The 72089-nt window shown below is 39.6% G+C and overlaps 2 protein-coding genes and 1 pseudogene across 3 annotated transcripts; all 3 read left to right on the forward strand.

Moving 5' to 3' along the window:
• Positions 1-6938: 6938 nt before the first annotated feature.
• LOC126627937 (uncharacterized) lies at positions 6939-55801 on the forward strand. Of its 2 annotated transcripts, none has more exons than XM_050297506.1 (8): positions 6939-7106; positions 7259-7271; positions 51462-51583; positions 51782-52015; positions 52177-52356; positions 54839-54961; positions 55295-55529; positions 55693-55801. In XM_050297506.1, the coding sequence occupies exons 1-7, from the start codon at positions 7077-7079 to the stop codon at positions 55418-55420; spliced, it is 828 nt and encodes a 275-aa protein (XP_050153463.1). In that variant the 5' UTR covers positions 6939-7076; the 3' UTR covers positions 55421-55529; positions 55693-55801. The 2 variants fall into 2 exon arrangements, with proteins under 2 accessions (XP_050153463.1, XP_050153462.1); XM_050297505.1 differs by lacking the exons at positions 6939-7106; positions 7259-7271 and adding exons at positions 50760-51079; positions 51177-51300 and having other exon boundaries at positions 51449-51583.
• Positions 12341-13258, forward strand: LOC126627938 (3-ketoacyl-CoA synthase 5-like). Its single transcript, XM_050297507.1, has one exon. The coding sequence runs from the start codon at positions 12343-12345 to the stop codon at positions 13102-13104; it is 762 nt and encodes a 253-aa protein (XP_050153464.1). The 5' UTR covers positions 12341-12342; the 3' UTR covers positions 13105-13258.
• On the forward strand, positions 48180-50607 carry LOC126627939 (uncharacterized; annotated as a pseudogene).
• Positions 55802-72089: the final 16288 nt, after the last annotated feature.

Below are 72089 nucleotides of genomic sequence, written 5' to 3' on the forward strand. Positions count from 1 at the left end.
TGACCTAGAATACATCTTAACCATGCTTTCATCTGTATGTTTGATTAAATATAGATTTTTCCTTTTTAACCCGTCTTTGTCAATTGTGTAGGGATTGTTTGAATTGCTTGGTTATCTTGGGGGTTTGCTCAATTTGAAAAGTTAAATCAAATTGAAAATAATAAATTATTTTTGACAAGTTGGTGCTTTCTTATGTTCCATTATATCTATTTGTTCCCTCCTAATCTCTAAAAAGGGTCCTTAATTTTATTTATTGTATCATACAGGAAAAATGGAAAGGGAAATGAGGTGTTATTGAAGAAGACCTTGCAAAGCATCTGCATACTTGATTCAAATACCACAATCTCAGTTATTGTTTAGGTGAGGTGCTTTATTTATATGAAAATCTTTATGTCTGAAATATCTTAGGCATTGTATCAGCAGCTTGAGATGATTGTAAAATAGTACATGGAGCCTTGATGTCTTTTGCTTGGCTCACACATTTGTTTCATTGGAATTAAACTTGCATGTACAAATTTATGCCAAGGAAATGTCACATGCTCTTAACCCCTTCCCTCCTCTGTCATTAGTTGTTAAATGATCTTTTCGTATGATTTTTTTTTAATTTATAATTTTTTATCCGTGTCTATTCCTTGTAATCTCATCCACCCTGCATCCCCTCTTTCTTTGTCCATTTTCTTCTTAGTGAATTAATAATTAATTTTCATGGGCGGTGCAAAAAATTTTAATGAAAATTTTGATGGATGAAATTGGTCTATGTAAAAAAAGGGAGCTTTTGGGTATGATTTGTTGAGAACCTGTATAAAAAGGAACTTGAATTGAGACAGAGAAAAGAAGATGGAGCGTATGGACGTGTGCTTAATATTTTCCGTGAGTAACACTCTCTTTACATTTCATAAACACCATTCAATAAATTTGAGTAAGGGTTTTGTTCAATTCAATTTCCTTAGTTTGATTCTAATTCAGTGAATAAATTTTCTTTCATAATTCATTCTATTTGTTTCATTTTCTGATTTGGATTTTGAAAGTGAGTAAAGTTTCTGTTTGTTTGCTTGTTGCAATTATTGAACTTATGCCGCTACAATATTTGTTTTCTTCTGTTTTGTCTTCTGCATCATGTCTATGCGGAACTACCATTTGGATCAAGTGAATGACAACTTTCATGTATATTTTTGTAGCATCTATACATGATCAGGACGTTTTTAGCTTCTAAGAGGACGAGCAACATTGTAATGGATTCGAAGAAGTATTGACACAATATGGAGACATCGTTCCCCATCTTTGACTCACAGGTACTGTGGCCTCTAGCCACCGTAAGGGTTAATCTGTATCTTTTTTGTTTCTTATTGCATGACCTACATCTTTTGGACCAACTATTGAGATGGTCATGACAAAAACAGAAACCTCACCTTCCATTTCCCTCAAAACAATTTCCATTTCGAATTGCAACCTTCAGTTGAACTGCTGCTCAGCTCTCTTAGAAACTACTAACGAGAACATCGTTTGAAAACCGCAAATCTGGTGCACATTCAACGAAATCTTAATCCTAGAAAAGGTTGGGTTTCTTGGTGAGTTTTTTGGCCGATTTCGTGTTGGTCATTTTTTGATTTGAATATTGTGTCTTTAGAATTGTAAATTTTCCAAATGGGTTTTCTGTGCAAATTTTGTTTTAGTGATTTGGAGGGTTTTGTTTCCAGGATGAGATCAGCTTGTTGGTGATGAGGATATGCAACAGTAGAGGTGGTATGATGATGCATCTGCATTAGATAATAAATGCGAGGAAATTGACTAGTAATTAACAATATTACCATTTAGATGCCTTCAGTTGTTGTTCTTATTGAAAGTAATTAGTTGAATTCTACTATTTACAGCGAACCATGTAAACAAGGATATGTAATTTTGACAAGAGAGATTTAATGGCATTATAAGTCATTTAAAGCTCTGTTCGCAGCCTCGGAGGTACAATGTGTCATGCTAAGGTCTGCACCGGCCTCTAGAAGCACAGAAATAACTATAGGATGGGTTGGGCCGGACCTTTGGTGATCGTTAAGCTCAAGTAGAACTGCATTGAGAAGTTGCCCATGGAATAGAAGTTTTCGGGTCGGATGCAAACTGTTAATTTCCTTTGCAGTTACTTTTATTTCAAGATATTGCACTCTTCTTTCAATCCCGCAGCATCGTGTGGGCATTCATTGTAAGTGACTCCTAAAGTCGTATCACATGCACATTTTTTTTTTCTTTTTCTCTTTTTGGCAGCTAATTTCACGAATTTAATATTTGTTTTTTTGGCATAGAGGGGGCAAAGCCTACCAAACAAACGACGACCTAAAAGTCAGTTTGTTTTCCTCTTCTTGTGAGAGACTTTTGTTAGGATGCAGGATCTTCACACATACGGGTGGGTATAGTTCGATTCGGCCCAGTTTCACTCTTAAACTCGAACCGAAAAATATCAACGGTTCAATTCGTTGCGGTTCTCCTTAAATTTATTATTAAAACCCTACAATTCGGTTTACGACGGTTCCGGTTCGGTTCGTTGCGGTTCTTCTTAAATTTATTATTAAAATCCTACAGTTCGTTTTACGACGATTCAAGTTCGGTTCATGCCAGTTTACAGTTCTAACCAAAATTATAATCTTTTTTCACATCCTCTATTTTTTGATAAAAAAAAATTAAAATTAAAATTTATGGTGCTGAGATTTGTTTTAAATCGACTGCTGAGCGAGATTGATTCAGTTGTTCATGATGGTTGGATCGTCTTCATCAAGGATGTATGCCAAACCTTTTTCAAAATCAAGCACAAATAAAACATCATTTTATATAGGAGAACAAAAATGTATGTTTGTATTTACTTCACTGGTTTGAGTATACATTACCAATAAAACACATGATGTTTTCATATTTATTAGTACTACCCAATTAATGCAACATGTAAAGCAACTCATTTTTTTTTTATCTGAAACAATAGAAAGCAAAGAACATTGATTGTCATCGAACCTTTCACAAGAGTGACCAACTTTGAACTAGCTCCCAATATCAACACCAAAAGCACCCTTACCAAGACTAGAACCATCTCAACAAGCAGGAATTTACAATTTCTGCCACAAAGAGGTGTCATGCAAGCCCATTTCACCATCAGGCTAGGAAGATAGGATTTGTCCCGGTTTTGACTTTTTTGGTCAACGTAGTTTTTTGCCACGATTCGACTAGATTTTCCGGTTCGACAGTTTTTATGCCAGCCCTATTCACACAACCTCCATTTGAAAGTGAGTGGTGAACTCGTGTTAGCTCAATGTGCCCTAGTCCAACTTTGGGTAGGTTCATAGGTTCTCTTATAAAAATGATGATGGCGTGCCACTGGTGGCCAAGACCAACATAAATGCTGAACATCTCAATATCTCCTATACATACTACGTCACTAATAAATTTGATAAGGATTCATTAGGATAGGTTCAAGTCCAAAAGATATCTCTCACAACGCATCCAACATACATGGTGAACATCTCAATGTCTCCTATACATACTACGTCACCAATAAATTCAATAAGGATTCATTAGGGTAGGTTCAAGTCCAAAAGACATCTCACAATGCATTTCTCGTCTGCCTGTACTCTCAAATTCTTATAATTTTTCATTCATGTGGGGGATTGTTATTATATATTATAATATGCAATATTATATATATATATATATATATATATATATATATATATATATATATATATATATATATATATATACTTGAATGAAAAATAGTGTTATTCGTATTTCTTAGAAAGGTTATGTTATAGATGCATTCCTTTACTAAATGATGTCTACTAATAGATGAAAAGTTACATCTCTTTAATAAGCAATACTTGGGTTCTATATAAACCCACAAAATCATTGGCATTACAGAGTAGAAAATTAGAGTTACTTCTTTGTGACAACCCGTCTCTAATTTTACGTTTTTATTAATTTTAAAAGCGTCAATTTACGAAAATGCCCCTAGAGGTAAGAACTTTGACTTTCGTTTACCATCGTCTAGAGAGACGTATGACTTATTCTTTTAGCGTACCCTCGTAGTACTCGTCGTTATGAACGCATAGGCGAAAGTCGTTTGCGAGTCCGGATTATAACGGTATAGTTACGGACGTTTGAAATTGGTTGCTTGCATTTTAGTTAAACAATTTTGAACTCCCACCATGTGGGAATGGTAACCAATCAGTTTTTAAGGGAAGAAAATGGACCAATCAATTAAAAGAAAGGTTGACCAATCGGTCCCAGCTTTCCCGTAGCCATGCACCCGTGCACCAACCCGATTCGAAATCCGGTGAACTTCCGCCATTTTTCTCGTCGAACACCACCATCCATCACCTTCAACCTCTTCCACATCCTCCCCTCTACCATCTCCACCCATTTTTGAAGGGTTTTAAGGCCCATTTCCATGTAGAACCTTATCGAAGTACCGGAGGTGCTCGACGACGATTTCTCCACTCTGGCAAGTTTCACCACCCACTACCACCCTTAATCAACTCTGCTTGGACCTATGAAAAAGACCCAACTAGTTTTAGGGGCGTTGGAACAACAAGGAGGGAGAATCGAAGCTCACCCATTTTAGGGTTTTAGATGGATCGAGGGGAATTTGCAGTGTTTCTCAACCGAATTGGCCTTGGCCACAGGTATGAAAGTTGTTCCTCTCATTGAGATCTTCATTTCTATGAAATTTGAGAATTTTTAGAAATAGTGGAATTTTCCGGCGAACCATGGCGGCCAGCCACCATGCGCGGCAACGCGTGGACCGAGACCTCACCAGACCTTCCTAGGCTAATTTAGATGCGCCGATTCCATATTTGACATCTGTTTAGTGAAATTACAATGTTTTAATGTAGTTTCGTAGTTGACCATCTAGTTGGCCGTCACGGGGTTCTTGCATTAATTGACGATCTGACTGTTGGATCGTCACCAAACCTTAGTACCTTATAGTACGTAATATTTGAGGACCATAGGAACTTACGGATCAAGAATCCGGATCTTTCCGAATTAGATTTGTAAGTTCGTATAATAAAACATCAGCCGCCATTTAATTTTAGTAATTGGCGAAGATCTGACCGTTGAATTGTTCCGAAACTTTAGGATGTTGTTCTAGAAGCATAATGTGAATCTTTGGAAATTACGGATCGGAAATCCGACGTACGGATCTTCCGGATCGAATTAAGTAGGGTTGTGGACCTTACCGCAGACCTTTGACCGACAGTTTACTTTTGGTCAATGAGTTTCAAATCATTCTAGAACGTCCTTAGGGATGTGTTTTACGTGAGTTGCATGTTCTATCGATAATAATCCTGAGTTGTGATTTGATAATTGTTCTAGGCGATGATCGTTCGTGACGCCTTGATATTCATGCTAGGGAATTGTAGCGCGGGCTCCAGGTGAGTGGGCAATTTACTTATATATATATATGTGAATTATAGTTTCCACAAATGCATTTATATGGATTTACGCCTATTATGCCATAATTTTAGTTAGTTTGGTAAATGTTGCTTTGTGATTGGAATTATAAAATGGCTATGGCATATTCATACGCATTTTACCTGCTTAGTTATATAGTATTGTGGTAGAATACTAAATGATTCTACAATTCGCGCATGCAAATTCAGGTGAGTTTTTTATATTGATTCGAATTGTATGGCATACATATATTAATATAATTAGCTCATCATTACTACACCCATGTGTTAGTGCTCCCGCCCGGGGCTAAGGCCAGCCTTCACGTGTATGTTCACCTCCCGCACCGTATGCTCCTCTTGGATCCAAGTTAGGTGCTAGCCTGTCATACATGTCATATTAGGTGACTCCGACTTGTAGGTGACTGCGCTTAGCGCAAGCTTCATGTGATCGTAGCACTAGAGCGTATATTATTATTACACCTAGTCTGTCGTACAGGTCACATTAGGTTACCCCGACTTGTGTGATAGTATAGATTGATGAGCCATAGATGCAGTTGTACAGGTCACGTTAAGTGACTCTGACTCGCGTGCTAGTATATTGTCAAGCACATGCCTATATTTCCATTATTGTTGAATTATTCCTGTTGTGGCATTTCTGATATACATTGTTGGCATACATTAAACCTTCATACTTATACGTAGTATGTTTTAAGGAAACTATAATTGTTTTATGGCGAGGGGTTAGTATATTCGAAAATAAAAGTTTTTACAAAACGTTGTTTTGCTTACCCGCTCAACTTTGTTTTTTGCCCCTCCAGGTTTAGTAGCTATGCTTACGTGTAAACGAGGATTCTAAAAATCTTAGGAGATGGTTATCATTAGTGGTATAACCCTTATCCTATTTACTATACTGTCTCATGCTCTGCATCACGTGTGAAAGGGGTTCAATCCCGCTCACTCGCGCACTCTTTTGATTAGGCACTTTTAGGTTTAAATTTATTCACATTCTTATTCCACTACACTTTATGGCTTCGTCACCCTCTAGGTGTCAGCCAGCACAACTCGATTCGGAGTCCAAGTGGACTGTCTAGGTCGGGGTGTGTCATTCTTACTCTTGAGAAATAGGATTTCCCCACTCATGTAGATCTGATTCATCTGTTTTACCGTGCTCTATTTTCATTTCTTGCATTGTTGCTATTGGTTGTGTTGGGGATTATATTTCTGTAGTGAGATTCGTGGTAAAGCTTGGTTTGGGTGCGTGGCTAAAACCTAAAAGTTTTACAGAAAAGAAACTATTTCATCCAACATCTCCTCATTACTTGTGGTGGCAGGATTATGCCATGGAATCCGGTCAGACAAGAATATTATTGGCAGCTCACTTGATGGTTGCTAGTTTGGCAGGAAGTCTAGCTCATGTAAGTTGCAAGGTATTTCCACTTACAGTAAATTTCTTGGGATTCTTTTGGTAAAATTCATTGTATAGCCTACCTGTTTTATAGGTTTTTTTACACACGTTATAATTTGGGCACATTTGTAACACCTGTTGGCATACCACGTGATGTATCTGATACAAAGAACAATTGCTGCGTTCCTATTATGTTTCTGACGATGTATTCTTCCCTGCGTTCTAATTATTATGTTACAAAGTAGATGAAAGCTGATGTGGATGAGTACCTCAAGGTATGCGGACTTTTTGGCCAGTAATCTTTTACTATTTCACTCGTCACCTGCTAATTTGTTTTGACATTAAATAATCTTTTACTATTTCCCATCGTGGTTTTCTTGTTATAATATTTTATCATGCTTAAACATTGTTTCAAAATAATTTACAGACAAGGCAACAGGGTTCTTCATTTCTGACTGAACTGATGCAAAATTTGGTTCATTTACCGAACGAAGCTGCCTCAGCTGGTACTCGTTACAATGTACCCCTGATCAACTCCCTTGTGCTTTATGTTGGGATGCAGGTGCTTATTCTTATGCTGGATTGTGCTACGAGATCCAACTGTTCTAATGCTTTTTTGTTTAACATCAGTCCTTGTTATGTAGTATTGAAACTTACATGTATCCGTTACTTTCCATAAATGTTCACTATAAAAATTCACTGGTTTGCTAGATTTCTTGATTGCCACATTCTATTACTGTTGTGCTTCACTAAGAGGGAGTAAGGATGCAGTGGGGCATAATTTTATGAATCCGAAAGCTAAAAGCCTTCATGACTGTATCTGTATCAAGAGATGGTTTTGACTTGAGTATTGCGGACAGTCGGGTGCTTATATTTGGGGTTGATTTTACAGGCTATCCAGCAGCAGCTTTGGGGTTGATTTACAGGCTATCCAGCAGCTTCAGGCTAGAACGCTTCATGCGCAATCTACCCAAACTGTTGCATTGACCGTCAGTTTGGTGGGTGATGCTTTGGATATTTTTCAGACTCTGACAGTGGACCTAGGTACTGAAGGGCGCTACTGTTGGAGAACAATTCAGAAATAAACAATATAACAGAAATAAACAGAACTTGAAATTCATAATTTTATTTTACTAAAAGTACTTGCTATACAGAATGAAAAGTATACAATAAAAACAGAAATTTATATAAGAATATCCATAGTACTAACTTGATTACAGAAGGTAGAGGCTAGCGTAAAAGCTATTGTAGACATCGAAATTTCGGTAAATAAATGTTGACCGATAAATCAAAGTGTCAACGCTCATGTATTACATAAATTTTACACGTAGCGTGTGACTCAACAAAAATTGAAATGAGTTAGAAAAGTCATCAAATAGGACACGTGTCAACACCTGGCAGAAACGACTTATTTCATCTGGAATATTATATTCAAAATTAGGCCTAGGAAATTTCTATAAATACAAGCCCATTTCATTCATTTGGAGGGGAGGACCAAAAAATCATTAGGCAAAATTCTGAAGCTCTGAAGCTCTGAAGCTCTAAAACTCCGAAGCTCTCGAGCATCCAGGTTCCCGAAGAATCAAGAAAGCGTTCTTCGTTCATCGTTCATCCTAAGATCAAGCCCCAACGGCCCTTTGGATCAACAATCATCCACCAATTCAAGATCAAGCCCCGACGGCCCTTGAAGAAAGTGTTCCTCGTTCTTCGTTCATCGTTCTTCCAAGATCAAGCCCCAACGGCCCTTTGGATCAACAATCATCCACCAATTCAAGATCAAGCCCCGACGGCCCTTGAAGAAAGTGTTCTTCGTTCTTCGTTCATCGTTCTTCCAAGATCAAGCCCGACGGCCCTTGGATCAACAATCATCCACCTTCAAGCCCAAGCCTCAACGACCCCTTGAAGAAAGCGTTCATCGTTCATCAACTGTTCATCCTCAAGGATGAAGCCCCAACGGCCCTTTGGATCAACAAACGTCGACAAATCCACACATCCAACCGTTCTTCAAGATCAAGCCCAAAAGCCCTTAAAGATCCGTTCATCACTATTCTTCAAGATCAAGCCCAAAGGCCCTTGAAGATCCGCTCATCACCGTTATTCAAGATCAAGTCTCAAACGACCCTTGAAGAAACATTCATCCTCAAGATCAAGCCCCAACGGCTCCTTGAAGATCCGCTCAAATCCACCTTCAAAGATCAAGCCCACGGCCCTTTGAAGAAACTTCCAACTGTTCATCCAAGATCAAGCCTCGACGGCCCTTGGATCAACGAAACACCCATAAATCAACACCTTACGGAGATCGAATCAGAGGATCAAATTTGAGAGAGATTGTAACCCAAAATCATCTAAATACAAATATTTGTTTGTGCACGTTGTTCTTGTCTCTTTCGTTTCAGGAAAATTTCGTGTTCACAAATTGGCACGCCCAGTGGGACAATCTCTACCTCTCATCTCTTTCTCCGTTCAAGGAATCCAAGCACACCTCAAAGTCAATGGCATCAAGCAAAGGACAAGCCATTCTCGCAACCACTGAGGGAAGGATCCTAAGCACTTCTGCCGCAAACGGACAATCCATTGGTGCCACAACCGCTCCTCAACATGCTACTTCAAAATTGGTGCCGCTAAAAGAGCAAGGGGAGCATCCAAGGTGCGAGTCTGTCATCAACCTGACCTCGCTGGGGGCACCGAAGCATGATGCTGAGGCACATAAGATGACATCCCAAAACAGCCAACGACGTTCTTCATCAGCATCCTGGATGTCTAAAGGAAAGTCACGTCTATTGGTCGCACAAGTCATGACTATCGGTGTTACCTCCGTTGAAGAACAACTGGCTCAGATGAATGAAGCAATCGCAAGGCTAACCCGAACTGTGGAAGAAAAAGACTTGCAAATTGCAGCACTCGTCAATCGACTAGAGGCGCAGGACGGCGATAAACCCGACCCAGAGAATGATCCACTAAAGAGAAGAGATGACGAAGAAGATGAGCCTTAGGTGGAGAAAAACGATGCAAAGCCGGAGCCAGACCAAGCAGCGGCACTCATGGGATCTCTTTCTATCCAGCAGCTGCAAGAGATGATCACCAACACCATCAAGGCACAGTACGAAGGGAGCTCAAATACCTTCGGGTTGTACTCAAAGCTGTATTCAAAGAAGATCGACGCCTTAAGGATGCCGAGGGGTTATCAACCACCAAAGTTCATGCAATTTGATGGAAAGGGAAACCCGAAACAGCACGTTGCCCACTTCGTTGAAACTTGCAACAACGCAGGAACCGAAGGGGATTACCTCACCAAGCAGTTTGTGCGCTCGCTGAAAGGAAACGCCTTTGAGTGGTACACAGACCTAGAGCCTGAGTCCATCAACAGCTGGGAGCAGTTAGAGCGGGAATTCCTCAACCGCTTCTATAGTACCCGCCGTACTGTGAGCATGCTAGAGCTAACGAGCACAAAGCAGTGGAAGGACGAGCCAGTCATTGACTACATCAACAGATGGCGCACTCTAAGCCTCGACTGTAAAGACAGGCTCTCAGAAACCTCTTCAATCGAGATGTGCATCCAAGGCATGCAATGGGGTTTGCAATACATCCTTCAAGGCATTAAACCGCGGACCTTCGAGGAATTGGCCACTCGCGCCCATGACATGGAGTTGAGCATCGCCCATCATGGGAAGAAAGAACCGATCGCCGACTACAAGAACGACAAAGTTCTTGGGACAAAGGTGGAAAAGGCTGCATGGAAACCCACCAAGGAAGCGATGACGGTCAACACAGCTCCCGTCAAAATCTCCACACGAGGCAAGGCGATTCAAGCCGAAGGCTTTCGTGATCAAGAGATGCGTAGACGCACTTTGAAGGAGCTTGAGGAGAAAACTTATCCATTCCCCGACTCTGATGTGGTTTTCATGTTAGAAGACTTGCTGGAAAAGAAGGTGATCGGCTTGCCTGAGTGCAGACGGCCAGAAGAGATGAATCGTACCGACAGTCCAAGATATTGTAAATTCCACCGTTTCATCAGTCATCCGACAGAAAAGTGCTTCGTGCTGAAAGATCTCATCATGAAGCTGGCTCAAAAAGGAATCATCGAGCTAGATCTTGACGATGTGGTGAAGTCAAACTATACCACTTTCACTTCTGGCTCTTCCGACTTAAAGTTTTCACCTCAACCGCTGGGGGCATCCTCCAAGACAAGCAAAGTTGAAGGATGGACTCAAGTCACTCCTAAGAAATTGCACAAGAAGCATACGTCTCCTCCACATGTTCGCCAATCGGAAAGGGGGCAAAGCAGCTCTGGTCAACCTCCAAAGCAACGTGAACGTGTTGAAGATGATGAAACTTCGACACGAAGATCGTCCGTCCCCATCACAATGCGCGATTTCTTGCCCAAAGACTTCTTCAATCACTCGGTCAAGGCTCCTTGCTATGAAGATTGTGAGGAACGCTTCTCCAAAATTGCTTGACAAATTCACCAATGCTCCTTGTTCGCACGAGCCTAAACTGCACGAACCAATGCTCCTTGTTCGCACGAGCCTAAACTGCACGAACCAATGCTCCTTGTTCGCACGAGCCTAAACTGCATGAAACAACGCTCCTTGCCTGCACGAGCTGAAACTGCAACACGGCACCAAATGCTCCTTGTCTGCACGAGTTGAAACTGCAAACGACACCAACGCTCCTTGCCTGCACGAGCTGAAACTGCAACACGGCACCAAAGCTCCTTGTCTGCAAGAGCCTAAACTGCAAGACACAAGGCTCCTTGCCTGCACGAGCCTAAACTGCATGGCACAACGCTCCTGGTCTGCACGAGCATAAAAGGCAACACCAACGCTCCTTGCCTGCACAAGCTGAAACTGCAACACGGCACCAAATGGTCATTGTCTGCACGAGTTGAAACTGCAAACGGCACCAAAAGAAAATACAAAAAAAAAAAAAATCTCTCTATTTGAACTACGTTTTGACTTGATCTCTTTCTTTGGAAGGGTACGTAGGCAGCTTGAATATTCAATTTCAAGTTCAGTCACATCAAAATAAAAAAAATAAAAAAATAAATGTTTTATTAAATAGAGTCAATTTTATTACAAAAAAAAAAGAAAAAAATGAATACTTATGTTATTATGTATTTACAAAAAAAAAAAAAAAAAAAGATTTCTTTTACATACATATACATACAAATATATATATATATATATATATGTATGTATATCCATCAGCAGCAAGCTTCTCAAAAAGAGGCCATCCAGGCCCAAGTGGCAGCCTCCAAGCCCAATTCGTCATCTCCCCCGCCTACACAAAGTCCAGTAAGAGAGTTGCCAGAAAATTCCACTCAAGTTGTGGAAGCAGTGCCGGTGTGGCAGGTAGAAAGGGAAATGGTAGCAACAGCTCAAGCAGCAATGACAGTACAAGCAGTGGTGTATTTGCAAGTTTATTCGCTTCCTCAACAACATTGGCAAGCTTGCAACCTCGTCATTGGACCTGCATCATCCTTTAAACCCACAGAAGAACCCAGCAAACACCATGCCTCCAATCTTGCAGGACTTCTCCAACTCCGTCAAGCTCAAGTATGTCAAGCTCGGCTACCAGTACCTCGTCGACTACGCCTGTTTCAAGCCTCCGATCACCTGCCGCGTCCCCTTCTCCACCTTCATGGAGCACTCCTGCCTCAACCTCAGCGACAACCCCAAGAGCGTCGAATTCCAGATGAGGATCCTTGAGTGCTCGGGCCTTGGGGATGAGACCTGCCTCCCTCCGGTGATTCACTACATTCCGCCCAACCCCACCATGGAGGCCGCTAGGGGCGAGGCAGAGCTCGTCAAGAAGACTGGGCTCAAGCCCAAAGACATCGATATTCTCATTGTTAACTGTAGCCTCTTCTCGCCGACGCCGTCACTCTCGGCGATGGTGATCAACAAGTACAAGCTCCGAAGCAACATCAAGAGCTTAAAACTCTCCAGCATGGGCTGCAACGCCGGCCTCATTTCGATCGATTTGGCGCGCGACCTCATCCAGGTGCATCCCAACTCCCACGCTGTGGTCGTCAGCACCGAGATCATCACCCCAAACTATTACCAAGGCAACGAGAGGGCGATGCTCCTCCCAAACTGCCTCTTCCGGATGGGCGGCGCCGCTTTGCTTTTATCAAACAGGGGGTCCGAGCACCGCCGCACAAAATACCGATTGGTCCACGTAGTAAGGACACACAAGGGAGCCGATGACAAGGTGTATAGGTGCGTGTTCGAAGAAGATGACAAAGATGATCTTGTATCTGTAGTTGTATAACAGCTGCTGCTGCATGCGCATACTTCTTCCATTGAATTGCAATTACGATTGCTGCACTTGAATTATCACAAAGATTGCAGTTGCAGTTTCCAAATTCTGAAACACCACCACCGTCACCACCATATATATATCTGCAGTAAAAGTTGATCGAAAAGTTGATAGTAGCGCAGCTAAAGCGGGGGATATCGTGGCAGTTCTCCACGGGGTCGCTGAAGCGGACTCTCAGCCACTACTCCCTCCATAGCACCAGCAGAACAGCTCTCTGCCCATCCTCACTTGGCCCTAAGCCTTCGTCTCCGCCAGTCTCCTTCGTCCTCACTCCACCCAAACCCCACCTCTACACATGGTGTGCACACCCGGAGCTAGTGAGCCTCCAAACCAGCCACACGTCGACGAGATCAGGGTCTATTTGCCACCGCCACGTGCTGCATCGCCTCAGCCGCTACACCCGGCCTCATCGCCACCTCCGGCGAGGATGGCTGCGTTTGCTGGTTCGATAAGCGATGCAAAGATGCGATTGATATCATGGAGGTAGGAGAGGATCCCATTTTATCCTTACGTTTCAGGCCGGGAAATGAAAATATGATATATGCTGCATCCGGGAAACAAGTCGAGAGCTTTGATGTCCGTCTGGGGAGTCCATGCTCATGGAAGCTCCTGGAGAGCTTTGATTATAACAAAGAAGAGATAAATCAGATTGCGTGCAGTTGTAAGTCCTCTTTTCTTGCTACTCATCTCTGACGGCGGATATGGGTTGACCGAAGCGGCGGGGCTAGTAGAGCCAGCGAAGCCAGCGACTGAGAAAGGGAGGCTGAAGTCGAAGCAGGTAGTGAGGATGGTCGTGCTCCCTGAAGCTTGCAATACAATGAAGTTCGTGGCTGGGCTTTTGACGACGATGTTGATTGACGGATGGTGGAGCTCGTGATGGGCAGAGATCTTCGGCGAGGCTCTCGTTGGGAGAGTAGGGTGTCTTGAGAGATTCCCTCGAGCTCGTCACTATGACCACCATGATAGCCAACAACTTCAAAGACCGCTGTCAAACGACTAGCCGGCCGAGAAGCGCTTCCTCAAACTCCAGCTCTCCGTCCGTCTTCGTCCGCTCCCTGCAAATTCCTCTAACCACCATCCTAATTTATACAGAAAGAAATACAAAAAAAAAAAAAGGGTGGTGGTGCGTCTGGCACCACGTGAATAAAGAAGGGATGGTGGAGTCTTTGGTGCTCTGGCACCATGTGAAAAAAAAAAAAATCTGGATTGATCTGGCACCATACCTAAAAAATAAAAAAATTAAAGAATAAAAAAAGGGGAAAGCAAGTAGGAAGGTGGGATGGTGCGGATTGCACCATGTAAATATACATATACATGTATGTGCATGATATGTATGTATATAGCAAAAAAAAAAAAAAAAAAAAAAAAAACATCGAGAGAAATAAAGTCCGTTTTTATTTATTTATTTCTGGAATTTTTTACATAAATTTGCATTGTACATACAAAAAAAAAAAAAAAAAAAATCAAATCAAATCAAATTTACAAGAGGGGATCTTCAAAGACGATCAGGTGCCACCTCACCACTCGGCAGAGCTCCAGAAATGAGAAGCGCTGGAGGTTGATTGTTTGAAGCCTCGCCACTCGGCGGAACTCCAGGAAGAAGAGGAACCAAAAGTTGATCATTCGGAGCTTCACTACGCGGTACAGCCCCAGAAGACGAAGGCAAATGTTGTTGGAACAAACCCACAAACCTCCGATGATCAAGTAAAATCTGACCATCAGATTCCTGCATCTGGTCAATCTTCCTCTTCATGTTTGTGGCATAGTTGTGTGCGAGCTTGTGCAACTGTTTATTCTCATGCTTGAGCCCCCTAATCTCCTGTTTGAGACTCATCACTTCAGCCGCCAACGATTCAACTTGACGGGTTCGAGCAAATAGGCGTTGGGCCATGTTGGACACAGAACCTGCACACTGCACACTGAGAGCCAGAGAATCCTTAACAGCCAACTCATCAGACCGTTTGGAAAGTAGTCTGTTATCTCTGGGAGTGACAAGGTTCTGGGCCACCACCGCAGCGGTCATATCATTCTTCACCACTGAATCCCCAACGGTAAGAGAACCAGTGGGGGATATGAAGGATGGGCGCCATATGTTATCTGGAGAAGACGGGACTACCTCTTCATCAAGGTTCAAATCAAAACGACGATCGGAGGGTCCAGACATTTTCAAAGGTGTTGAAGAAAGAAGAGGTCGGACAAATCAAGATCTTAGAAGTGCAAGAAGGGAGTTTCTACAAGCGAAAATTCAAGTGTGCTTTGAAACGAACTGCGTGCCTCTATAAAAAATCAGCACTCGACGGGATTTCAGAGATCGAAGAGGTGAGCTCAAAGTTCGAAAATGCCGATTCAAAAATCGAAGAGGCAATCTCAGAAATCGGAGAAGCATCTTGCTTTTCCAGACGCGTTAGCACCCGTCACAAGCAAGCTCAGCTTTGCGGAAATCACGGGCAACTTGTTAAAAGCGCCAATCCCAGGTATCGAAGAGGCGCCAGTCTTTTTCAGACACGTCGGCACCCGTCACACGTAAACTCAGCTTTGCGAAAATCACGGGCAATTTGTCGAAGCGCCGATCCCAGATATCGAAGAGGCGCCAGTCTTTTTTCAGCCACGTCAGCACCCATCACACGCAAACTCAGATTTGCGGAAATCACGGGTAATTTGTCGAAGCGCCGATCCCAGTTATCGAAGAGGCGCCAGTCTTTTTCAGCCGCGTCGACACCTGTCACATGCACACTCAGCTTGGCGGAAATTACGGACAATTTGTCGAAGATTTCTGATAAAGAAGAAAGCACGTGAAGCCATATAGATCAATCACGCATTGGTTGCTGACACGAGTGAAAGAATAGTACCTCTACAAGTATCAAAGAACTTCCTATAATTGTCTACCTTCGCTTTCCATAGCAAGGCAGACATACAGAGCCTTTCTTCATCTCCAAAAAATGCTTTCCCAACGAAGCCTCTCGAGTCATTCAATGTTCCTTATTCCTTGGGGTACCTCTACAAGCCAATGACTCCAAAGCAAAAGTATCTCGTATCACCAGGGTAGAAAGCAAGAGTATCTCATATCATGCGTTCTCCCTGTCATTTCCTTTGTCCTTGTTCTTACCTACAAAGACAAGGATAAAGAAAACAATATGCCGGAACTTCCACTCAAACTCGGGTAAGGAACCGACTGCTTGGAACCCTTCCCTGATTGCCTACCTAGCACTGCTCTCGAGTACTCGTCTCCCACTGCTGCTGTACTTCCAAAGAAGCTACCACATCTGCCTGAAGAATAGATAAGGCAAGTGAAAATGATACCTTGCAGCATGTGGAGACAAGGTGCAGAAGGAACAAGCAGAGAAGAATGCAGTCTGCACAGTCAACTCAGCAGAAGGAGTCTGAGCTGAAGAACTCAAGAAGCTGCCATATCTGCCTGAAGAAACAAGCAGAGAAGAATGCAGCATGCTCAGTCAACTCGGCAGAAAGAGTCTGAGATGAAGAACTCGTTTTGACCCTTCAAATTCTTGGGTCGACTTACTAGGCGTTGTGGGCTGCATGTGCTGATTCACCACCCTTGAATCAAATCCTTAAAGATCAAGTCACCAACTGGAAGAAAAGCCCATCAATCTTGAAGATCATACCGTTGACCAAGCTGCTCAGGTGTGAATTAGAAAGATTGAACAAAGCAACAAGTCGTCACCTTCACCTCGTGCCTGCTTGTCATGTGTTCAAGTCAACCTTCAAGGATCAAGCCCTAACGGCCCTTGAAGAAGTTTCCAACCAAATTCAAGATCAAGCCTCGACGGCCCCTAAGGAAATCACAAGTCCGATTCAAGATTAAGTGTCTACCACCCTTGAATCAAAACCTAGTTCAAGAATAAGCTGTGGAAAATCAACAATTGGAGGAATCCAGAAAATCCTCCAACCCAGTTCAAGATCAAAGCTGTGGAAAGTCAACAAGCGCAACAAAATACGTGCCGATTCATCCATTACCAAAGCCAAAGATCATCTACCACATGAAGCTCCTTGTGGCCCAATTTCAACCTTCAAGATCAAGCCTCGACGGCCCTTGAAGAAATTTCAAACAAAAGTTCAAGAACAAGCCTCAACGGCCCTTGAAGAAATCTCCAGCCCAATTCAAGATCAAGCCTCGACGGCCCTTGGATCGACATCTACAGTAAGGGACTTCAAAACGCATCTCCTACACGTGACAAGCACATGTATACGACGTGCTTTGAAGTGGGGGCATTTGTAGACATCGAAATTTCGGTAAATAAATGTTGACCGATAAATCAAAGTGTCAACGCTCATGTATTGCATAAATTTTACACGTAGCATGTGACTCAACGAAAATTGAAATGAGTTGGAAAAGTCATCAAATAAGACACGTGTCAACACCTGGCAGAAACGACTTATTTTATCTGGGATATTATATTCAAAATTAGGCCTTGGAAAATTCTATAAATACAAGCCCATTTCATTCATTTGAGGAACCAAAATCATTAGGCAAAAACTCTTGAAGCTCTGAAGCTCTGAAACTCCGAAGCTCTCAAGCATCCAGGTTCCCGAAGAATCAAGAAAGCGTTCTTCGTTCATCGTTCTTCCAAGATCAAGCCCGACGGCCCTTGGATCAACAATCATCCACCTTCAAGCCCAAGCCTCAACGGCCCCTTGAAGAAAGCGTTCATCGTTCATCAACTGTTCATCCTCAAGGATCAAGCCCCAACGGCCCTTTGGATCAACAAACGTCGACAAATCCACACATCCAACCGTTCTTCAAGATCAAGCCCAAAAGCCCTTAAAGATCCGTTCATCACTATTCTTCAAGATCAAGCCCAAAGGCCCTTGAAGATCCGCTCATCACCGTTATTCAAGATCAAGTCTCAAACGACCCTTGAAGAAACATTCATCCTCAAGATCAAGCCCCAACGGCTCCTTGAAGATCCGCTCAAATCCACCTTCAAAGATCAAGCCCACGACCCTTTGAAGAAACTTCCAACTGTTCATCCAAGATCAAGCCTCGACGGCCCTTGGATCAACGAAACACCCATAAATCAACACCTTACGGAGATCGAATCAGAGGATAAAATTTGAGAGAGATTGTAACCCAAAATCATCTAAATACAAATATTTGTTTGTGCACGTTGTTCTTGTCTCTTTCGTTTCAGGAAAATTTCGTGTTCACAGCTATGTCCTTCGAACAGTAATTCCGTCCCACTCTTGTGCTTGTGGTTCTACAACGTCTGCTCGACCAGGATACAACTACCTAATCCTACAATCCGCATTGGATTATAGAATTCTAGCGAATTGCTTTGTGTGTTTACTCTCTCTCTGGAATTTGGTACGGAAGAAAAGGAAGAAGAAAAGATTATGATTTGGATACCATGGATTGCATATATATAGGCTGTTTCACACCCTTTCAAATACCAGTTCAGTGTATTTGAAGGTTCACAACTCTTTCTAAGAGCTGTGTCTTTTAATCAAAACGTTTTTAATTAATAATAAACTAATTAAAAACTTAAGCAAAGAACATTGATTGTCATCGAACCTTTCACAAGAGTGACCAACTCTGAACTAGCTCCCAATATCAACACCAAAAGCACCCTTACCAAGACTAGAACCATGTCAACAAGCTGGAATTTACAATTTCTGCCACAAAGAGGTGTCATGCAAGCCCCCATTTCACCATCGAGCTAGGAAGATGGCTTATTAATATAAAAAATAATAATAAAACAATAATTTATATTAAAACTGGTTCGGTCCGGTTCCTCTGATTCTTAGTATTTCTAAATCGGAACTATTTGAGACAGTCCGGTTTGGTTTTTGTCCCGGTTTTGACTTTTTTGGTCAACTTGGTTTTTTACGGTTTCTTTTATCACGGTTCAAATCGATTTTCAAGTTCAGCGGTTTTTATGCCCACTCCTATTCCCACAACCTCTATTTGAAAGTGAGTGGTGAACTCTTGTTAGCTCAAGGTGTCTTGGTCAAGCTTTGAGTAGGCTCTTAGGCTCTCTTGTGAAAATGATGGTCCTGTGCCACTATTGGCCAAGACGAACATATTGTTTGTTTTAAGTTGTTTTAAAAGCCATTTGCTTGTGCCACAAGAATGGCACAAGAATCTAGCCTTCTTCTCAAGGGATTGTTATTATGGAAGGTTAAATCCATACTTGGGTTCTTGTCTAAGTCTTGGAGACAAGAACTTAAACAATTTTCTTGCATTTAAATACCAAAAACAAGGATCACAAACTGATCAAAAGAGAGTTTGAACCAGTCAACAATCTTTGAGTGAAGGCAAAATGCAGAAAGATAGAATAAAGTGATTAAACAGAGAACTACGTTGCTTATTGTCTTGGTTTAGTATACATGGTGAACAGATCAATGTCTCCAATACACATTGCGACCAGCAAAGTCCATAAGTATTCATTAAGATGGGTCAACTCTAAAAGACATCTCTCACGATGCATCTCTCGTCCACATGTACTCTCAAATTCTTCTAATTTTTCATTCATGTGGGGATTGTTATTATATATTATAATATGCAATATTACACACACACACACACACACACACACACACACACACACATATACATATATATAACTTTAATAATTGAATGAAAATTAGTGTTAACCGTATTTGTTACAAAGGTTATGTTGTAGGTGTATTTCCTTACTTAATGATGTCTACTAATAGATGAAAAGCTACATCTCTTTATCACTTGGGTTCTATATAAACCCTTGAAATCATTGGCATTACAAAGTAGAAAACTAGAGTAACTTCTTACTATTGAGAAATACGATTTCACCACTCCGTTTCTCTTATTTTTCTTTGTCAAATTCTGAGTCGTGTATTGACAGTACGAAATATATAAAGTTAGCCAAGATTGCAGTGCTTCGACTTCTTCAGATTATAGACTGTTGAATCCTGGGAACCAGACACTTACCCAACAACAAGCACAAGAGTAGGGACCAAATTATGTCTTTAGGACATTGCATTTATGCAAGCTTCAATCTCCAAGTTTGTCAGTTTTTTTTTTACTTTCCCTGTATGTTGTTTATATTACTTTGGTATATAATTAATGTTGTGATTTCTTTATGATTATTATGGAATCCTTGTATTATTTTCTTATTTCTAATATTGCTCCAATAATAAAGATAAAAATTCTTTTATGCGATAATTAGAAAATATAAAGAATTACTCACAAGAATTCTAATAATAATCATAAAGAAAATCACAACATCAATTATGTACAAGATTAATGTAATACTTGAAATACTGACAAACTTGGAGATTAAGGCTTGCATAAATGCAATGTCTTAAAAACAGAATTTCCCCCTACTCTTTTGCTTGTAAATCATTAGGTGTTTGTCTCCGAGGATTTAAAAATCTACAATCCAAAGTTGAAGCATTGCAATCTTCCAGCTTTGGCGAACCTTATCTATTCCATACTCTCAAAACATGACTAAGAATTTGACACACGAAGAATGAGAAAAACAAAGTGGAGAAACTCCTTCTTATTCACATGATGCCAATTGAATTGTGGGGGTCAATAATCCTATGTTGAAAGAAATGATTACACAAAAGTGTGGGTAGATTTGGTAGAATTGAATTAAACACAGTGATGATTATTAAGTAAGCATATGAATTGAATGTACATAGTCATTGGTTTGTCTGATTCAAGTTTAGAGCGTCCACATGTACTCAAAGCTATAAAAGACGTTAAGCGCTAGTCGGGTGGTAAGTTGGGGCCTATCGCCTAGGCGGGAACAAGGCAGGGGCCTAGGTGGACAAGGCGGATTTAAGTAAATTCATTATATATCGTATACATAAGTGCCCATTTTTACTTTAAAAAAAATATATATATGATTGCATTTGGATACATAAATTGCTAAATAACATGACATACAGATTATAAAGTATAAGAACATACAGAAAACAGGGGGTGATAAGATTTTTACAAAAGCAGGGATAAAAACACTTAAAAATACTTGCAAGAGAAAAGATAGTTGTAGTATAAACGACCCAAGTAAGGTCTTTTCCACAGGGATTATTTAAAATAATTTATGCAAAACTAAAATCTTAGTTAATTATTTGAAAACAAAGATTGGAAAATGTTGTTTTTTTAATATAAATAGAGTAAAAACGAATTCAATAAAAGTAATCTAGGAAAAACAACTAGTAACCAATTAAGAAGAAATCAGATAAAAAAGAAAAGGTTTTGAGAAATAAATTTGGAAAAGCACTAGGATTCCGTCGTCCCCTTAACAATCCTATGTAGATTTACTAATTACTTATGAATTACCCATGCAATTTTGAAAGTTAGGTTTTCCCTAATGTATATTCTATTTGTGGCATTCAAGTTAGAACATATATCAAACATACAATCCGTCTGTGGCATTTAGATTAAATATAAACATGCATGACTCATTACTCTTTGTGAAAACCCTTTGAAAAATCATGCAACCCTTAAGACGTGACATTTGCCCTAAGTAAAATTACAACTATCAACCACAAGAAGCAATACTCAATCCTCTGGTTGCATTCCGACCAAATTGCATCCGATTACTTATCTAGACATCCTACTGGTAGCTAAGCATTAAGTTATACAGGCAGTTTAAACACAATGGTTAATAATTCAAATTATGCATGCATAATATCATAAGCAATTAAATAAAACCTACATATTCATGCTAAGGCTCAAGGCATCGCCCTAGCAAACAGAAATTAGTTATGAACAACCATGAAACAAATTATGATTAAGAACATGGATAAAATAAAAAAAAAGTCTGAAATTCTGCAAAATAGTGCGTACCCTCTAAATCCTAATGGCTAATAAGCCTTATTATACTACTAAAAAAATAAAATCCTTACTAGAAAATGTCTTCTAAAAACTAGGAAACATAATATATTAAGATAACTAGGAAATAAAAAGTTTCCTATTTGAACTGAAATTCGAACTTCTCAGAAAATCAGACTTTGGATAGACCAAATCAACTCCGATTTGGTCCTAAAAGGTCTCTTTTGAAATCTTAAGTCGTCCCCAACAAATCCTCAGAAGAATTCATCCTTAAAATATGCCATCTTGACCTTCAAAATAACCAAAATGTCCAAAAAGGTCAATCTAGGAAAGCTGCGCGCTGGGCCTTTATTTCATTGCCACGATCAAAAGGCTTGGTAAACAAATTTGGAATTTTGATACAAACATCTTGAAAGACTCATGAACATCCTCCAATTGGAATCACTCCAAAATTCATTTGTTTGATCACTTTTTTCTCTAGAGGAAGTCGGATGTTGTACATTGAAAATACATAACAAAGTATCAAAGTTCTACAAAAATAACCAATAAACTAAAACTAAGAATAAGGTAAAATATATGGTATATAGTATGGACTGATCAGGGGGAACAAGAACCCTTCTCTTGAAGTTACAGGGCTATTTTGCCGAGTTCGTTAGAGAGAGTTGTCTCGCGCCCTTAGGTGTTCTCTACCTACCGACCTGTGTCGGTTTCAAGTACAGGTATGAGTGTTCATCCAAGGTTGTTACATTTTATTGAAAAAAAATATATAAAATGAAAGTTCATCAATTTTGTATCTAAGTGAGAGTCGCGATCTAGGCGGGTCTAGGCGGTCTTGGAGAGCTAGGTGACGCCTAAGTAGGTCTAGGCGACTTTTCCTAATTTTCAAATGTCTAGGGGTTAATCAGGGCAAGACTGCCGAGATCTTCGGCTTAGCTCCCAAATGTAATCCACCCAAACCTATACAAGGGGAGTGGAAGATAATGAAAGGGAGACAAAGTCATAACTAAATCATAACACAAGAAGCTCTGTCTACATCATAACACAAGCTACTCATTCAGTCGAGTTGATCCGATTCATTCATATCTATAGCTTACGCAAGAGATAGCTTGACTTCGTGGATGGAGACAATTCGAACTCCCCAGTATTTGTATAAATACTTTGGTTTTCAAAATCGACTTTTTCAATCGCTCAGACATCCATCTTTTTTGCATTTAACACGCTCTATCTATTGGCCCATTGGCAGATAGGGGCTTATCTATATGACTTGCTACACTTGCTTGTGCATATCGATGGACTCAAATGGGATTTGTCTCATGGACACACAAGTTATCCAAGTTGTAGGATTTCCTTTTCCCCTTCATATTCTTGCTTCTGTAGGTTTCTTAGTAGAGGTGGGTTTGGTTTAAATCGGTTCGGTTTTTTGCCAAAACCGAAACCAAACCGAAATTTCGGTTCAGTTTGGTTTCAGTTTTTTGTTTGTTTTTTTTTCAAAAAATGAAAAACATTGAAATTTTAAATTTTAACATATCCAACACAATCATAACATAAACATTCTAACTAGAATCAAAGACAATGAAAATAAACATTTAAAGTTGAACTAAAATCATCAATCAAGTCTTCCAAAGTCCAAACTAACAACCTCACAACACAAAAATCGTACAAATGACTTAGAAAAGTTAAATTGTATGATGTTGTTCAAAGATCAGGGTTGTTTGCTTGTAACTGCATGTTGACAACTTGATTAGTAAAGGTAATGCGTGGGTTGATTTATTTAGTGTGTGTTGGATTCTTTTCCATCACAAATTACCCAAGTAATCTACCGGAAATAAATGTATGGATTCTGTTACATGTTATATGAGAGTAGATTTAGAAAAGAAAGTTGGGGCAGAAGTGGACAGTGCTATGGAGATGGATGTAGGTACTTCAGGAGGAGGTTTGGTTCCGGAACCTTATATGGGGGAGAAATAATAGATTAGGGTTTAGAGTTTTTATAGGCCTTTTTAAAATATTTTTAGCACATTTTAACTTACAAATTGGGTTTAGAAAATAATACCCAAAACAAATAATTAAATAAAAAAATTAATTTAATTAATTCGGTTCGGTTTGGTTTGTTTCAGTTTCTAGATCACTAAAACCGAACCGAACCAAAAGAATTCGGTTTGGTTCGATTTTTTTGTTCGGTTTGGTTTTTTTGGTTTCAGTTCTGTTCTGTTTTCGATTTTTTTCAGTTTTCGGTTTTTTGAACCCACCCCTATTTCTTAGTAATAAAAAGATATGTGAGAACTCTTACCCGTATCTTACTATTTGCGCCTAGGCCCACCAAGGTGGTGCTAGGTAGGGATTTTTAGAATAGTGCATGTATAAGATGAATTCAATGATGCTAACTAATTGAATTTTTTTTTTCAATGTTAAGTCAAAGTACATAGGTGGTAATACATGCAGTGACAACAAAAAAAATCAGTCCTTAATTAGAAGTGTACTTGATAATCTAGATAAGAAGCACATTGACTTCAAAATTTTGTAGAGGATACTCCTCTGTGTTTATTGTGATGTACTTGTACCATACTTGACCAATCCTGAAACTACCGAGCACCGGTCAACATCATACCTTCAAGGACTCACTGAGGGGTTCATGTTGAAGCACCCTTACCAAAGCACAAGAGTTTCCTTCCAACCAGGAGGCCAATCACAGCGCAACACATGTCAATGTCAAAATAAAGCTCATAGAGTCCCACATCGATCGCGGGCAAAAGCTAAAGACTCTCATCGACTATAAAAGGAGACCATTCTCCTACAATTAATCCCTAATGCCATTATTGTACATAAACTAGTCATTAGAACCCACTAATGATGATTATGCTTGAACATATGTATTGTGTAAACCCTTCACTATTAATGAGAACTTATCTACCTTGTGGACATAACCAAACTTAGGGTGAACCACGTACATCTTGTGTTTGCTTTCCTATCTCTATCCCTTTACATATATTATCCTCACTAGGTGACCGGAGCAACCGAGTGAAGGTAACAAACTCGACATTTTATGTTGTTCCAAAGTCTTCACTGATTTGTGCATCAACATTTGGAGCCATCTGTGGGAAAATACACTTATTCCTACTTTCTCTAGCTTTGTTAAGCTGGTTTCCATCGTTCGTACACTCTCATTTGACTAAGCATCCTTCTCCAACATGGGGAGCGAAGGAAGCCATATGACACAAAACAACACTCCTCTTATGCCTAGTGTGAGGCAGCAAAGGCATGAACGAAAGAAGTTTACTCTTCAAGCTAAAGACGAAGAGCTGGAGGCTTAGAACAACAAGATAGCAATGAAGAATGAAATCTTCCAGGAACAGCGTGAAAGCTCTTTGAAATGCTCCATAAGGCTAGGCATACTCAGTCACACGAGCCTATTACTCATGTGGATGTCAATCATCACCTGGGTACCCCTCAACACGGAGGGTCACCAGTCTTTAACATGGATATTCCTAATAAGGAGCGAGCTACTCATAAATGTGAGACTTTTCTCAACCCAGCTTCTTCGACACGAAGCAGAAGAAGTGGAGGGAGGCACCTCCTTGCAAAGGAGGCAATTCCTTCAGAGGGAGTGGAAAGATCGAAAGCTATTTATTGCGACTGTCGAGACTTCCTGAGGCAACGTTGAGAGAACCTCATCCACATAAGCTCAAAGATTAATGACCCAAGGGTTTCTAAAAGACTCAGTCCTCTACCACAGCCTAGGCAAGCTAACAATCCAGGGATTGAGCGATAAGTCATAAAGAAACATAAGGGTATATGGGACTCAGACGTTTTCCGACAGACACGCCCCAGAAGCCAGTACCGTGAGTCCAAGGAAAAACTACATACCTTTGATCAAACTTCATTACTTCCAAAAGGTGATGGAAACTTATGAAAGAAGGCCTTAGTAGTACATGACTCCACTCATGATCCTCTTGTCCTACAGCTCATTGAAGAAGTAAAAAAGTTGAAGGCCGAATGTCAGGTCGAGATACCTGATTGGAATCAACCCAGGCCCGACCCTCTTACAAGGAAGATCATTGACACACATCTATAAGCAAAGACAAAGCAAAAGCTCTGCTTACAACTATATATTGGAAGGGATGATCTGATTGAACACCTTAACCTCTTTGAGTCCACCATGACATACCAGATGCATACTGATAAAGAACGATGTCTTCTCTTCCCTTCCACCCTCTCTAGTAGAGCTTTGAACTGGTATTGCCGCCTTTCACCTGAGATGGTAGATTCCTTTAAGGAGCTGAGGAAACTATTTGTCTCTCAACACATTTTCCAGACCGATTGCTTGCACTCCGCAGATGACTTGTACACTATTCACTAGAAGTCAGATGAGTTACTACGTGAGTATGCCGACCGCTTTAGCCATGAGTATTCTCGTTGCGCTGAGGCAAATGACAAGACTTCCCTCAAGGCCTTCATGGTGGGCCTACGTGACTGTTTCTTCAAACACATGATCAATGCTAACACTTGGATGACTTACTCTGAGGTGATGGCACATGCTTATAACCACGCATCCGCCGAAGCAATGACATATCAAGGGAAACCCCTTATGGCTATCCTTTATCAACATGTGGGAAATGGGAGCCAGATCCAACCAAGTGAGAAAACCTTGACCTTCCAGACGGCTGTTGCATCTCCCCCTGCCTTACCTAGCACGTTGTTGGGACAACAAACATATCAATCTCAGGGTAAGAGGAAGGATTTCCATTGATCGGATCATATTTATATATTTTTTTACTTCAAATTCACTCGTCTTTTCTTGGTTAGTTCCTTATATTTTTGAGCTATTTACGTTATTTTTGTGTTTATAGGATCTGTTATGCAAAGAAGATAAAAATAACACAAATGAGTTTTAAATAATAAACGGAGAATATGGAATTAGCTGGTCTTCCACTAAGGGTCTCGGTGGCTTTGAAAGAAGCTGCCTTTTGTTTAAGGCAATAAATGAGCAACATTAAAAAAATAGCACAGCAAGACAAACGGACTGGACAGCAGAAAAAGAAAATAAAATAGTGGGGGACTGACGGGAAAAGCAAAAAGAAGAGAGGGCACGGAGAGAGGAATAAGGGAGGTCAGAGGTCAGAGGTCAGAGGAGGAGGAGGCGCAGGAAATTGAGGGCTGCCTTTGGCAGCGTGAGAGAGAGGAGAGACGCGCTGACTGGACAGAAGGAAAGGCAGCTTGCAGAGGCAGGACAGAGGGGAGAGAAGGCAAAGGCAAGGAGAAACTGACGGGAGCAACACAGAGAGCAAAGTTTCACTCCATTTTTCTTGGTTTTATCTTCTCAAACCCATGTTTTACTTTTGGTTTAATTTGAAAATAATGTGTAACTAAATTTATTTTGGCTAGAGGTTAATTCAAATCCATGAATATATTTGTAATATGAATTGATTACCTTCAGTTGTGATTTCTGAGTTGTGATTTAATTTGCTTAACTGCTTGATTGATAACTTATTTTTGTATGTCGATTAAGAATGCATACTTAATTTACATGCATGAATTTGATGCTAGAATATAAGTGAATTTCACCTAATCATTATGAACTTATATTCACAAGTAGTGAAGGTTGTTATCCACAATCGTGTTAAGTGAGTTCTAGGCTGGATTAACATGCGTATTCCATAGTTATGAATGCCTAGTCAATGTTTATGATTTCCGTTGAACTTAATGATCTTTGTTGAATGTCTCTATCATGCGTATTCCATAGTTAGGGACTTTGATGAGGAATAATTTGGTTGTAATGCGTATTCCATTCAATCCAATGAATCTAGGGAAATCTAAAGAGTTAATTTAAGCGGACCTAATTAACTTGGAACATTGTCATTCACAATTTATTGAAAGAACAACTGAAAATCAATTTAGGTTGCATATGTGTCATGTGTGGAGAAGAACCCTCTAGCTAGTCCGTCACCTATCCTTTCACCTTAATTTCATGCTTTTGTCAATTTTGTAATTTATTTAAGTTTAATTTACTTCTCGTCAAAACCAAACCCCCCCCCATTATTAAATTATATTATTTAGTTAGTTTTCATTGTTGTTAGTCTTTTAATTCAATTTCCGTCCATTTCAGTTCCTAGTGTCTAAATTGATTGTTTTCATTATGTTGAGTCATTCTAAGTGTGTTTCGAGTTATTAGAGTTTTTAGCCTAGTTTTGTGTCCTTGAGTCTTGTTTAATATTTTTAAATTAATTTAGAATAGATTAGCAATCCCTCCTAATCCCCGACCTAGAACGATACCCTACTTACATACTTTACTACAATTGTCAAAAAGAGGGTTTAATTTGTGTGTCAAGTAATTCTCACATCATCCATCCTCAACAATCTCATTTTAGTAAGAAGAGTAGGGGATATTATCACGATAACCAAGGGTATCGCTACTATAATGCCCGCCCTCATACAGTTAATGTAGTGGGCCAAGCACAGGTCAAGACAGGCTCTACCCTAAGGTATGAGAATACACACCTTTGAATGCTACATGTGCAACCATTTACCCCAGTATAGTCCGAGGAAGCCATACTACAAGTCCACGAAGAACATGAGCATGCTTTGCTGCTACCATGATTATAACGGCCATGACAGTGAGAAATGTATCACCTTTCATGACCATATCAAAGCTTTAGAATGCAAAGGGAAATTTGATCAATTCCTTCTTCACCCTCAAGGGATAACCGTAACCAATGCCAGGTGACTGTGATATATTCTATCAGTGATGGCACACCTCTATCTGAATCTTTCAACATGGCTATGAAAAACAGTTACTGAACTTTGAGGTTTGGCCACCAGGTGTTTCATGTGGAAGACATTAGGAGAGGCAAGTATCAAAAGCCTAACTGGGATTTGATATGTTTCTAACCTGAGGAGGAAATAGGCATCATCTACCCTCACAAAGACCCATTAATCGTGGAGGCTTACATAGCCAACTTTGATGTGCGATGGATACTTGTAGACACAAGTGTTTCGGTCAATATCATGTTCATCGAAGTTTTCATGGCACTTAATGCAGTTGAACACTTGCACGATCCCTCAATTACTCCCCTGATAAGCTTTTCTGGTGATATCGTGCAACCTTTGCGGAGCATACACTTACCACTCACCATTGGTACAGACCCTTACATAGCTACTATTACCATTAATTTCCTTGTGGTTGATTGCCTAACGGCGTATAATGTCATCTTTGGGTGCACATGCATTAATGATCTTAAGGCTATGGTATCCACACATATGTTGTTGATGAAGTTTCCAACACCTTATGGCAATGGTTACATCTGATAAGATCAACTTAGTGCACGATCATGCTACAACACCTGCCTGTGGCCAAGGAAACTTTCTCTATACATGGCCAAGTCATAAAGACCAGCCCAGATGAAGCCAACTTGGCTCTTCGTGATGGCAACGGTCAACCCGACAATCCATAAGATGACTATTTCACCCAGCAAGCACAGCCTGCTGAAGAATAGGAGAGGTCTCTATCTCAAAAGAATATCCGGATCGCATGGTGAAGATTGGTACCACCTTGTCACCACCCCTTCAGTTAGCATTGATCTTATTTTTGCAAGAGAATGTCGAGGTCTCGCTTGGTCATACAAGGACATACCAAGCATCTCTCCCGATGTCATCTGTTATCGCTTGAGCATTGATTCTAAAACCAAGCCAGTGAGACAGAAGCGAATATCTTATGACACAGAACGATATGAGGCAATGAAGGCAAAAGTTGAAAAACTCAAAGACACTTTCATCTGTCCTTTTTAAGAAAAATCCTACCATGGAAAACCTCCTGCTTCAAAAAATCTTCTGGAGAATATGTGTTAACTTCACTGACCTCAACAAAAGATGCCCAAAAAATAACTTTCTTGTCCCTCTCATTGATAGTCTTATCGACTCAACTAGAGGGTGTAAACTCTTGAGCTTTATGGATGCTTACTCAGGGTACAACCAAATCCTTATGTACCCTCCGGACAAGGCTAAAGATTGTTGGTAATAACTTGTACCCCAGATTCTTTGGTCATACCAAACTTCGTTTTAGACTTCAACATGAGAAACTCCATTTTAACTTGCCTTTGGTACAGATGCGGTTGTCCCAATTGAGCTTATGTAACCAAGATACCGAGTTAAGAACTACATGTAAAGTGAAAATGGCAAACAACTCACCCTCAACTTAGATCGAGTCGAGGAACATAGGGACTAAGCTCACTTGAGGAACATCGCTTACAAGCAGCGTGTCTCTAACTACTATGATTCTAGGGTCAAACCTCGTTCTTTTAAAGTACTATTACAAGTACACTCACTACAAATGTTAAGCTATAGCCATTCAACATCTTTTGTAAGGAAGGCCATCTAGAATGAACTTAATAAAGAGGTGATTCAGACAACTTCATCCTAACTCTTTTACATTCTTAGCACCGAAAACACTTGATCTCATCCTGACCAAATAAAATTCTAACTCAAAACCTCAACTCAAATGACACCGCATACTCGAGTTCGAAGCTTCAACATGAAATAAAGTCTAAGTATTTGTTAACAAGACTACATAAATAAAACAAACATCTTCAAAGTGTATTCATTCAATTATACCTAAGTCATAGGTTGTATCCAAACATGGGATCTATTCGAACATAGCCAATTAATAAATGATAGTGAAAATACTTGGCACTTAACATCAAAATAAATGGTGCAATATTGTAAACATCCATACACAAAAAGCCCTCAGGCACCTAACTTAACACACGACATCCATGTAACAAACTAGTGCATGTAGGAAGTGAATGCATTACGAATCATTTTTATATGAGGTCGAATTCTCGATAATATCATGTTGTGTCTCGCCTTCATCGCCATCACCGCCATCCTCGGCATCTCCGGGACCATCCTTACCTTGTTGAGTCTGCTAATCAGAACTGGTGCTATCCTCAAACTCCCTATCACTACTAGGATCGAGTTCGAGGACAAAGGGTTCACCTTTTAGTCGATGCTTCTTCATCTAATCACGGTACTTGTCGAGAATGCCTCCGCCGCCATATCGCTCAAGGATGACCATCCATTTCTTTATCTCAAGTCGAATCTCCTGGGCGCAGTGGGGCCTGATGACACAACATAAAACATGGGTGCTAAGAACTCCCGCAAAGCAGTTTCCCTCTCAGTTGGGAAACTCTTCTTCAACTCTACAACCTCAGCCAAGGCATTATCCTACTCCCCTCTAACCATAGAAGCCTCGAGAATAGTCGCATTCAACTACTTCTTAAGCCATAAGTTCTCATCATTCCGCCTCTTCAACCTCTCCAAGGTTTTGTTCTTAAGCTAGACGGCCTCAGTCTAAGCTTTGCCCTTTTTCCTGGCATCATCCACAACCTACATGACAAGATGATCGTCAGCGCCAAGGGAAAATGAAGACAAAAGAAAAAAAGGAGAAAGTAAGGAAATGATAAAGTAATAATTACCAGATAGCCTCATCATTCTGTCACGATCTGATTCGTTCTCAACTAGTGGTTCACTAAACTCATTAACAGTGGCTCGACGCCCTGTAAGGCAATTATTGACGAACCTAAAGCTATTTGGTTGCATGACAACCTTCATGTCCTTCCCATGGAATCTACCAGCCTTTTCCTTATACTAATGCTTGTAACTAGAGCTAAGGCCACCTTTCTGGCCAACATGCTCCATAACTAGAGGAAAGATGAGATCGATGTTAGGAGGAGGAGGCAACAGTCGTCTTTCCTCCCCTGTAACTATGGCAGCAACACATCTGATGGCCTCAGCTTCGACCTTTTTGGAGATGGCAACCTTAAAAATCTCTTCTTGAGACTTAGGCCTAGGGATTGGTTTCACCATGTGCTTGTGAGCTCCTTTGTGAAGAAGAATGTCGTATACGGGAACTAACAAGGTTGGTTTTCCCTTCTTGGTGTTAGTCTCCCCTTTCTTACTCACATTCTCAAATGAACAAGGAAAATCAATGTAAGGAATACAACTTTGTTTGAAGAAATAAAACTTTATAAAAAAATGGGGCAAACGTAGGATATGATTTACTCGTTTGTCTCTGACACTCGAACAGTAAGGGCTGCAAACTGTACTTTTGAAACAAGGGTAGTAGCTTGCCCAAGTGTCTATCCTCTTTTGGCACCCTCAACACTTTCTCTGCATCAACAAGCTCTTGTCCAGACAATTTGATAGCCTTCTTCAACACTACATAAGGCAAAGTGTTCGAATCATGTAAAGATCACAACAAATAACAAAGTATGCAAACAATGGATACATTACATTACAACCTACGGTCTGAAAGTGGGTAAGAATGCGATGCTCAGGCTTGGTACTTCTATCATACTCCCAACCCTTGTAAATGAAGCATCAACGGTTTTTCCGAGTAGAATATGATTTTCTCTTACCAAAAACTATATGCACTTTCTCACTCCGACATGCACACTTATCATAGCCCGTGGATGACTCGGCCGGATGCATCTTATAACAATACTGCCATTGAGAGAATGAAGGTTCACCTAGACCACATTTCATCCAAATGATGTAAGTCCCAATCAAACTTTCCTATAGACCAGGATTGAGTTGCCTAGGCACGTACCCTATAAGGTCAATCATCTTTTGCAACCACGGATGCAACGACAACTTTACCCCCCATTTCTCTAATATTTGGGTATAGAACATGACATGACCCTTAGGCGGATTAGTAGGCAATTCTTTATCGTGCACCAAACGCATCCCTATGCTGTTTGGTATACAACAAGACTCCCTTAAGGCATAAAGCTGATGTCTGCTATCTGGCAAGTTCTTATCTAAGTGATCCGCCATAAACTTGAAGCAAAAAATGGGTATAGCATTGAGGACACCCTCCTCAACTACTGACATATGGGAAATGGATGCATGATAGGAGCATATTTATGCAACTTAGTTAGCTTGTTTTCTTGCATTTTCATAGTTTGTTTGTGTTTATTATAGTGTTTTAACCTATTTTCGTGTGTTTGTAGGTCCATATGACAAAGTTGGCAAGAAAGTGCAATTTGGAGCATTTTGAGGCAGTTTTGGGCATCAAATGGATAGCTTATGAATGGAGCAAGATGGATGGACAAATTTGAAGTTCAAGAGGCTAGAAATGTGCTGCAAAGAGTGAAGAAATAAATCCAAGTCAAGGAAGATAAGAAATCAGCTCAAAAGAAGGAACATTATCCAAAACCTTATCCAACCTTATCTTATCTTATCCTATCCTAACTTAATTCCAGCTGCATGGGGGATTTATTTTCAGATTAGGACACATTAAAATACGTTTTTAGAAACCCTTATCCACTCCTACAAAGGTGCCGCACCTTATCCCTTGCTTTTATAGGAATCAGCCACAAAACAACCTTTCTAGAAGGCCTTATCCCTTGTCCTACAAATCTGGTGCCTAGACCCTTTCTAGAAGCTCTAGAACCTGTAATCCTTTTCCCTTAGGATTGTGCAAACCTTTTCCCTTCAGATTTTGGTGAACCCCAGTCCTTTTCCTTCATGAGTTGTGCCAAATACACATTCCTTTCCTTCAGAAATTCGTGGGTTTCCTTAGCCCTATAAATACAAACCTTTGTGCAGCAATTAAACCACCACTCTCTACCATAATTCACTACATCATTCACCATACATCCCTTTTGTGCCGTGAGTATTGCAAGGAGAAAGAGATGAGCCTTTGTGCCGTGCCTATGCCCATTCTTTGGGAGTGCTGGAGCGTTCTTAGGTGTTTTCCATCTTTTACTTTCAATGTTTAATTTAAGTTATCTTTGTTTATTTGTGAACATGAGGAACTAATTTCTTTATAGTTAGAGGTGAATTCGAAGCCATGATCATATGTTTTATATGAATTGATTTCATCCAATTATTGTTTCATGAATCGTGAATGTGGTTTGCTTATCTGTTTTATTAAGAACTTGTTCTTGTATGTTGATTAAGGTGGCCAACTTAGTTTGCGTGCATGAATTTGATGCTAGAGTATAAGGGAATTTCACCTAATCGTTATGAATTTATATTCATGAGTAGTAAAATTCGCTAGTCACGATTGTGTTAAGTAAATCCTAGGCAAGAGTAACATGCTTTTCATAGTTATGAATGCCTCGTCAATGCTTATGGTTTCCATTGAACTTAATGATCTTTGTTAAGTGTTTCTATTATGCGTATTCCATAGTTAGGGAACTTGATAAAGAATAATTTGGTTGTGATGCGTTTTCTATTCAATTCAATGAATATAGGGAAATCTGAGAATTAATTAGTTCAATACAATTAATTTGGGGCATTGTCATTCATGGTTTGTCGAAAGAATAATTGGAAATCAATTCATATGCATATGTCATGTGTGCAGAAGGAACCCTCTAACTAGCCTTTCACCATTCTATTTCATCAATTTCGTGTCTTCTTAAGCTTGTTTTACAAATTTCTATTTTTAAGTTTTAATTTCATCAAAACACAATCCCTTTTTCTTAAGTCTTGTTTTTAGAGTCAAAATCTGTTTTCTTTTAATCTTTTGAGTCAAATTGAGTTTTATTTTCGTCCAAATCACTTGTTAGGTCTAGAATTGAGTCTTTTTTTATTGTTTCTTGATGTTTTGAGTGTTTTGAGTTGGTTTTGAGTCTATAGAGTCTAGTTTAGTGTTTTTGAGTCTTATTTGTGTTGATTAGCATCCCTAGTTAATCCCCGGTCTAGAACGATCCCTACTTGCTTAATATGTCGTCAATAGGGTTTAATTTGTGTGTCAACTTAATTTTCACATCAAATTTTGGCGCCGTTGCCGGGGATTAGGAAACTTGCTAATCCCTTGTTTGTGTCGTGTCTTTTGTATTTTCTTTTAAGTTTATCCGTGAGTTTGTGTGTGTGTTTTTGCTGTGCCTTAATACTTGGTAGCTGATTGTGTTTGTTTCTTCGTTTCAGGTACTAGTTTATGACTCGGAGTTCTCAACACATTAGTGCAAACATCTTGGAGTTCGACAACGATTTTGAAAGAACTTTGAGAAGAAAGAGGAAGCAACCAAAACCTAATCCACTTAGTTCAAGCTCAGAGGCCGAATCTGAGTTTGAAGAGCAAGAAGAAGAGGAAATCATGGCAGCGGATAATCGTACAATAAAAGAACTTTCAGCCTCGGGGTTGGACAATGCCGTACCCATTTGCATTCAATATCCCATGGCTGCCCAAGGAAAGACCGATGAGTTCGAATTAAAGTCAAGCTTATTGCACCATATTCCTAAGTACCATGGGCTATCCATGGAAGATCCAAACAAGCACTTGAAAGAGTTTGAAGTGGTGTGATTAAGCATAACGCCCATCAATGTCAATGGGAGTATTCTAAAGATGAAGGCCTTTCCATTCTCTCTAATGGATAGGGCTAAAGATTGGCTATATGAACTAGCACCCGGAACAATCACATCTTGGGAGAGTATGAAAAGAGCGTTCTTGGAGAAATTCTTCCCAACTTCAAGGGTTATTCTTTTGAGGAAGAAAATCAGTGGTATTCAACAAAACCAAGGTGAATCATTCCCAGTGTATTATGAGCGTTTTAAAAGTCTAGTTGCATCTTGCCCACAACATCACATGAATGAGGAGCTGTTACTTCAATATTTCTACGAGGGACTCCTCCCAATTGAGAGACAAATGCTTGATGCCTCAGCGGGTGGTGCTTTGGTGGATAAAACACCGATGGCTACCAAGGTTCTAATTACCAACCGAGCGTTGAATGCATAACAATATGAAGGTGTTGGGCAAAGAGACACCCCATGGCAACAATTGAATGAGGTAAGTTCTGTTTCTGATTTGCAATCTCAAATAACTAACCTTACTTCTATGTTTGCACAGTTTATGGAAGGATGCAAAGTGCAAGGAAATACACTAAGTGTGTGCGGTGTGTGTTCTATGCAAGGGCACCTTAATGATCAATGTCCACAATTGATTGAGAATGGAGGATGGGAAAGTGTACATGTCGTGGGATATCAAGGACCAAATCAACCACGGAGTGTTCCATACTCTAATACTTACAATTCGGGGTGGAGAGATCATCCAAATTTCAAATGGAGAGAGCCACAATAACCTGCCTAACAAGGGGGATTTCGGTAAACACCACATGGGGTGTTTCAAAGACCATATGTACCACCACAAGTCCCACCACAATCTGCCCAACAAAATTCAGGTTCGAATTTAGATAATGATACACTTTTTCAATTACTAAATTCACTTACACATGGCCAACAAAATCAAGCTAAGGAGATGAGTGAAGTGAAGAAACAAATAGGGCAGATTTCTGAGTTTATGGGGCAGTTTCATGAAGAAGGAAAACTCCCTAGTTCAACCATTGTGAATCCGAATGGAGGCTTTGAATCCGCTAAAGCCATTACGTTGAGAAGTGGAAAAGAAGTTGGAACGGACCCCCAACCATCAAAATCTGCCCAAACGAAGGACGAGAAGCTACAACAAGAGGAAGATGTCCAACACACACCCACGGCAAGGAAGGAAACAACCTTGCCGTACACTTCTACAATTCCTAATCCATCCAATCCATCCAACTCAAGTAAGGTGATTCCAAATTTGACTCATTCTAACCCTATTCCACCCAATGCACCTTTCCCTAGCAGATTCATGCAATCTAAGAACGAAAAGGATGAAAAAGACATTTTGGAGACATTTAGGAAGGTGCACATCAATATCCTGCTCCTTGATGCTATAAAACAAATCCCAAAGTATGCTAAGTTCTTGAAGAAGCTTTGTACAACAAGGAAACGGATTCGGGAGAAAGATGTGGTACACGTAAGTGAGAATGTATCTGCATTGTTGCAAAGAAAGCTACCACCTAAATGCAAAGATCCAGGTAGTTTCACTATCCCTTGTGTTATTGGCAATACGAGGTTTGATCATGCTATGCTAGATTTAGGTGCATCAATTAATGTCATGCCATATTCTGTTTATACATCCATGAATCTATGAGAGCTTAAAAATGATGGTGTTATTATTCAATTAGCCGATTGATCTAATGCATATCCGAAAGGAGTTTTGGAGGATGTTTTGGTGCAGGTAGACCATTTGATTTTTCCTGCAGATTTCTATGTGCTAGACATGGAAAACTCGGCACACTCTTCATCATCACCACTCTTACTTGGACGACCTTTCATGAAAACAGCTCAAACCAAGATTGATGTGGCTAAGGGAGCAGTAACTATGGCGTTTGGTGGTGATATGATTAATTTTAATGTTTCTGACTATGTAGAGAAGCCTGATCATGTTTGTTCTTGTTTTGCCATTGATGTAGTTAAAATATAGGGCAAGAACCTTCAGCACCTATCAAGAAAGATGCATTTCAAACCACCAACGAAGAAGGAATTGGAGTGGATGACAAGGAGTGCACGGCCACAATCCTCAAAACCCCAAATCTAGCCGAGAGCACCCCACATGCATTTATTGATTGTGCTGCCACTTCCTTGCAGCACATTTGTAAGCCACCTATTCCAATTTCGATTCCCATTTCAATTAATAGGTTGTTACCTTGTATGGTGCAAGTCCCTAATCGAATCCAAGCTGGTGGGAATGATTACATTGACTTTAGGATGTTCAACGCCCAAATCAGGAAGGATTACTATCCCCTTCCATTCATAGAGCCAATGTATGAGTATTTTGAGGAGCATGTCGTGGAGGATGTACCCCTCTATGTCGTTGGCCCTATTGCAGCTTAAACGGAGGTATCGTCCGGCTGGAAGACGTTAAAGCAAACGCTTCTTGGGAGGCAACCCATGCAAATAAAAAAGACCTAGGAAGCTCCGGCATCACAACCAGATTTGCGTTCCTAAACCCTACTCTTTATTGCTTTTACTTTGCCATATTTGTCATGTTTGCTAGTTATGTTATTTGCTTGTTTTTGTGTGAGTCTATGCTTGAAATATTGAGGACAATGTTTGGTTTAAGTGTGGGGAGAGGGGGTAAACAAAGTGTTTTTGTTGCAAAATTCGTAGGATTTTACCACCTAACATTTCAAAGGTTGTTTTTCACTATTTTAAAGTGTTTTTAGAGTGTTTTAAAGTGTTTTAGTGTGTCTTTAACAGAAAATACAAAAATTCAAGAAAAAATTCGAAAAAATTTGGAAAACCCAAAAAAAAGTCGTTTTAGAGTTGTTTTTATGTGTTTGTGTTTTAGGGTACCTTCCAACACAATGATAAGGATTTGGTTTTTAATTGCATGACTGTTAAAGAAAATTACAAACATGGGTGGAAGTTTGATATACTCTTTGGTTTATGCTTGGTTATAGTTATAGTTTACGAATTCACATGTAATCATAAAGGAAAAATCAGTTTTTGTAACATGCTTGAAGGAAGGAACTCAAACTAATGCTACAACCCTGAGAGATTTGAGCCTAAACTTTATTTGGAGAGTTATTAATTGATGAATTCTTGTTTTCTAAAGTCATTGCATGATCTCATTATTCTTTGCTTGGTTGCTATTTAGAATGCGTTTTATCACTTTAGTTCCAAATACTAGAACTTATGCCCGTTTCATTCAAAGCTTAAAATTGAGTGCATAACATATAACAAGATGAAGTTGTTTAGTAGTTACCACCAGAGCCAAAAAGTCTTCATCCCATGCATTTGTTTTGTAGGTTTAACCCATTTGAGCCTTATTTAGCCTATTTTCTTTGTTAGCCACATTATCCTTACCTAGCCTAGATTAGGACTACCCATACCCTTGTTCTTAAAGGATAGTGAAGCATGACTTAGAGGGAATTCCTTTTGATCAAACATATTGCAGAAAAACAAGTGTGGGGGAAGGGATTTTTATGTGTGTGTGTGTGTGTGCCAAAGTCTTAAAAGAGGCACGGGTAGAAAAGAAAAAAAAAATATTCGTGGAAAATAGAAAGAAAAAAAGAAAAGTTGTGAAAAGAATGAAGAAGAGTTGAAAAATATGTGAAAAAGAGCTCTAAAGTGTTGGTTGTTGAAGAAAGTGTCCAAAAAGCTTGAATTTGACCCTAAGTGTTGCATGAATCTTCCCTTGTGTTTAAAAGTTGATTTCTGCATTCTGAAGTGAATTCTAAGTGTCGATTTCATAACTTTGCTTGCTATCGCTTTAAGAACTTTCGTTATCCTTACCTTTCTTTGTTAGCCAACACCCTTAGCCCCATTACAACCCTTAGACTTTAATCTTGGTTGTTGTGTGTTTCAATCTATGAAGTTTGGGATTGGTATGAGCATATGGTATCCCTGGTTCTCGCGTTTAAGTAGTAGTATTCCGTTCATGAGATCATATATATATACATGCATTAATAATTCCAGAAATTGCTTTCTTTGATATAACATATGTGAGTACTAGTTTTCATGTTTACATCAATCTTCTCACATATACCTAGTGTAGGGTGTAGGGTGTATAGTCAGAAAATTTGAATGAAAAATGAGTATATATCTTGTAAGGAATTGAGCGAATTCGCTAATGCATGTTACTACATTCAAAACATCGTTTTAATTGGTTAAATGTGAACTAGTAAGTGGTGACTATAATTAAGTATATGCTCAAGTGTGAAGATGACTAAAATCTATGGGAATGATGATTTTTAACATGTCATGTGCGTTGGAAATCCCTGAGGCAAATGTTGGAAGGTTTAGGTTATGTTTTGTTTGTTTTGTTTGTTTCATTTTGCTCGAGGACTAGCAAAAGCTAAGTGTGGGGGAATTTGATAGGAGCATATTTATGCGACTTAGTTAGCTTGTTTTCTTGCATTTTCATAGTTCGTTTGTGTTTATTATAGTGTTTTAACCTATTTTCGTGTGTTTGTAGGTCCATATGACAAAGTTGGCAAGAAAGTGCAATTTGGAGCATTTTGAGGCAGTTTTGGGCATCAAATGGATAGTTTATGAATGGAGCAAGATGGATGGACGAATTTGAAGTTCAAGAGGCTAGGGATGTGCTAAAAAGAGTGAAGAAATAAATCCAAGTCAAGGAAGATAAGAAATCAGCTCAAAAGAAGGAACATTATCCAAAACCTTATCTAACCTTATCTTATCTTATCATATCCTAACTTAATTCCAGCTGCATGGGGGATTTATTTTCAAATTAGGACACATTAAAATAGGTTTCTGGAAGCCCTTATCCACTCCTACAAAGGTGCCGTACCTTATCCCTTGCTTTTCTAGGAATCAGCCATAAAACAACCTTTCTAGAAGGCCTTATCCCTTGTCCTACAAATCTGGCCCCTAGACCCTTTCTAGAAGCTCTAGAACCTGTAATCCTTTTCCCTTAGGATTGTGCAAACCTTTTTCCTTCAGATTTTGGTGAACTCCAGTCCTTTTCCTTCATGAATTGTGCCAAATACACATTCCTTTCCTTCATAAATTCGTGGGTTTCCCTAGCCCTATAAATACAAACCTTTGTGCAGCAATTAAACCACCACCCTCTACCACAATTCACTACATCATTCACCATACATCCCTTTTGTGCCATGAGTATTGCAAGGAGAAAGAAGATGAGCCTTTGTGCCGTGCCTTTGCCCAAGTCTTTGGGAGTGCTGGAGCGTTCTTAGGTGTTTTCCATCTTTTACTTTCAATGTTTAATTTAAGTTATCTTTATTTATTTGTGAACATGAGGAACTAATTTCTTTATAGTTAGAGGTGAATTCGAAGCCATGATCATATGTTTTATATGAATTGATTTCATCCAATTATTGTTTCATGAATCGTAAATGTGGTTTGCTTATCTGTTTTATTAAGAACTTGTTCTTGTATGTTGATTAAGGTGGCCAACTTAGTTTGCGTGCATGAATTTGATGCTAGAGTATAAGGGAATTTCACCTAATCATTATGAACTTATATTTATGAGTAGTAAAAGTCGCTAGTCACGATTGTGTTAAGTAAATCCTAGGCACGAGTAACATGCTTTTCATAGTTATGAATGCCTCGTCAATGCTTATGGTTTCCATTGAACTTAATGATCTTTGTTAAGTGTTTCTATCATGCTTATTCCATAGTTAGGGAACATGATAAAGAATAATTTGGTTGTGATGCGTTTTCCATTCAATTCAATGAATCTAGGGAAATCTGAGAATTAATTAGTTCAATACAATTAATTTGGGGCATTGTCATTCATGGTTTGTCGAAAGAATAATTGGAAATCGATTCGTATGCATATGTCATGTGTGCAGAAGGAACCCCCTAACTAGCCTTTCACCCTTCTATTTCATCAATTTCGTGTCTTTTTAAGCTTGTTTTACAAATTTCTGTTTTTAAGTTTTAATTTCGTCAAAACACAATCCATTTTTCTTAAGTCTTGTTTTTAGAGTCAAAATCTGTTTTCTTTTAATCTTTTGAGTCAAATTGAGTTTTATTTTCGTCCAAATCACTTGTTAGGTCTAGAATTGAGTCTTTTTTATTGTTTCTTGCTGTTTTGAGTGTTTTGAGTTGGTTTTGAGTCTATAGAGTCTAGTTTAGTGTTTTTGAGTCTTATTTGTGTGGATTAGCATCCCTAGTTAATCTCCGGTCTAGAATGATGCCTACTTGCTTAATACTACAATTGTCATCAATAGGGTTTAATTTGTGTGTCAAATTAATTTTCACATCAATGCACCAATATCTAAGGTTCTATCCTTGGACCTATGCTCCTCACCTGCCTTTTCATCAAATGGAAGGCATGTTTGGTGATCATGAGGGTTACCTTATACTTCCTCTTCATAAGACTCTAAAGAAGACCTTGACGACTCGAACCTTCACTAGAACCTTCAAACCATCATCACTAGAACCTTCTATGGTGGAGCCCTCATCACTAGAACCTTCAAACCCTGACATCTACAACAAATAGAAACACACACCTCTATTACGACATGGAGGATTGACGTCTAAAATGCTTTTAAGTGATGATGGAAATTCAACTAGTTCACCATGTTCTTAGCCACATGCATAGAAACTCAAACAGTTTAACAAGAATGGATGCATTTGATCTAAAGAAAGGCTACTAACCGGAGAATGGTGTGAAGCACCATCGAAACCCCTATCAACCAGAAAGCACTCTACTTTCAAAAATTACTACACAAGGAGCAAATGAAAGCAATGTATGAAGTGGAAACTCATCCTTCTTATATAGTCCAACATAGGCAAAGAAGTTCAAACTCAACCTATAAGAAAGCCCCACATGTCAAGCCTTGGGATTTCCACACAAGCTAGGAAAATTCAAAATCCGAATTTCAAAAAAAAATCCAAAATTAATTACTAATTAATTAATTAGTAATCAACTAATTAATCGCTTAACAATCATTAATTAATTTTAAGCATAAGGAGGTCAACAAAAACTTCAACACATAGTGGAAGAAAAATCGACTTATGAGGTCCTATAAAGAGCTTCCCACACCCAAGAGTTTTGGGCTACCACTTAGAAAGGAAAAGGGTGAAGCTTTGTTATTTTGACAACTTGGCTACTAGTAAGACACCTCCTTCGACAACTCTTCTCGACCAGAGACTTAGAGGACTCATACTATATGCTATTACACCTCGGTACTTGGAAGTTTCGTGATTACTCATTGACTTGGATTTGTCAAGTCCCCAACATAGAAGCTTTCCTCACTCGGGGAACTTAGGGGAGCACCGTTTGAACCATAATTGACCAATCCCGAAACTACTGAGCACCGATCAACATTATACCTTTAAGGACCCATTGAGGGGTTCATGTTGAGGCATCCCTGCTGAAGCACAAGAGTTTCCCTCTAACCAAGAGGCCAATCATAGCGTGACAGATGTCAACGTCAGAATAAAGCTCATGGACCTCGTTTGGTAGCTCAGACTGTACTCACTATTTTAGTCGGGTAGGATAAATAGTCATCGGATAATACTGACTAAATTAGTCTGGCGTTATCGGACTAATGATCGTATTATTTATACTGTGCTTGGTACTATACCGAATAAGATGATTCAAAGTATTATTACTTTCAAATTGATGATTAATGGAAAAAAGGAAATTTTTTACAGTTAATAAATTCACAACCACCAAATGGATCAAACTAAAAAAGGAACAAAATTTTGTTTGGCATTTTTTTATTTTGTTATTTCACTTTGTATTTGTCCCCTGTTTAAATCAAATTACAAAAAATAAATTAAAAATAAATTGAAATATATCTCTTCCCCAGATCCCTCTATCGCACCACCCCCACAAACACCCTCACTCATTTCCTTACTTGTTCTTGGCCCAAAAAGGCTTGAAAACACCATCAAGTAGATGGAATCTTAAAACCCATAAATTAAAGAAATTAAAAACCCATATGAAATCTTAAAACCAGAAGAAACTTTCCAAATTGTAAAGCCAGGTTAAATCTTTCTGAATTTTCAAATCCTATCATCAATTCCCAATCAAGGCCCTAAAACCCAAGTGAAATCGTTCCGAATTTGTGTAGTGGTGGTGCGAGTCGTCTCTCTGTAGGCGTTTCTAATTATCAGATAACAAAGGTGACAAGGAGAATAAAGCCGCCGAGAGGAGATGGGGAGAACATAGCTTGCCAGAAGAGACGGGGAGAACATAGCCGACTAGAGAAGGAGACAGAGCAAAGGGCGGGGTCGACGACAAAGAGTGCCAGCTCGCACGAGAGAGAAGAAAGGGAGCCAACTAATTAATACGCCCATTTTGGACTGGTTTACTAAGAGGGTATATTCCGTATAAAATAAGTGGATCAGATTAAATTAGTCCGGTCCAATTTAATATGAGATGGCGCCAAGCATCTGACTCCGTATTAGTAGTCTTATTCGGTGCTATATACGGCGTACCAAACAAGGCCATAGAGTCCCACATTGACCGCGGATAAAAGTTAAAGACTCTCCTCAACTATAAAAAGAGATCATTCTCCTACAATTAATCCCTAATGTCATTATTGTACTTAAACTAGTCATTAAAACCTACTAATGATGATTATGCTTGAACATATGTATTGTGTAAACCCTTCATTATTAATGAGAACTCCTCTACTCCGTGGAGATAGCCAAACTTAGGGTGAACCACGTACATCTTGTGTTTGCTTTCCTATCTCTATCTCTTTACATATTATCCTCACTAGGTGACCGGAGCAACCAAGCGAAGGTCACAAACTTGACACTTTACATTGTTCCAAAGTCTTCACTGATTTTGTGCATCAACATGATGGTTTGTCGAATAGGGCAAAGCACAAGTTCCAAATTGAAAAGAGTAATTTGCATGATAAAAGAGACAATAAGAAATAGGATAAACTGCCAATATAGTCTTTATTTATTACCCGAGTGAAAATTAGGTCATTGAATTTTTTTTTCAAAAAAATCTTAAACTAATAAAAATCTACCAATTACATCCCTAATATTAAATTCAAAGTTATTCTATTTAATTTTTCGTCAATCTAAGTCAAGTGACTTGCATGTGATTCACTTTGGAAGGTAAATTGGTAATTTTGCATAGTTTAAGGACCTTTTTTTTTTCCTGAAGAAGTAGAATATAGACTTAACTTTTGAGGGTAAATTAGACGCTAGATTCGCAATCTATATGCAATGTTAAGGTTTTATAGGCAAGAAAATGATGGTGTTACCCTAAAAAATGTGTCATGTGACTTAAGTAAACAAAAAAATAGATAAAGTAGCTTTCAATATAATATTAAGCATAAAATTAGCAATTTTTATGAATTTAGGGATTTATTTTACCGAAAAAATACTTCAAGGACTTAATTTTCATTGAGGTGATAATTCTGGGACTAAATCGGCAGTACATCCAAGATATCTTACAATGAATGATTTTTAAGGTATGAAGAGGTTAAGGACCCTCCTAAGTTCGGATAAATACCTTAAACATGAGGGAGTATACCCAAGTGTTAGCAAATTATGCCTATACTAAAAAAACCCAAGCAAAAAGTACCGTTCACTAACAGTAAACAGACTCAAGTGCCCTCCAATTCCTTTGTTATCATCAATTTTTGAGTGGTGCTATGCTCGTACCAATGCCTCATCTCCCCATCCACTTTATATTTACACCTACAATCAAAAGTGACAAAACACATAAACTCTTTCCCCACCCACCATTATTTCCAAAATAACCCTTGCTGTAAAAAATAAGGGGTGTGTGGTGTGTTATCCACACACCATATTTTACTTCTCACACCCCTTGATAATTTATGTCCGTTGATTTTCTTTAATTCATCCAATCTGACGGTCGAAAATTAAAAATGTGTGTGAGAAGTAAAATGGTATGGGTGGATATTACACCTCAAAAATAATTATCATAACAAAATTACCCAACAACTCCAAATATCACCACCACCAACATCCAACGCCCCTCCTCGGTCGCCTACTATCGCAGCACTACCACGTTTAGAAAACCGCTCTTGTACCCATATTTATCGTTTCCAAATTGTTCCTAAACAAATACGATCGGGGTTCTAAGTGTGGAGGATGAAAGGTTTATGATATTATTATTATTCTTTTTTTTTTTTATAGTACATCCCATAAGGCTCAGAAACATGGTTATATTAATTTATGGATGTTCCAAAACTATCCAGTTGCAATTCTCAACATTTTTATCACACTAGGAATTATAACAACTTAGAACTCTAATTGAAATGCCGAATTTGTTTATGAACTGTAACAACAATGCACTTCTCCTGCCAAAAGATTTGTAAGCTTTCTGTCCGACAATTCCAATCGATTCTGGACAATGTTAAAGTCGTCGTTGCCCACGATCTCGTTCTTCGACATGCTCGTCTCCTCTGCTAAATTCTCGGCCTCTTCTTCTCCGTCAATGACTCGATCAAAGCAGATGTTTCTACCAAAGCTGCCTTGTTCATTGCCTCAAACATTTTGTTTTTTCCTTTTTTTCATTTATGATATTTTAGGTTATTTTGTCAATATAACTATTATAGGGTGTCAATATATAATTGGTTGGTCTTTAGGTCTTTGAAAGTCATTTTATACAAGGATAAATTTGTCAATAAAATTGTTATTTTATGTGAGTGGGAGATAAAACACCCCGGGGGGTTAGCACTCTAATTTTTTTCCAATTTTTATATAGCGAAAAGACGGCTTTGCCCTCCTAGCCAATACACCATCGCCGGGCATCCCTTTGGCTTCTTCTAGATTTCGCTTCTCTCTCACTGTTCTCATCTTTTATGTATTTCGGAACCTGCATTTTTCTCTCCCACCTCGTCGTTTTTCTCCCTGTCCAGCCTTGCCTTCTTTCTCGCGCCGATTATCGACGCTGTTTTTTCTTGCCGAAAAACTGCTCGACTCCTACGAATTTCTTTCGTTGGAAACCATTGAGCTGCTATATGTTTTTGCCCTTTTTTAATTCGGGTTTACACATAACCTAGCTTCTCCTGGTGAGTTTTGCGTCTTTCTCAATGTGCCTGATTTATTTATTTTTTGTGTGGTTTTTGATTTACAGATGAATTTTGTGTTTAAATTTTCTTTTTTGTAATTTTGGGGGTTTCAACTTATGGATGATTATTCGTTGACACGGTGACAGTAGTTGTTTGCATGAAGTTGGTGTCAGTGTAGACAGTGGTAACTTTCTTGATTTGTAAATTCTTTTATTGGTTCCAGATTCTGTAAAGTAATCCTATTATTTCATTTTTTTTAGTAGAAAGAGAAGAGGTAGACCTGATTCTCAATGCCTATTTGTCCTCTTCCTCTCTAGCTCCTCCTACTAATTTCTCACCATTTTTCTAATTTTCTAATTTCTTCCTTCTGCAATTTTTCCTATTTTACAAACAGCGGAGAGAAATAATTGATAATTAGTGTTGAATTTTTTAGGTCGACGGGCCGAGGGTCCCACTCTAACAACATCGACAGTCCCCAACTTTGTAATTACCATTGCCCAAACCGTCAGGTGTGAGGTTTTATCACAAAATGCCTTGATGTTAATTAGAATGGGGTAATTCTATTTAAACCCTTCTTTTTTTTTTGGCCCTCTGACTGATGTAGGATTTAACACGCCCCCGCACGTGAAACCCCATTTTTGTGGGTCACACGTGGAGATTCACACATTGTCAACCATGTGGAGCCAAGTCGGGACTCACCCATCATGCGGGGCTAACAAGAACCCACCCCATCACGTGGGCACTCTTGGCCTACGTGGAACCATGTTGGGACTCACCCATCGCATGTAGGGGTGGGTATGGGCCAGGTCGGGTCCAAATTTGGAAGGATGGGACTGGACCTGCTTAAAAAGGAAATGGGACGGGCTAGGCTGGGCCGGGCCAGGTATTGGAAATCTGACCCTTCCACGTGGGCATGGGCCAGGTCGGGTCCAAATTTGGAAGAACCAGACCTAACCCTCATCCGCTGCCGCACCGTTTCCAAGCGATTCAACTTGCTCACCTTCCACGTAGACTTGCTCATCCTAACCGTGAACCGCATCATTTCCTTTGATTCAGACTTCGACTCAGAAAGCGACGACGTTTCGCACCTCATTGCCGCCTTCCTCAAATTGCTCCAGGACCTCGTCTTGTCCAAGCCCGACCTGACCCAGACCCGTTCTCAGAATTCGCTGGTCCGCCCTTAAAATTTCATTGCCCCACCCGCCTCGTTTCTCTTATTAAAAATTTAGAACCAGCCCGTACCCATCCCGAACCTTGATTACTTGCCTCGACCCGTGGTTCCTATACTTGTTAGCCCACCCATAATTGCATAGGCCCAAGAGGACCCATCCAACCACGTGGAGCCAAGTCGGGACTCACCTATCACGCGGGGCCAACGAGGACCCATCTCATCACATGGCACTCTTGGCCTACGTGGAACCATGTCGACCATGTCGGGACTTACCCATTGTATGGGGCCGAAAAGGACCCACCCAATCACGTGGCTGATACCATGTTGAATTTTTCATATCAACGCGTCAGGGCCCCAATTCAAAATATTGATACTGTCCCAATTTGGTTTACTACCTGCGCAATCTGTTAAGTGTGAGATTTTACCAAAAACAACCTAGGTGTTAGGTAAAGTTCTTTTAACCATCTGGCGATGTGGGATTCAACAATTAGATATGACACCGAGAACCGCTGGTGTGGAAGGTCCACCATCGACCGCCATCGTGTGAATGCTGGAGAAAGCAGCAGATGTACGGACGCTCCCGCCTTGCCGGCGGCTAACGACGATCAAGGTGTGGAGCTCAGCCAGTTAACTCTTGCTTATTTTGTACTTTTTGGGTTTTATATTTTTAATTTCTAATTTTAATTTTATTTACATTTGTGACCATTATTAAATTTTAATGATTTATATATATAATTTTTTTTTTAATTATTGAAATTTGAATATTAACCGCAAAATCTTGAATGGGGTTTTGATTTTTGAGAGATATCTGAAATGGGTTTTCTTCCATCCCGTAGAACCCACTGGATTTTAGATTGTCTGAGTCCTGCGATTTTGTGATAATCTTCCATGGTAAATGACTTTTGTTTGTCTCGGTTGGTCTGAATTTCAAATTTTCGGTTGGATTGTTTGTTTTTGTTTCGTTTGCTGTGCTTGATATGAGCTTCAAATTTTCCGTTGGATTGTTTGTTTGGGTTTCGTTTACTTAATGTGTTAATACTTTTATGCAGGTATTTCCCATGTTTTGGGTGTCTCACTTGCCCAGTGCATGTAGTTTACTTCATTTTTCATCTTCTTCCGGATTTCTGTGCAATTTTTTTGTAGCCCAAATAATTCAAATTCAAATTTATGTATAAATTGATAAGTGTGGGTGTCGACACCCAATTAGTTGCAAGCATTCAGCTTCTTAAAAGGCTAAAGCATCTTTCTTTTTTACTACCCAATTGCTTATTTTCACCAAATTTACAGTTTCTTCTCTCTCTATTTACAAGAAGTACAAAAGGAAATCTTTCTAGGCACATATGAAGTGTTTTTTTGAAGTGGTTCGACTTCTGTGGATATCCTGTAGGTGTCTATGCTGTTTGCCAAGTGGTACTGGATTTGCGAACTTCCTGGTGCCGATGCAGCTTGTGCCCATTTGCGAACTTCCTTGTGCCGATGCAGCTTGTGCCCATTTTATCTTGCAGTTGCATCAAAGTGGTCTGCTGAAGGGGGATGATATGACAGACCGGTTTTTCCGTGTCTTCACAGTGAGTTCTCAATTCCTAAATTGGCTTGCTTTCAGAATGATACGTAGTGCTATAAAGCATATTTTCTGTTACTCATTTTCAGGAGCTATCTGTTGCATACTGCCTATCTTCTGAGATGACAATTCCAGGCTCACTGCAAACACCTCAACAAGTGCAGAATATCTCCTTCCTTGCTATTGATATCTATGCTAAACTTGTCTTCTTAATTTTGAAGGTAATTATTCCTTTGTAAGTATGTTTTATGCTCTTTATGATTCCTGGACCTAATTTAACTATGGATTATCTGTTGGAGCAGGGATCAAGTAAACTATTTCTCTTGTCTAAGGTGAGTACAGAGTAAATTTTTCGTTTGATTGAATCTTGTTTTTATTGCTTATTCAATAATTCTTGTCGCTGATTTTCTCAAAAAGAAATATTCATTTGGCTGATTGTTTGACACTTGGGCAGATTTTAGCAATCACAGTGGGATTCATTCAAACGGATGCAGAGGAGAAGAAAACATCTTTCAATCGAAGATCGTATTTTAGATAGTTTGTTAACTGGCTTCTAGACCTTGGTTCTTTGGATCCTGTGATTGATGGTGCTAACTTTCAGGTCTGGACCTCTGGGGTCCCTTGTTCCTTTGGTTTGTCATTTTTGCCTCTATCGCTAATGTTGGTTTCTATGTCGCAGATATTGACAGCATTTGCAAATGCATTTCATGCTTTGCAGCCCCCTAAGGTTCCTACGTTCAGGTTGGCGTCAGTTATACTTATTGCTATTCCATCATTGGTAGGAAATGAAACGAGTTGTTATGATAAGGAAATTGTTGCTTGTACGGTTGTAGTGGTATATTATATGTTCTTTTTGTTCTGTGATTATGAACTTTTAGGCTGTTACTAATTTTGACTGGACAACACTTTTGGAATTTTATTTAATGTTTATTTGGTTCTGTGATTATGAACTTCTAGGTTGTTACTATTTTTCACTGGACGACACTTTTGGAATTTTATTTAATTGGGGATTGGCTTCGAGTTAAGTTTGGACTGTCCCTTGTAACTAGTCCATGGGTGTCTCTTCTTGATCCATATTTTGAAATCGCAAAACTTTGTTACTTACTCTTTCTCCCTCAATTTTGCCTCTTGCTTATCGCTTTTTCTATTCTCTCCGTTCTTTCTTCTATTGTTTGTGTAATCACATTCTTGTATGTAAACATTTTAGTTCAGTGTCGGTGTACACAAGTCAAATATGAGGATATGTGTAAGAATAGACTTTGATCTTAATATTCCTTGGAACTGTGCATTTCGATTCTGAGAAAATCCTTTATCAGCTTTGCATGGCTTGAGTTGGTGAGTCATAGGAGTTTCAAGCCAAAAATGCTTGCTGGAAATGGTCAGAAGGTTTGGCCCTATATCCAAGGTTTGCTGGTACATTTGTTTCAATTCATGGAGCCATTTTTGAGGAATGCTGAACTTGGAGTTCCAGTCTGCCTCTTTTCTCTTCTGGATTTCATTGTTTGCAGCAGTATTTCTTCTGTTTTTTTTTGTTTTTTGTAATCAAATCAATCGGTAATTGAGCTGATATTGAAGGAATTACAAAGATGAGTTTCACACAGAAATGGAGTTCATAGCTCCATGAACCTTTTTGGATTCGATCCCCAAAACTCGGCAACAGACAAGGCATTATAGCCATTGCAAACCCACCAAAGCACCGTGACTATGATCACGTGCGAAACACATGCATTCATTTAACTCTTTAACAAACTAGACACGTGTCAATTTATACACCATTAAGATATTATAATCTTGACCGTTCATTACAAGTTTATAACTTCAACTATAAACATACACTTAGCTAAAATTCGAACTTCTTCTTCTTCTTCTTCAACATAGCTGCATCAGTGGCTTGATCCAGCTGCCATGCTTATGCTCCAATAACACTTAGGGTGCTGCTAGTGCTACTTCATGATTTCCCGGAGTTCCTTTGTGATTATCATTTTACTTTCTGTGATGTAATCCCTCCAAGCTGCATTCAAATGCGAAATATCATCCTCAATGCATTTCCCCGTAATATGAGGCTACCAGATCCATCTACTCCCAACTTAAAGGTGGTTGACAATCTTGCATATTTATTTTGTATTTGTAACATTGTTAGGTTATAAAAACTGATCTGGTGGGGACTGGTTTGTCTCTGCATATATGCAGATTGATTTGCTTGCTGAAATCAGCCAGTCTCCATTTATTCTTTCTGAGGTTGATGCAGCTCTAATAGCAAAGCAGATGAAAGCTGATGTGGACGAGTATCTCAAGATATGCTGACTTTTGGCCAGTAATCTTTTACTATTTCGTTCGTCTAATTTGTTTTGACATTAAATAATCCTTTACTATTTGGATTGGACTTTCTATTCTCTTACATGGATTTTTTTTTATCTTCTATAAATATTTCATCATGCTAATTGTTTCAAAATACTTTACAGACAAGGCAACAAGGTTCTTCATTTCTGACTGAACTGAAGCAAAAGTTGCTCCTTTTACCAATCGAAGCTGCCTCGGCTGGTACTCATTACAATGTACCCCTGATCAACTCCCTTGTGCTTTATGTTGGGATGCTGGTACTTGTTCTTATGCTGGATTGTGCTACGAAACCCAACTGTTTTAATGCTTTTCTGTTTAAAATCAGTCCCTGTTATGTAGTATTAAAACTTATGAATCCGAAATCGAAAGACCTTCATGACTATATCTATCTAGAGATGGTCTTGACTTGAGGACAACGGACCGTCGGGTACTTATATTTTGGGTTGATTTTACAGGCTATCCAGCAGCTTCAGGCTAGAACGCCTCATGCGCAATCTACCCAAACTGTTCCATTGATTGTCTATTTGGTGGGTGCTGCTTTGGATATTTTTCAGACTCTGATAGTGGACCTAGATACTGAAGGGCGCTACCTTTTCCTAAATGCGATCGCGAACCAACTGCATTATCCAAACACCCATACCCATTACTTTTTCTTCATTGTTTTGTACTTGTTTGCTGAATCAAACCAGGTGAGACAACTGAGATGCTTCATATTTGCTCTATGATAGTCATCTGTTCTTTTTATTGAAAAATTTATGGGGACGTCCCCTAATGCATGTTCTTAGATTGTTTTCATATAAATTACAATTGAGCTGCATCTTGCAACTGTTGACGTTATTTTTTACTTTAGCATGAAATTATGCAGGAGCAAATCACAAGGGTATTGTTGGAGCGTCTGATTGTTAACCAGCCTCGTCTATGGGGTCTTCTGATTATCTTCATTGAGCTTATCATGGTCCCGACTCTTTCAACCTCTCAGACATCTATCCTCTTTGCGCTTCGCTTGCTCTATCAATCCACCCGCTGGCAGGTAGGGGCTTATCTATGTGATTCGCTATGCTTGCTTGCACATATCGACGAACTCAAATGGTATTTGTCCCGTGGACACACGAGCTAGCAAACCCCTAAGATTTCATTTTCACCTTCCCATTATTACTTCTGTAGATTTCCCGGTAATAGGGAGATGTGCGAGAACTCTTACCCATATCTTATAGATGAATTTTGTTAGTTTCTAATTTTAATTTTATTTACATTTGTGACCATTATTAAATTTTAATGATTTTTTTTTTATAATTTATTTTTTAATTATTGAAATTTGAATCAAAACCGCAAAATCTTCAATGGGGTTTTGATTTTTGAGAGATATCTGAAATGGGGTTCTCTTCCATCCTGTAGAACCCACTCAATTTTAGATTGCCCGAGTCTTGCGATTTTGTGATAATCTTCCATGGTAAATGAGTTTTGCTTGTTTTGGGTGAGTCTCAATTGCCCAGTGCATATGGTTTGCTTCAATTTTCATCTTCTTCTGGATTTCTGTGCAATTTTTTTGAAGCCCAAATGATTCAAATTCAAATTTATGTATAAATTGATAAGTGTGGGTGTCGACACGCTATTAGTTGCAAGCTTTTAGGCTGAAAAGGCTAAAGCATCTTTCTGTTTTACTACACAATTGCTTATTTTCACCAAATTTGCAGTTTCTTCTCTCTCTCTCTCTCCTCAGCTGCATCGATGACAAGAAGTACAGAGGGATGCATTTGGCTCCCACTTTTGAGGTTCCTTCCATGAGCAAGCACCCTTAATTGAGGATGAAAAGGTGTTTCCTGCTCAAGGACTGTTACCACTTCAATATTTTGTTTTTGTATGAGATGTTTGTGTGTGTGTCTCGTCTATTAGAAATTAATTACCTTCTAGTTAGTTTTCGTCCCCTGATCCTCTTCTTGGCTGGATCTCTGGTCTTTTGCAGCTTCCCACACCATTATCTAATATTGCAACTCACGTGGTTATCAACCCGAAACTCAGTGCTTTTGGATTGCACTTGCATTTTCAGAGATTCTTTGATAGTCCTTCCTTGCATAATGTGTGAGCCAGTTCTTTGTCAGTCCTTCCTTACATAATTTGTGGGGCTGTTTGGTGTTGGCAGTTTTTTGGAACATTTGGTTGGAGCGTAATAGAAGAGTTTATGAGGATTATAATGGAGTGGGGCTAGAAGAACCATGGGGTACAGTAAGATACTGGTCAGCCCTCTGGGCATCAGTTTATGAGTTCAGGGATTATTCTCTCTCATATAGTATGGGATATGTTAGCAGCCGTAAAATGATTTTGGTTCAGTTTTAGTTACTTGTAAATAGATCTACTTGAGAGGTCTTAGCTAGTTTTGCTAGATGGTGAATTTCTTATCCACTGTTTTGTAATTCATGTTATTATTTCAATAAATTGTTATCGTTTCTTCACAAAAAAAAGTATATATACATATATATATATATATATTATATTATATATATGTACAATGTCAGGAAACATTTCTGCATGTTGGGTTTAACATTGGGATTAACATTTGCATCTGTAATTGGCTTCTTGGTGGAATTCAAGATAATCTTTCTGATTGCTATTTCATTTCTAATTCACATTGCAATATTTTATACATTGCTTTGCTTCTCTTGCTCTAGTTTGTATGTTCATTTGCCACTCCAATATGTCCCGTACACCCATCAGGCTTGAATAGGACATTTATAGGTGTTTTCATTTCTTTCTAAATAATGACATAAGGCCGTGATTCTTCTGTATCACATTAATATTTTTCACTAGAATATTTTTTTTCTTTCTTTATTGTTAAGATCAGTGTCAAGATTAGATCAGTTGAGGTGGTTTGGACACGTCAAACGAAGGCCTACAGATGCTCCGGTTAGAAGATGTGATTACAAGATAGAGGCTCAGGGCCAAAAGGGTAGAGGAAAACCTAGGAAGACTTGGAAAGAGAATCTAGGAAAAGACTTGGACTACTTGGATCTAACGGAAGACATGGCACAAAACCGAGCGCAGTGGTGTTTTAGGATTCATATAGCCAACCCCACTTAGTGGCATAAGGCTTTGTTATTGTTGTTGTGTTGTTAAGGTTAGTGTCACACTTCCCACTTTAAAATTTCAACAAACTAACCATTTGGGAAAAGCTTACCTCACCTCTATGTTTTCATGTCACGTGAGGCACCAAGTTGCGAGAGTATTTATGCTGTAAAAGATTTTGTATATGTTGGATATCAAAAGTAAGAATCGTAATGTAGATCTGATTCATCCCTTTTACCGTGCTCTATTTTTCCTTACATTGTTGCTATTGGTTGTGTTGGGGATTATATTTCTGTAGTGAGATTCGTGGTAAGGCTTTGGTTTGGGTGTGTGGCTAAAAGTTTTACAGAATAGAAACTATTTCATCCAACATCTCCTCATTGGGTTCCCATTGTGGTTTTCTTGTTATAACATTTTATCATTCTTAAACATTGTTTCAAAATACTTGACAGACAATGCAACAGGGTTCTTCATTTCTGACTGAACTGAAGCATTTACCAAGCGAAGTTGCCCCAGCTGGTACTCGTTACAATGTACCCCTGATCAACTCCCTTGTGCTTTATGTTGGGATGCAGGTACTTGTTCTTATGCTGGATTGTGCTACAACATCCAACTGTTCTAATGCTTTTTTTGTTTAACATCAGTCCTTGTTATGTAGTATTGAAACTTACATGTAGTCCATTAGTTTCCATAAATGTTCACTATAAAAATTCACTGGTATGCAAGATTTCTTGATTGCCACGTTCTAGTACTGTTGTGCTTCACTAAGAGGGAGCAAGAATGCAGTGGGGGCATAATTTTACGAATCCGAAATCTAAAGGCCTTCATGACTATATCTGTATCAAGAGATGGTCTTGACTTGACTTGAGCGGACAGCCTGGTGCTTATATTTTGGGTTGATTTTACAGGCTATCCAGCAGCTTCAGGCTAGAATGCCCCAATGCGCAATCTACCCAAACTGTTCCATTGACTGTCCATTTGGTGGGTGCTGCTCTGGATATTTTTCAGACTCTGATATTGGACCTAGATACTGAAGGGCGCTACCTTTTCCTAAATGCAACTGCGAACCTACTGCGTTATCCAAACACCCATACCCATTACATTTCCTTCATTGTTTTGTACTTGTTTGCTGAATCAAACCAGGTGAGACAACTTAGATGCTTCATATTTGCTCTATGATAGTCGTCTGTTCTTTTTGTTGAAAAATTTATGGGGACGTCCCCTAATGCATATTCTTAGATTGTTTTCATATCAATTACGATTGAGCTGCATCTTCTAACTGTTGAAGTTATTTCTTTTACTTCAGCATGAAATTATCCAGGAGCAGATCACAAGGGTATTGTTGGAACGTCTGATTGTTAATCACCTCATCCATGGGGTCTTCGGATTACCTTGGTTGAGCTTATCAAGGTAACTTCCTGTCCTTCCAAAAATGGAAAATCAAAAGAAACACAAACTTTTGCAATCTGAAAACATTCTAAGTTGCTGTTTTAAAAATTTTCAGAACCAGATGTGCTCCGGAGATTGAAAAGCTATTTGGATCTGTCTCAAGGTCTTGCGGCGGGCCAAAACCAGTGGACGAAAGTACGGTCTCAAGTTGGGTATCGGAGAGTGCCCACTAATTATTTGCATGGCCAAAAGACACGATTTGTATTTTTAGTGACACTAATCAGCAGCAAGTTGCATCTCCGGTGTTTTAGGTGTTCCAACTTCAATCCCCATCCAATTGTATGTATTTATTTTGTATTTTAGATCTCTTGTAATTAAATATTTACCTAAGTAACTTGGTTCGAAGAACCTCCAAATGTTACTTTCTGATACTCTTTTTGAGGATAGCAGTGTTATATAAGTTGCTTGGTGTGCAACCCTCTTTTTCCATTAGTCCAGATTGAAATTCCAGACAAGATTTTTATCGAGACGCATTATTAGCACTATATCTTTATTTTTGTACGTTTTCAATCTTTCATCAATGTATATCGTACTACATCTCAAAAATAGAAAAAAAAAAAACTTGCCTCTTTCGTTCATTAATTGCTAGCCATAGATCAGCAACATAGATCAGAACTTAATTGACAAAAAAAAAAATAAAAAAATAAAAAAATCAGCACTTACAATAACTTTCAGAGTAAAGCTGGGTTTACACCAAATAACTTCCATGTCAAAACAACATAAGTTGTTAGACGTTCTGATTATCTTAAAGACAAATCCATTGTAGTGAGGGGCAAGAGTCGACTTGCCCTTAGACCCCGGCCTCGTTCAAGGAGTAGGTTACCCATCGGCAGCACCGCTTTCGGGGCCAAATGCACCACCACCAGAAAAGCCAAGCACAAAATCAGATACATCACAGGTCCCCAGGAACGGGGGTGGTGGAAAAGCAGAAGCCATAAAAGTGAAGCAACTGAGACTGAACCAAACACCATCATGGCCGTGCGGCACCAGCAAATTATAAGTTCATTTGTGCTAGTACTACTAGTAGCGGTGTCGCTGCTTGTAAATAGTAGTAGCAGCTCGAGTAAGGCAAATGCAAAGCAATACGCAAGAACGCTCGATATGGTAATAATCGTGAGTGTGGGGTTTGTTTGCAACAGATCCTGTTGAGGATATCTCATTTGGACCAACGTTAGGATTGTCGGAATGACAAACGCAAGAATATTGTTGCGGTGTGCGTGACGGCGGTTAGCCTGTAGTGCTGCAACGTTAACATCCACGAACAAATGATTGTTGGAGAAATACATGACATTAAATATTTGCATCCTCCTAGCAAATAGATACTAATTGTATTCGGTGTTTCAGAATTCAGAGAGAATATTTAGGAAAAACTTGATCCAGAGTTGCTCTATATATACTACTACTTGCATAATCTCGTAGGGTTGTCGGCTCTACTTCAACGGCCAGATGGCTCTATCACGTAGGACTAGAGGTTGTCGTCACACCTTCTGAGAACTTGCTGCGCGTCAGTTGCATCCGCAAGCAAAATCACCTTCAAACCCGAAGCAAAACAAACCCACCCGAAGCTACTCCAAACCCACGAAAACCCGAAGCAAATCACTCTCAAACCCGAAGCAAAACAAACCCACACCCGAAGCTACTCCGAACTTCTTCGATTTGGTCCAAAGGATTTGTGTTCTTTTATCAAGTCCAACATCAGAAGCAGACTCCGACATCACACATCATCATTGCAAATCAACAATCAGGTATGAAGATATATTTGGAAATTAGAGGCCCCTCCTAAAATTAGAAATTTTATCTGGAGAGTGCTAAAAGGAGCGATTGCTACAAAGACGAATCTTTTTTAAAAAAGGGAAACTTGATATAACTCCAATTTTTTGAGCCAATAGTAGGAACGGTCAAATTTATTAAAATAAGTCAAATTCTTTAAATTTAATTATTTTATTATCAATAATTATCTCTTAAAAGAAAAAACTTATTGTAAAAATCAAATTTCTTCCTAATTATCTCTTTTTCTATATTTTTTTTGTTATTTCTTGTTCTTCCTCCTGTTTTAACCCATTTATAGATTTTTTTTTAATTTTTATAATCAACCTATATCACAGGTTAATTGTATTTATCTACCTATATGACATATTCTTTTTCATAGTTAATCTGTCACAGATTAATGTGTCTTGCTTGTAGGTATATTATGTTTTTTTCTACCTTTTAGTTAGGTTTCATGTCTCACTTATAAATATAATATACATTCATATATTTTGCTACTTGAGTTAGGGTAGAATGTTTTGCAGATAGATTTATGTTAGTATATTAATTTTTTTTTTGTTTATAAGATATTAATTAGATATTTTGGAGTTGAAAAATGCATAATATTAAAAGATTTAATTGATTTTTAATATTTTTAGAAAATATAAAAGGAGAATAAAAGAAAAAAAAACATATAATTAGATAATTGGAGTCACTCCTAGATATACAACAACAACAACAACAAAGCCTTTTCCCACTAAGTGGGGTCAGCTATATGAATCCTAGAACGCCATTGCGCTCGGTTTTGTGTCATGTCCTCCGTTAGATCCAAGTACTCTAAGTCTTTTCTTAGAGTCTCTTCCAAAGTTTTCCTAGGTCTTCCTCTACCCCTTCGGCCCTGAACCTCTGTCCCGTAGTCACATCTTCGAACCGGAGCGTCAGTCGGCCTTCTTTGCACATGTCCAAATCACCGGAGCCGATTTTCTCTCATCTTTCCTACAATTTCGGCTATTCCTACTTTACCTCGGATATCCTCATTCCCAATCTTATCCTTTCTCGTGTGCTCACACATCCCACGAAGCATCCTCATCTCCGCTACACTCATTTTGTGTACGTGTTGATGCTTCACCGCCCAACATTCTGTGCCATACAACATTGCTGGCCTTATTGCCGTCCTATAAAATTTTCCCTTGAGCTTCAGTGGCTTATGACGGTCACACAACACGCCGGATGCACTCTTACACTTCATCCATCCAGCTCGTATTCCATGGTTGAGATCTCCATCTAATTCTCCGTTCTCTTGCAAGATAGATCCTAGGTAGCGAAAACGGTCGCTTTTTGTGATCTTCGCTAGATTGCTCCGGTCATTAGTGTGGATAAGTATATAAATGGATAGAGATAGGGAAGCAAACACAAGATGTACGTGGTTCACCCAGATTGGCTACGTCCACGGAATAAAAGAGTTCTCATTAATTGTGAAGGGTTTACACAAGTACATAGGTTTAAGCTCTCCTTTAGTGAGTACAAGTGAATGATTTAGTACAAATGACATTAGGAAATATTGTGGGAGAATGATCTCGTAATCACGAAACTTCTAAGTATCAGAGTGTGGTGTCGTCTTGACTTGCCTTATCTGTCTTATAGGTAGATGTGGCATCTTCTCTGGAAGTACTCTTCCTCCATCCAGGGGTGGTATCTTCAACTGGTGGAGATGCACAAGGTAATGTATCAATTTCACTTGAAGCTTACTTGTAGTTTCAGGCTTGGTCAAGCGCGATACAAACCATGTAGTAGGAGTCCCCCAAGTCGCCGAGCTAGGGGGTCTGCTGAAAGAGGTGACAGACAAGGTAAGCAATCAGAGCTCCGACTGATTGTTCACCTTCTCCCCATCTTGCAGCAGCATGAAGGATAAAGAGAAGAAAAATGAGAAGAGATGATATGAGATACTTTTGCTTTTGAAGAAGTAACTTTCCACAGGCTTATTCTTGAACTGAGCTGGAGGGTTTTATGGTTTCCTCCAGAGTATAAGGCCGACTGAAGAATTTGAGGGTCAAAACAAGTCCATCAAATCTAGAGTACGTTCCACCCTGCTGATATGGGATACTTTTGCTTTTGACAGAGTAATGGATGTATCGGCACGTGTGCTGTTACGCTTGTCTCCACATGCTTCCTTGTATCCTTCGCACTTGCCCTATCTGTTCCTCAAGCAGATGCGGAATCTTCTCTGGAAACATAAGATGTTGAAGATGAGTACTCGAGAGCAATGCCAGGTAAGTAATCAGGTAAGGGGTTCCAGGCAGTCAGTTCCTGGCTGGAAGCTTGATTCCAAGTGCTGACTGATTGCTCTCTTTCTCCTTGTCTTGCAGGTAAAAACAAGGCCAAAGGAAAAGACAGGGAAAAAGCATGATATGGGATACTCTTGCTTTTAACCCTGATGATATGAGATATTCTTGCTCTAGTATAGCTTGTTTGCAGAGGTATTATCGGGGGGAAAGAAAGCTGAATATTTCGAAAGGCTTCGTTGGGAGTGCCCTCTCAGATATGATGAAGGGTTGAGCATTTTTGCAGGTCTGCCTGTCCGTTGGGGATGGAGGTCGACATATATAGGAGTCTCCCTAACAACAAGTAGTAATGCTATTCCTTTACCCTGCTTGGTCATAGCACGGTAGTGGGAGCTGCCAGTTTCACATGTTTTAACTCTGTCAGAGCACTTTGAAAAAGTGGTCTGTGGTATCTGGCTCTCGAGATTCGGAGAACGATGCCTCTTCGATTTTTGAGAAAGCAATCATGCTGGGGGTCTGGCTCTCGAGATTCGGAGAGCAGTGTCTCTTCGATTTTTTAGGAAGTAATCATGTTAGGAGTTTGGCTCTCGAGATTCGGAGGGCGGTGCCTCTTCGATTTTGGAGCAAGCAATCCTGTTGGGAGTGTTGTCTCGAATGTGAGTAAAGGTTGGGCATGTTTGCTAGTCTACCTTGCCACGAAGCACAAAGGTTGACACACAGGGACTTTCCAATTATCCAGCAATGGTACTGTTCCTTTACCCTCTCTTCGCTTTTGAGAAAGTAGTCATGTTGGGAGTCTGGCTCTCGAGATTCGGTGGACGGTGCCTCTTCGATTTTGGAGCAAGCAATCTTGTTGGGAGTGTTTTCTCGAATGTGAGTAAAGGTTGGGCATGTTTGCTAGTCTACCTTGCCACGAAGCACAGAGGTTGACACACAGGGACTTTCCAATTATCCAGCAGTGGTACTGTTCCTTTACCCTTGTGGGTAATAATATGGTAGCTAGACCTTCAAAATTTGTGTCTAAACTTTGTTAGTGCTATTTCTTTGCTATTCTTTTACCTTTCTTGGTCAGAGCGATGTAGTGGGAGCTGCAAGCTTCACGTGCTCAACTTTGGCAGAGAACTTTGGCAAAGTTATCTGTGGTACCCATGAGCTATTGTTGCGTGTGGGAAGTGGGTGATTGAACAGTAAGATTCATGTGCTTTCTACTTCACCAGAAGTCTTCGACAGAATGCCCATAATTTCTGCAAAGCTGAGTGTGCGTGTGACAGGTGCTGACAAGGCTAGAAAAGTAGGTGGCTCTTCGATTTCTGAGATCGGCCCTCGTGGTCTCTGAGCAGCCCAGCTTTTGAGAAAGCGAGCGCCTCTTCGATTGATTCGGAGAACGATGCCTCATCGATTTTTGAGAAAGCAATCATGCTGGGGGTCTGGCTCTCTAAGATTCGGGGAGTAGTGTCTCTTCGATTTTTGAGAAAGTAATCATGTTGGGAGTCTGGCTCTCGAGATTCGGAGAGTGGTGCCTCTTCGATTTTGGAGCAAGCAATCTTGTTGGGAATGTTTTCTCGAATGTGAGTAAAGGTTGGGCATGTTTGCTAGTCTACCTTGCCACGAAGCACAGAGGTTGACACACAGGGACTTTCCAATTATCCAGCAATGGTACTGTTCCTTTACCCTCTTTTCGATTTTTAAGAAAGTAGTCATGTTGGGAGTCTGGCTCTCGAGATTCGGAGGACGGTGCCTCTTCGATTTTGGAGCAAGCAATCTTATTGGGAGTGTTTTCTCGAATGTGAGTAAAGGTTGGGCATGTTTGCTAGTCTACCTTGCCACGAAGCACAGAGGTTGACACACAGGGACTTTCCAATTATCCAGCAGTGGTACTGTTCCTTTACCCTTGTGGGTAATAATATGGTAGCTAGACCTTCAAAATTTATGGGTCTAAACTTTGTTAGTGCTGTTTCTTTGCTATTCTTTTACCCTTCTTGGTCAGAGCGATGTAGTGGGAGCTGCAAGCTTCACGTGCTCAACTTTGGCAGAGAACTTTTGCAAAATTATCTGTGGTACCCATGAGCTATTGTTGCGTGTGGGAAGTGGGTGATTGAACAGTAAGATTCATGTGTTTTCTACTTCCCCAGAAGTCTTCGACAGAATGCCCATAATTTCCGCAAAGCTGAGTGTGCGTGTGACAGGCTGGAAAAGTAGGCGCCTCTTCGATTTCTGAGATCGGCCCTCGTGGTCTCTGGGGAGCCCAGCTTTTGAGAAAGCGAGCGCCTCTTCGATTTCTGAGATCGGCCTTCGTGGTCTTTGAGCAGCCCAACTTTTGAGAAAGCAAACGCCTCTTCGATTTCTGAGATCAACCCTCGTGATCTCTAAGCAGCCGAGCTTTTGAGAAAGCAAACGCCTCTTCGATTTCTGAGCAGGCGCCTCTTCGATTTCTGAAGCTCCGTCGAGTGCAGATTTTTATAAGGGCTGGCATTAAGTTCCAAAGCACACTTGAATCTCCACCAGTAGAAGCTTCATTCTTGCACTTCTAAGATCTTGATTTGTCCGACCTCTTCTCTCTTCAACACCTTTGAAAATGTCTGGCCCCTCCGACCGTCGTTTTGACTTGAACCTTGTTGAAGAGGCAGCCCCGCCTTCTCCAGACAACATATGGCGCCCATCCTTCGTCTCCCCTACTGGTCCTCTTACCGTTGGGGATTCCGTGATGAAGAATGATATGACCGCTGCGGTGGTGGCCAGGAACCTTCTCACTCCCAAAGATAACAGACTACTTTCCAAACGATCTGATGAGTTAGCTGTTAAGGATTCGCTAGCTCTCAGTGTTCAGTGTGCAGGTTCTGTGTCTAATATGGCCCAACGCCTATTTGCTCGAACCCGCCAAGTTGAATCATTGGCGGCTGAAGTGATGAGTCTCAAACAGGAGATTAGAGGGCTCAAGCATGAGAATAAACAGTTGCACCGGCTCGCACATGACTATGCTACAAACATGAAGAGGAAGCTTGACCAAATTAAGGAAACTGATGGTCAGGTTTTACTTGATCATCAGAGATTTGTGGGTTTGTTCCAAAGGCATTTATTGCCTTCGTCTTCTGGGGCTGTACCGCGTAATGAAGCTCCGAATGATCAACCTCTGATGCCTCCTCCTTCTAGGGTTCTGTACCGCGTAATGAAGCTCCGAATGATCCCCCTCCGGTGCCTTCTCTTTCTGGGGCTCTACCGACTGCTGAGACTTCTCCTAAGCAACCTTTGTGAAGGCTCCCTCTTGTGTGTTTATTTTGACTCATGTATATGTACATATTTGTAGCTTATCAGGGATATCAATAAATAAGCTTTCCTTCATTTCAACGTATTGTGTTAAATACACCAAAGCCTTCTTCGCTAAGTTCTTTGAATTTTCTTTTGTTGAAGCTTGTATATTGAAGCTTTCTGAGTGGAGCATGTAGGTTGGGGTAGTGTTCCCTTAATTTCCCGAGTGAGGAAAACTTCTCGGTTGGAGACTTGGAAAATCCAAGTCACTGAGTGGGATCGGCTATATGAATCTTAGAACGCCATTGTGCTCGATCATGTGTCATGTCCTTCGTTAGATCCAAGTACTCTAAGTCTTTTCTTAGAGTCTCTTCCAAAGTTTTCCTAGGTCTTCCTCTACCCCTTCGGCCCTGAACCTCTGTCCCATAGTCGCATCTTCTAATCGGAGCGTCAGTAGGCCTTCTTTGCACATGTCCAAACCACCGTAACCGATTTTCTCTCATCTTTCCTTCAATTTCGGCTACTCCTACTTTACCCCGGATATCCTCATTCCTAATCTTATCCTTTCTCGTGTGCCCACACATCCAACGAAGCATCCTCATCTCCGCTACACCCATTTTGTGTACGTGTTGATGTTTCACCGCCCAACATTCTGTGCCATACAGCATCGCCGGCCTTATTGCCGTCCTATAAAATTTTCCCTTGAGCTTCAGTGGCATACGGCGGTCACACAACACGCCGGATGCACTCTTCCACTTCATCCATCCAGCTTGTATTCTATGGTTGAGATCTCCATCTAATTCTCCGTTCTTTTGCAAGATAGATCCTAGGTAACGAAAACGGTCGCTCTTTGGTATTTCTTGATCTCCAATCCTCACCCCTAACTCGTTTTGGCCTCCATTTGCACTGAACTTGCACTCCATATATTCTGTCTTTGATCGGCTTAGGCGAAGACCTTTAGATTCCAACACTTCTCTCCAAAGGTTAAGCTTTGCATTTACCCCTTCCTGAGTTTCATCTATCAACACTATATCGTCTGCGAAAAGCATACACCAAGGAATATCATCTTGAATATGTCCTGTTAACTCATCCATTACCAACGCAAAAAGGTAAGGACTTAAGGATGAGCCTTGATGTAATCCTACAGTTATGGGAAAGCTTTCGGTTTGTCCTTCATGAGTTCTTACGGCAGTCTTTGCTCCTTCATACATATCCTTTATAGCTTGGATATATGCTACTCGTACTCCTTTCTTCTCTAAAATCCTCCAAAGAATGTCTCTTGGGACCCTATCATACGCTTTTTCCAAATCTATAAAGACCATGTGTAAATCCTTTTTCCCATCTCTATATCTTTCCATCAATCTTCGTAAGAGATAGATTGCCTCCATGGTTGAGCGCCCTGGCATGAACCCGAATTGGTTGTCCGAAACCCGTGTCTCTTGCCTCAATCTATGCTCAATGACTCTCTCCTAGAGCTTCATTGTATGACTCATTAGCTTAATACCCCTATAGTTCATGCAATTTTGTACGTCGCCCTTATTCTTGTAGATAGGCACCAAAGTGCTCGTTCGCCACTCATTTGGCATCTTCTTCGTTTTCAAAATCCTATTGAAAAGGTCAGTGAGCCATGTTATACCTGTCTCTCCCAAAACTTTCCACACTTCGATTGGTATATTGTCTGGGCCTATTGCTTTTTTATGCTTCATCTTCTTCAAAGCTACAACCACTTCTTCCTTCCGGATTCGACGATAAAAAGAGTAGTTTCTACACTCTTCTGAGTTACTCAACTCCCCTAAAGAAGCACTCATTTCATGTCCTTCATTGAAAAGATTATGAAAATAACCTCTCCATCTGTCTTTAACCGCGTTCTCTGTAGCAAGAACCTTTCCATCCTCATCCTTGATGCACCTCACTTGGTTTAGGTCCCTTGTCTTCTTTTCCCTTGCTCTAGATAGTTTATAGATATCCAACTCTCCTTCTTTGGTATCTAGTCGTTTATACATATCGTCGTAAGCCGCTAACTTAGCTTCTCTGACAGCTTTCTTCGCCTCTTGCTTCGCTTTTCTATACCTTTCACCATTTTCATCGGTCCTCTCCTTGTATAAGGCTTTACAACATTCCTTTTTAGCCTTCACCTTTGTTTGTACCTCCTCATTCCACCACCAAGATTCCTTTTGGTGTGGGGCAAAGCCCTTGGACTCTCCTAATACCTCTTTTGCTACTTTTCGGATACAACTAGCCATGGAATCCCACATTTGGCTAGCTTCCCCCTCTCTATCCCACACACATTGGGTGATTACCTTCTCTTTGAAAATGACTTGTTTTTCTTCTTTTAGATTCCACCATCTAGTCCTTGGGCACTTCCAAGTCTTGTTCTTTTGTCTTACTCTTTTGATATGTACATCCATCACCAACAAGCGATGTTGATTAGCCACGCTCTCTCCTGGTATAACTTTGCAATCTTTACAAGTTATACGATCCCCTTTCCTCATTAGAAGAAAATCTATTTGTGTTTTTGACGACCCACTCTTGTAGGTGATCACATGTTCTTCTCTCTTCTTAAAGAAGGTGTTGGCTAAGAAGAGATCATATGCCATTGCAAAATCCAAGATAGCTTCCCCATCCTCGTTTCTCTCCCCAAAACCATGGCCACCATGAAAACCTTCATAGTTGCCTGTCACCCTGCCCACGTGTCCATTTAAATCTCCTCCTATAAATAACTTCTCCGTTTGAGCAATTCCTTGCACCAAGTCTCCAAGATCTTCCCAAAATTTCTCCTTCGAACTCGTATCCAACCCTACTTGAGGTGCGTACGCACTAATCACATTGATAAGTTCTTGTCCTATTACAATCTTGATTGCCATGATTCTATCTCCTACCCTCTTGACATCTACAACATCTTGTACCAAGGTCTTGTCCACGATGATGCAAACACCGTTTCTCGTTCTATTTGTGCCCGAATACCAAAGTTTAAACCCTGAGTTTTCTAGATCCTTTGCCTTACTACCAACCCACTTAGTTTCTTGTAGGCACATAATATTTATCCTTCTCCTCACCATAACTTCCACTACTTCCATAGATTTTCCCGTTAAGGTTCCTATATTCCACGTTCCTAAACGCATTTTGCTCTCTTGAACTCTACCCTTCTGTCCTAGCTTCTTCACCCTCCCCCGTCTAATAGGATCAAAGTACTTCTTTTGTGTGTCCCGGGTAAAGTTGATAGGAGCATATGCTCCCAAACAACTTTGAGTGGAGTCGTTCGAAAAGAAGTTTCTATGGCCCCCTTGCTCATTTAACACTGCATCCGGGTGCCGATGGAGATACAGCGACCCTTGCTCACTTATCACTGTGCTTGGGCCACACAGCGCGCCACTTACGGGTGACGCCCTAGCTTTAGCGCGATTTTGTTCTGGATTCATTTTCATAAGGATTCGACGTGATCATGGAGTGCCGGCTGTCGACTACCTGACGCCCTCCCCCTCCTCACAGAAACAAAAATCATGATAAGCTTCTCTGGTGGCATTTGTAACACCAACTCAAGAAAATCAATTTGCAAAAACTAAAATTTCGAAAATTGAACATACACGATCGTAGTCTGGATTTTTCACCCACATGGGTATCTTCGGAAGCAGCCTCTGCAGAGTTTTCGTATCTCCGGAAGCCATAAAAGTGAAGCAACTGAGACTGAACCAAACACCATCATGGCCGTGCGGCACCAGCAAATTATAAGTTCATTTGTGCTAGTACTACTAGTAGCGGTGTCGCTGCTTGTAAATAGTAGTAGCAGCTCGAGTAAGGCAAATGCAAAGCAATACGCAAGAACGCTCGATATGGTAATAATCGTGAGTGTGGGGTTTGTTTGCAACAGATCCTGTTGAGGATATCTCATTTGGACCAACGTTAGGATTGTCGGAATGACAAACGCAAGAATATTGTTGCGGTGTGCGTGACGGCGGTTAGCCTGTAGTGCTGCAATGTTAACATCCACGAACAAATGATTGTTGGAGAAATACATGACATTAAATATTTGCATCCTCCTAGCAAATAGATACTAATTGTATTCGGTGTTTCAGAATTCAGAGAGAATATTTAGGAAAAACTTGATCCAGAGTTGCTCTATATATACTACTACTTGCATAATCTCGTAGGGTTGTCGGCTCTACTTCAACGGCCAGATGGCTCTATCACGTAGGACTAGAGGTTGTCGTCACACCTTCTGAGAACTTGCTGCGCGTCAGTTGCATCCGCAAGCAAAATCACCTTCAAACCCGAAGCAAAACAAACCCACTCGAAGCTACTCCAAACCCACGAAAACCCGAAGCAAATCACTCTCAAACCCGAAGCAAAACAAACCCACACCCGAAGCTACTCCGAACTTCTTCGATTTGGTCCAAAGGATTTGTGTTCTTTTATCAAGTCCAACATCAGAAGTAGACTCCGACATCACACCTCATCATTGCAAATCAACAATCAGGTATGAAGATATATTTGGAAATTAGAGGCCCCTCCTAAAATTAGAAATTTTATCTGGAGAGTGCTAAAAGGAGCGATTGCTACAAAGACGAATCTTTTTTAAAAAAGGGAAACTTGATATAACTCCAATTTTTTGAGCCAATAGTAGGAACGGTCAAATTTATTAAAATAAGTCAAATTCTTTAAATTTAATTATTTTATTATCAATAATTATCTCTTAAAAGAAAAAACTTATTGTAAAAATCAAATTTCTTCCTAATTATCTCTTTTTCTATATTTTTTTTGTTATTTCTTGTTCTTCCTCCTGTTTTAACCCATTTATAGATTTTTTTTTTAATTTTTATAATCAACCTATATCACAGGTTAATTGTATTTATCTACCTATATGACATATTCTTTTTCATAGTTAATCTGTCACAGATTAATGTGTCTTGCTTGTAGGTATATTATGTTTTTTTCTACCTTTTAGTTAGGTTTCATGTCTCACTTATAAATATAATATACATTCATATATTTTGCTACTTGAGTTAGGGTAGAATGTTTTGCAGATAGATTTATGTTAGTATATTAATTTTTTTTTTTGTTTATAAGATATTAATTAGATATTTTGGAGTTGAAAAATGCATAATATTAAAAGATTTAATTGATTTTTAATATTTTTAGAAAATATAAAAGGAGAATAAAAGAAAAAAAAACATATAATTAGATAATTGGAGTCACTCCTAGATATAAAAGAAATAAAAAGATATAATTAGATAGTTGGAGTCACTCCTAGATATAAAAGAAATAAAAACATATAATTAGATAACTGGAGTATAAAACAAATGATTGTTGGAGAAATACATGACATTAAATATTTGCATCCTCCAAGCATAATCTCGTTGTTCTAATTCTATTCGGTGTTTCAGAATTCAGAGAGAATATTTAGGAAAAACTTGATCCAGAGTTGCTCTATATATACTACTACTTGCATAATCTCGTAGGGTTGTCGGCTCTACTTCAACGGCCAGATGGCTCTATCACGTAGGACTAGAGGTTGTCGTCACACCTTCTGAGAACTTGCTGCGCGTCAGTTGCATCCGCAAGCAAAATCACCTTCAAACCCGAAGCAAAACAAACCCACCCGAAGCTACTCCAAACCCACGAAAACCCGAAGCAAATCACTCTCAAACCCGAAGCAAAACAAACCCACACCCGAAGCTACTCCGAACTTCTTCGATTTGGTCCAAAGGATTTGTGTTCTTTTATCAAGTCCAACATCAGAAGCAGACTCCGACATCACACATCATCATTGCAAATCAACAATCAGGTATGCAAATATATTTGGAAATTAGAGGCCCCTCCTAAAATTAGAAATTTTATCTGGAGAGTGCTAAAAGGAGTGATTGCTACAAAGGTGAATCTTTAAAAAAAAAACACCTTTCAGACCCTCCAATCAGCCCCATCTGCAAAGAACATGAGGAATCTGTACAACATATGATCCTCTTATGCCCATGGGTGGATCGGATTTGGTTTGGAGGTCAACTGAATTATAAGGTGAATAAGAGTGAAATCACTACTTTTAGTAAATGGTTAAACACGTTAATTAATACAGAAATGGGGAATAAACGAGAGAAAGCGATTACTATGGCCCAGGTTAGCTTTCACTTGTTGGCATATTTGGAAGGCAAGATGTAATATAGTTTTCAATCATAAATATATCTCTCCTATGCAGGTTATTCATGCAATCTCTTGTGCTTATGGATGTTATAGAGAGGCTACTAAACGACATCAAGATGAAAGCTTTCACCAACAAAACTCTTCAACGTCTTCGATGTAGCAAATTAGTTGGTATCCCCCTGAACAACCTTTTTTCAAAATAAATGTTGATGCAGGTCGGAATTCAGGTACTAAACTTGGCTATGTTGTCATTGTGACAAGGGATGCTAGTGGAAAGTTTGTGGTAGCAAGAAAATCTCTTCTCAAAGCTCCAAAAGTTTATATTGCCGAAACCATAGCTGCTCTTGAAGGATGTATGATGGCAAAGCAACTGGGTATTAAGGATGTAGTGATAGAATCAGACGCAAAAGAAACAAATCATGTTTGCAAAGCTCTATTGAAAATGGAAGTTGAGAAGCCCTACCTGCACCTAGGAAAATCAAGAATATTACGGAATCTTTCAACTTGTGCCGCTCGTCTTGGGTTCCTAGGTCAGCGAATATGGTGGCAGATTTTATGGCGTTGCCTAGTATTGCGGAGGTGAGCGTTGATACTTGAGTGAATAGACTGTTGGAAGTATGCCCACAAAGCCACTCATTTGATGTAATAGCTTTTGGAATACTTATTGTATTAAAGTATTATATGTTTAATAAAGGGCAAAGCTTATTGTTAATCACTATTTATTGTATCATGTATTTAAGCAATAAGAGAATCCAAGGAATGTATTTGATCTAAGAGATAAGTGATTTAAGTAAGTTAGATTAACGAGACCTTTCTCTTATATTCATTCCTAAAACGTTCCTAGCCATAGGATTGCCAATTGGGCATTGACAATCCGTTAAGGTTAGTATGTGTTATGTCGACTCAAGCGTGAGTATGACTAGTCTCAAGTCATTTAGTGTTGGACACTAAGACAAACACATAGGTGCTCGAAAGAGTAATCAAGTACACTGAACAACGATCAAAAGAGAGTTCGAACATACATGTCATGTAAGAACTCGTTAGTTGCAATATGCAAAGTAGTCATTTAACCTGAGGCATCATAGATGTCTAATGGTTAGGTCCTTGATCTTTGATCATGTCAAAGGCATTCCATCTAGAGTGTCCACGACATTGTTGGGGTCAAGCTATCTAGTCATGTAAGCATATGAATGCACAACAAGGGATCTCTAACCTTCCATGGTGAAGGAGAATACTCTAAGATATGATTCGGGAGTCTTTGGCCAAAGCATATGAATATGACTTAGGAAGTATGTTCCAAATCATATTCAATTGAATCATATAGAGAAGTATTACATTGGATAGTAGACATGAAACAAACTATCACTCAAACAATGTGATTAAGAGTATTGTATTAGAGAAAGACCGTATTGCATTGTAGTTGCAACTAGATAGGTTCTCCAACCAATTCTATTTAGCTTGGGTAGCCATGACATGCTGCTAGGTGTCACTCATGGTTTGTGGAAGCCCTGAAGATTAGCAAACACTAATCTTAATCAAAGGGAGAATTGAAATGAAATTTCAATTCACAATCGATTGTTAAGAGTAACAATCACCCACTGCCTTGCTAATTGGAACCTAATGGATCATACACCGAGTAAGGATGAAAGTGAAGAAATATAAATGAAATGGATAAGCAATTAAATGGTTTAATTAAAAATGGTCAAGGTTAATTAATTAGTTGATTAATTATACGAAAGGTTCGTATTGGGCTTTTAAGTTAGTTTTGGGCTTCGGGGTCCAAAAGGGTTTGGTCCACTAGGTCCATTATGTTTAAGTTGTATGACAACTAAAACAAATATGGGCAAATAGCCCAATCACTTAAGATGGCCGGCCATAGTGAGGGAAGTGAGAAGTTTTGCTTAATTGCAAGTTTGCCACTCACCTAAGAAAAGAGATATAAAAGCATTTTATAGCTTTTACCTTATTAGGGTTTTCTTGAGACAAAGATGAGGAACACTTTCTCTCTTTTTCTCTAAAAGAGGCCGGCCACTTAGGAAAGAGATAGCTAGCAATCTTTTCTTCTCTAAGTCATCAATTTCATCTTCACACCTCATCCTTGGTGTGGAGACTTAGAGACACCAAATCTTTGGTGTTCTTGGAGATCCTTTCCTCACATCCTCAAGGAGCAAAGGAGCATCAAAAGGAAGAAAAACACAAGGAAGATCCAAGGAGCTAGGAGGTGACTTGAAGGCCCTCCACTTGGGTGAATCCCTTGTGTAAACAAGGATGAGCTTCAAGGGTAATGAATCTCTAAATCCTTCCTTCTCTTTTATGTTGTTGAAGAGTCTCTTGGTTCACCATTCACTAGGCTTTGAAAGTCCTGGGTTTTTTAGAATTGTTTTTTAATGCATGCCTACTTTAATATATTAATAGTTTGCCTATGTGTTCAAATATTCTCACATGTTCTTAGCTAGGACAAAATTTTTCCTTCAAGTGGTATCAGAGCCTAGGTCTAGTTTATGGTGAATCCTTTTGGGTTTTGTGTTTTTTCATGGTTTGTGATTTAAATGTTGTAAATGTTACAAGCTTTGTTCTTGCTTTTGAATGTAAATTTGGTTGAAAATTTAGCATCTCAAATGTTGTAGATGTAGTTCATTTAAGCATGAATATTGGAACTAAAATTTGGTGCCATGTATGTGGGGAGATTCGGCCAAATCCAAAGGTTGGATTTTTGGGTTCATGTTTGTCTTGTTAAAAGAGTTTTAAAGTGACTTTTGGAACCCCTAAGTACCCTAGGATGTTAACCCTCTTTTGTGTAGTGAAAATTTGAGTTTTATTGAGTGAAAACATTCATGGAGCTCTTATG

The sequence above is a fragment of the Malus sylvestris genome, chromosome 7 (assembly GCF_916048215.2).
Source record: "Malus sylvestris chromosome 7, drMalSylv7.2, whole genome shotgun sequence".
Classification (NCBI taxonomy): Eukaryota; Viridiplantae; Streptophyta; class Magnoliopsida; order Rosales; family Rosaceae; genus Malus; species Malus sylvestris.

Bases quoted from the DNA above. Each gene is read 5' to 3' on its own strand.
- LOC126627938 (XM_050297507.1), top strand. From the start codon at position 12,343: ATGCCTCCAATCTTGCAGGACTTCTCCAACTCCGTCAAGCTCAAGTAT.
- LOC126627937 (XM_050297505.1), top strand. From the start codon at position 51,262: ATGTGGACGAGTATCTCAAGATATGCTGACTTTTGGCCA. The intron at 52,016-52,176 runs GTGAGACAACTG...TTTTTACTTTAG, and splicing joins TGTTTGCTGAATCAAACCAG to CATGAAATTATGCAGGAGCA. The intron at 52,357-54,838 runs GTAGGGGCTTAT...AATACTTGACAG, and splicing joins ATCAATCCACCCGCTGGCAG to ACAATGCAACAGGGTTCTTC.